The following is a 72089-nucleotide window of genomic DNA, read 5'->3' as shown; positions in this document are numbered from 1 at the left end:
AATTCATTTAATTATAAAATATTAACATGTAACTGTTGGTGAGAATTCATAGCTGCATTCCATTTTATTCTCACATTAAAAGTAGCCAACATACATGTAATAATAGTACATTATCTTCCTGTGGAAGATAATTCATGAAGATCAGAACTGATCATTTCAATAGACTCTTTCAATTCAATCTCATTGCGTACCTTCTTACGAGCCATCTCAATTGCTAAACAGTAGTTCAATTGATTCACAATTTGATTCATGGTTGGCCTGTTGGCTGAAGATGGAGAAATACAAGCCATTGCTATTTCTACAGCTTTCTGCACAGAGTTTAAGTTGAAGTCTCCCTGCAATCTTGGATCAATAACATTTTTAATATCTGCCTTGGCAAGCATGAAACTCACCCACTGACTTATATGAGTCCTGTCACTATTGTTTTCTACCACGGATTTGCTTGTAATTATCTCTAACAGAACCACCCCAAAGCTATACACATCACTTTTTTCAGTCAACCTGTTTGATATATAGTACCTGTAGGACCATAATACATGACTTGGGCAGCTTTGTAGGATAGAAAATTGACAGTACTTTTGTATTCTAAAGATTATAGTTTTGATAAGAATAAGGTTATACTTACTCAGGGTCAAGGTATCCAGGGGTGCCAACGATAGTCGTGGACACATGAGTTCCACCTTCAGCTAAAAAAACTCGGGAAACACCAAAATCAGCTAATTTGGCCTGAAAATTTTCATTCAATAAGATGTTTGTCGATTTCACATCTCTGTGGAATATGGGTGGTTTACAGCCATTGTGGAGATACTCTAATCCTACATTTCAAATCCAACTCTTAACATTAAACAAATTACAAGCATAAAGAAAAGAATGTAAAACATACGAAAAAGGAAAAAAATTGTAAACTATATACTTCCTAACCTTGTGCTGCCTCTACTGCTATTTTAAGTCTCCCTTCCCAACTCAGGATATCCTCATTATCTCCTGCATTAATAAGTATAAGCATCTTGTTTATTTATTAATTAAGACCTTGGATTGATCTCTGCATCCTAAGAAAGTTGCTCAAGGTAATAGCAGTCTAAACTGGCTATGTATGTTTATTAAACAAACCTAAGAGATGTTTTTCTAAGTTCCCATTAGCCATAAACTCATAGATTAGCCCCATGTTTATGCCCTCATCGCAATAACCAACAAGTGTTGTCAGGTTTTTGTGATGTACTCTCATAAGAAGTTCGACCTGTAAAGATAAAGCCAACATAAATTATTCTCAAAAATACAAAAAGTTAAATAAATTATGAGCAAGTACTTTCAAATACCTCAGCTTGAAACTGCTTATATCCTTGAGCTGAAGATGGAGAGAGCATCTTCACAGCTACTTGATTGTCATCCACATATCCAAGGTAAACTGTTCCGAATCCTCCTTTCCCGATAACCGTCTCAAAGTTGTTGGTAATCTTCACAACATCAGAGTAAGAGAACCTTCGATTTTTCAGCTCCAGTGACCTGTTATTATTCAAATCTGGAAGAAAACTTCCGTGTTAATAACTACAAATTCAATAAATAAAAATTTGGAATTTCATCAAAATTTGAAAGTGTGTTCTAAAACTAAATAAATTATTTAGTGGCTTTTTTACCTTGTTTTCTCCTTTTGAAGCCCCATAAAGTAGCAATTACAGTTAAGAGGATGCATAACGAAACAGCTGCTTCTAGTAACGGAATAATAAGCTTGTTCTTTTTTGCACAAGAAGCTTTAGGACAAAGATCTGGATTTTCGTGCACACTGAATCATCATGAGGAATAATGTAAGAATTCAACAATATATAAAGTCCTTTGACAATTTTGCTGTTCAACTTTTGACTGAAAATAAACCTTAGTGATAGCAAATTATCCTTCTGTTTTTCCCAGAGTCCAGCTGGAATTGAACCTTCGAGTTTGTTTCCAGTCAAGATTCTGAAAAAAAAAAAAAAAAAATAGTAATTAAAGATTATCCCTTGTTTTCTTAAACCAAGAAAATTTTCTTAATGGCCATCATAATCCTGATGAAGCAACTTACAGCTCTTTCAAGTATGGTAGCTGTAATAGAAAATCAGGCACTGGGCCAGTGAAATTGTTGTTTGATAAGTCCCTGAAATTGTAATTGTAATTGTAATGTTAAGCTGAATGTGGTCAGCATTGTAATTGTAATTGGTTGATCGCTTGATTACAGGTTTCTGTGAGATTAATTTAAGAAGCTTACAGAATTTGTATTGATGTGAGCTTGGATATGTCAGGGGATATCTTGCCGTCTATTCCACTCGATGATAAATTCCTGCTTGCCAATAATCATTTTTACATTCATAATCTTATTAACATAATGTCCAGTCAAGTTTTTTAAAAGAGTAGACTTACAGGGATATGATCCTGGGGAGGTTACGATCATCGTAGCTGCAATTAAGGCCTTGCCACAAGTACTTCTGCGGGGCGCATGGATCTCCTTGCCAATTTGATCTTTTCACTCCATATTTTGACTTGATATTCATGATTGCATCAACTAAGATTTTTACAAGCATAAAGAAGTAAGAACCAAACTAACGATGACTAATCCTGTACAGAAAATGAGTGTCCAGAAGAATATACACACCATCTTGCTGGTCAGTCAGCAATTGCGGGAATTCTTGGGCACGATATATTTCCAGGGCGTTGAGGATGGGCAGTAGTGTTGAATTCATAGTTTTGTTGATAGTTATCACATTTTTTTCTTCACTTAATAAGGGTATTGCGGAATATAGAGTGTTTGTGTATAAGTATTCACAGGAGATTGCGTCAATGAAATTCATTCCATTTGTAAAGATGTTCATTTCTCTAATCTGGTTTTCCGGGAGGTTTTGGACTTCAGCTATATATAAGTAGAGATAATATTGGTAATCTGGATCACTAGGCTCCCAACTGAACTGCAAGGAATCGCTACCGTTTTCTGGAATAATTGCAGTCTGCATGACCTCAGACGGTGGTTGAAAAATGTTCCGAGTGTGAACAGTGAATGGGCTACTTATTGGTGTCCAGTTCTGGCTGTTGTAGGGCGTCCAAATGCGGTCATAAATGTCATCTTTATACCTGTATTATATTGTTTTACATAGTTTTATAAAAAGAAATTAATTGAATCTTAGTAAAGAGAAAAAATTATTTAAAAGATTAAAAAAAAAATAAAATAAAGACACCCAAGCAGAAGACATCATAAGCCTTACCTTCATCAGGAGAAGAGTAAAAAATAGAAGCTAGCAAGTTTGGAAGCTTCAATTTAATTAGTAGATTGATTTTGCTGATATAAAACAACTGACCTGAAAGTTTGATTGGTAGTTGAACCAACATCCCACCTCCTATAGAGCAGTAGTGATCCTGATTGAGTTTGATAAGTGGAATTACTCAGGGGCCTTAATTCCAACACTGAAATGAAAGGTGTTCCAGAGCCTGTGTTTTCAAGACAAATACATACGTAGTTTCTCTTGGGAATATGGATGATCTCCTTGGTAACAATGGGAGATGCATCTTCCAATTCCACCGAATCCCACACATCAGCTCCAAGAATGAGATTAAAACTTGGTACTTTACCTTTGCCATCATAATTTCCATACATGAATCTTGCTCTAATAAAAAACTTAATTTCGCCAGGAGCAGTTTTCAAGGTGTAACAATTTTTTTTGCCCTCTGGGAAGCTTCTCACATTCAAGAATTGTTGTTCAAGGGTAGTACTCTTGTATTCAGATAAGATATTATTGCCAACACCAGTCTCTATGAAGGTTGCATCTGAAGTGTAATTTAAGCCTGTCACCTTGTCGGTATAGCCAGAATTTTCTGATATCCCGCAATCGATGCTAATAAAGCCTGGAATATATAAGGATATATAAACAAAGAGAAAACAAATCTAATTACATGGTTGGCAAAATAACAATATAAATAAAATTCATGCTTAAAAATGGATGGAGTTACTAAACCTGATTGACTCTGGGCATGAACCAGGACTCTGAGAGCAGCTATACATATGAATGCACAGATGATCAACTTCTTTAATATCTCCATTGCCAATTCGGTTTCTTCTCATGTGTCTCATACAATTCAAAATGCTGTGAATAGTCTATCGTATTATTATCTATATTAATATAATTTTTATGAGGGGCACTAGTGGAATTTTGAAATCAAATATTTTAGTTGAAACTAATAAAGTTGAGCATAGAGACAAGGACATCAGCCTATTAGAAGAGGAACTTAATTGCCAATACCCGCTACCTGGGGGGAGTACTCTTGCAATTGAAAAAGACTTCAATGGCAACTGTTGATTCATTGACCTTAGAGCTGAGTCTCCCCCGGTCGAAAATACGAGTCATTCAAGTAATTATAACACTTTTTACTCAAGCTGACTTTACACTTCTTCATAATTGTACATCACTTATCTTAACGGTTAAATATTTTATTGTTAATTTATTAATATTATCAATATTATTAAATCGTTGTCACCACAATCAATATTATCAAAATTTTCAAGTTAATTAATCCTCCACAACTTGTTCTTGTAAGAATTTGTGTGGGAAGAAAACTAGGAAATATCTCGTATTTAAGATGAAAGGGACGACCTGGGCCGAGTGATATGATATACACAAGAATGCCAAAGTTTTCTGCTTCCTGAAACATGCGATACTATTAATGCTGTCCGTTACGTTTACGCTATTAATTTATGCCAGCCATCATCTTGGAGGTATAGCTAGAATTTTCTGACAACAATCCGAGCTAATAAAACCGAGGAGATACAAGTATAGACGAAAGGAAAATCTAAGTAGGTAAGTGAAGAACAATATACTTAAAATGGATGGATGGAGTTGATGAAATTTAGAACTCAGTCGACTGGGGGGTGAAGTATGACTGTATGTAATTGTAAGAGCATAGCTGTAAATAGGAACAATAATACTACTCCTCCTAAAACTTATTCTAAATATTACATTTCCTAAAACTTACCCCAAAATTTATATTCCCAGTAATGTTATTAATATGACACTGACATAAATAAACTGATGATGTATTGAATGATATGACAATGCCTTTATTATGACACCTACTAGGGATATGAAATTTTAGATAAGAATTTAACATAATTAGTATTAATCTTGTATTAATCTTCTCGGCTAGTTTCTCATTCGACTTGGCCACCTCTTTCTTCACCTCGGCCAACTCCAACTCAGCTTGTCGCAACTTGGCGGAGCTCTCTTTTGCCAGCCTCAGTGTCACAGCCTCTTGGGTGCATAGACCGATGTTAAACTTGGTCAGCTCCTAGACTTTCGCATCCTGGGCAACTATAGTCTTCTTCAAGTACAAGCTCCCGCACAAAACCTACACAAGAGCACACAATTAAGAACTATAACTTAACAAAAGTGTTTAAGTCGAGATATACCTGAAGTTGCCGAGATATTGCCCATTCAGCCACAACTATTATCCCGATCTGAGTCAGTCGACTCTCATTCGTGGGGAAGAGAGAGGAGTTGGCCAATTTACCCATTCCGGTTGCGTCAGAGTAGACGGAGGCCATTGTTGGAAGAGTGATTGTTAACGTCTCACCTTTCTTGTCGATTTGGACACTCTTTGACGACCCGATCCTGGCTGACAACTGCCCAACTAGTGAAGTTGACTCAGTTCGCTCCACTCAAACATTCTCCATCGACACTGACTCCCTCTTTCTTTTGGCTTGGCACTGTGCAGCTGCTTCAGTCACACTCAGGATATCCACGTTGATGCTCTTCATCAACCTCTCTACAAGGCCAAACTCCTCAGGTGTTAGAGGGTGAAGAAACGAATGCCAATATAGTATATGATTGTTGTAGCGAATCAGCAACACTTGCCACTCTTGCTTCCATGAAGGGAATGGAATACCTTTCTGGATAGCTTCAACCCCTGCCCATAGATGACTCGCTCTCAGATTGGGTTCTTTCAACACCGCTCACTAGTCTCTCTGCTCTTTCGGAATGATGAGGACTTCCCTTTTCATCATGTCTATCATGTCTCCGCTTTGTCTGGCTCGGTTGTAGTCGAGATCTATAAAAGAAGGGGAGAATAAAACTTAGTAATCAAGAAGAAAAGGCTAGTACAAGTTTCTCACCCATGGCTCGCCATGTGAATGGTATCTCGCCTCAGCCTCTCTCGCCAAATAGTGTCTCGCCCTTAAAAAAGAAGAATCGTTCCTTCCAGTTCTTATCGCTCGGCCTGAGGCCAGTCACTAGATGGATGCGGTGGTGCCTTAGGGTGATAACATATCTACCTTTGTCTTTGTCATGCTCCTTCAGATAGTAGAAGTACAACAACTCATGTAGACCAAACTTCACACGATTCTGAATGCACATCAACTCCAAGGCAATCAATAGTCTCCACCCCTTTGGCATGATTTACGTCGGGGCAATAATGAAGTGATTCAGCACCTCCCAGGCAAGCCAAGGTATGGGCAATCGTAGCCCATCATGAAACCATACCTCATAAATACTCGCCCATCCTTAATTTAGCCTCCCAATCGACCCTTTCATAACTCTTAGGTGTCCTGATCTCCACAGAGTCGGGAATATGATACTAGGTCCTAATCCTCCACTCATCATGCTCCTTGAGAAGAGGTGGATAGTCGACACTCAAAATCCCACTACCCAATTGACTCGGCTCATCTCCTAATCCCCTACTCATCGAAGCCTCGCTTCCCCAAAACTATTAGATTCATCATTCGACTCTTCCCTACTCGACCCTTGCCTCTTAAAACTATCATAGCTCGAATCAACATAACCCAGCTCGAGGACAACCACACTTAACCCCTTGGGTACTCCCATTGGTACATTATCCCCTTTCGGCATCACCACCATAGTGGGAGCACTCTCATACTCATCTCCTATCTCCATAGTCGCCTGACTCGTCTCACTCGTCTCGTTATGCGACATTGAAGAAATTGCAAAACCTAAGACTTCACTCAACTCAGTTAAGCACACTAAAGTGAGCCAAATGGAAACCCTAAATAAATTGACCATATATTCTTTATTCCAACAAACACAAAAAACCCAAAATCAAAACAAAGTCACCCAAAATCTCCAAAGAACAGACAAAAATTTCATTAGAAATCCACAAAAAACCTGAAGACCTAGTTTCTCCAACAAAGACGCTACAAAATCGAAAACACCAAACCTCATCTTTTCGACAAACCAACCCCCCCTAAAAAAAAAAAAACCCTCCAAAACTCCACACAAATTTTTGCTCAAAATGGACCTAAATTGCTCAAAATCACCTAGAAATGCAAAAGAAATGTGAAAAAAAAAAAAAAAAAAAAACAACTGGAGATAGATTGAAGATTCTACTGTGATTGATTGAGAAAATTGGCAAAATAGCACCACTACAACAAAAGAAAGCTTCCAAGAGAAAAGGAGAAAAGGGTGAAGAGAAAACGAAGATGAACAGTCGCCCAAAATTCCTTCACTTTTTCTACTCACCCAGCCTGTCAAACTCTACACTTGGCCGCATATCATTGGTCCTCGAAAGATGAAACATTACACTGTCCCGCCTCAAAGCAAAAATATAATCTCAGCCGTACACATGTTGCATAATAAGTCCTTCATGAAGGCTATGGATTTTCTTTTCTTGCTCAAAGTTCAAAGATATCACGCTCTACATGTGTCTCGCATCCCTGAGTGCCATCACTCGGATTACCTGACCGAGTGAGATTATCTCCAAGCAATACAAGAGAATTGCCTCAGTCTCCCTTGCGACTTGTTCAAGGCGAATGAAAGCACTGCCAACACGTCCGCCTCATCCTTTTACCCAGTTTGATGTACTGAGTGAGGACAATGCAAAGGGTGTGCCTTACATCCTCTCAATCGGTTCGATGCACCAAGTGTGGACACCTTCATAGGATGTGCTTCACATCCTCTCACTTGGTTCGATGCGTTGAGTGAGGACACCTTCATGGAATGTGCCTCACATCCTCTCACTTGGCTCGATGCACTGAGTGAGGACACCTTCATAGTATATGCCTCACATCCTCTCACTCGGTTCGATATACCGAGTGAGGATACCTTCATAGGATGTGCCTCACATTCTCTCACTCGGTTCGATGGATTGAGAAAGGACACCTTCATGAGATGTGTCTCACATCCTCTCACTTGGCTCGATGCACCGAGTGAGGACACCTTCGTAGGATATGCCTCACATCCTCTCACTCGGTTCGATGTACCGAGTGAGGACACGTTCATAGGATGTGTCTCACATCCTATCACTTGGTTCAATGCACCAAGTGAGGACACATTCACGGGATGTGCCTCACATCCTCTCATTCGGTCTGCTTGACCAAGTGGTGACACCTTCACCTGCTTTGAACATTCTCACTCAACCTAAGATGCTTCCATTCAGTCCAAATTAGTATGACTCAGACTAGACTACTCTCCAAGTTAATTACTTGACTTAGAGAGTGGGGGGCTAACTATATCGGCCAAATTATTATCTTGGGCCTTGCCAGGCCCAAAATACAATACGTCCATTACCTATTCCAAGGACATGGCACAATTCCGGTTGGGCCTACCATGAGATCCATGTTATAGGCCCAATATATCTGCTAAGTTGGGCCGTCCAGATTGGGCCTTATCGTCAACCCATCGAGCGCTAGGCCCATTGGTCCATGTTAACTACTAAGGGCCTAGTGTCTTACTCAGATTCTAGTACGTCTACTTCCAATTTCTATCTTTATCATAATTCACTTAAGATCCTAAATCTCATATAAACTAGGACTCTTGCTACTCTAAAGGCAGGTGAATCAAGGTCTTTCCTATTACCTCCACCACTATGGACTAAAGTCCTACTAGGATACAAAGATCCTAAGACTACTATATAAACAGAGGTCTCACCTCTTATTATTTATTCAACATCAATACCACATACTTGCTCCTAAAGTACTTGCTCTATGAACATACACCTTCATCGTAGTCTTAGTCTCTGACTAACGTCCATAGGTAACTTTTCCTTCCCTTACCCCTCACTTAAAAACCTTTATCAGCTTTATTGACTCGAGTGTCAGAGTGCCTACAGCAAACGTCACCTTGGTGTTTTCAATTCACTTCATGTTGATTTCTTTGTGTGTAGGTTTACTGGATTGTTAGTGGCCTCAACCTCACATGATCCATCCTCATTTCCGTAACCGTAGATTTTAGCACCTACATTTATCTAAGATGAACTTCAAGTTTGGATCTTCAACTTTGAAGTATAAAGATTAATAAGTAATTTTATTTATTCAATAGCTTTTGTCATTCAACTAATATCATGGAGAGTGATTTTTTAGTAGGGATTTTAGAACTTCCGTTCCTACAAATTAATTTAACTAGTCTTCTTAGTCAACAAATGATGTCAGTACTATCAATATCACCAAATTTATGAAGTTAATTAATTTTCTATAACTACTTGTTCTCGGAAGAAATTGTCAGCGGAAGAACCCTTGGAATTGCCTCGTAATGAAGATGAAAAGGACGACATGGGCCAGAGTAATGTGATACACACAAAAACGCCTAAATTTTCTACTTTCTGAGAGATATGATACTAGCCAGAATTTTCTGACCACAATCTATGCTAATACTACTAAAGGTCGTTGGGAGATATAAGGATAAACAAAGAGAAAATCTGAGCACGTAATAAGTGAATGACAATATAATTAAAATTGATATATTCTGGGCGTAAACCAGAACTCTATAGCAGCTGTAAATATAAATGCAAAGCACAGATGATCGATTTCTTTAACATCTCCATTGCCAAATCAGTCTTTTTATGTGTATAATACAATTTATAAAGTTGAATGATATATTATAGGAATATTAGTTATTTTTTTTCCAGTTAGTAGTCTAAGAAAGTGGCTACTGGAAGTCATAATGATATTATTCCACTTAATTAAATTTTAGTTCTATGTGGAATTTTCAGGAGGCACTTGCAGAATTTATAAAAGGACATTAACCAATAAGAAGGGAATGTAATTGCCAATTCTATGGTAAGGGTTGATTCATTGACTTCGGCTTTCAACTGGTCTTCCTTCTTTATAATTCAAAATACATAAAGGATTCTCGAAGGATATGTCTTAAACATGATTGATTGTCAAGTAATTGTACACAAACTTTGGCTTTAAAACATAAACCCTTCACGTTTATTGAGGTTAAACCCAGAGGTTTAACCTAGAGGTTTAAAGAAGTAACATTACAAACCCAAATATTGTAACATTGTGACATTGTCATCCAAAAAGTAACCACCGTTACCAAAGACAAAATTTGACAAAAACACAAAAAAAATCCTTTTGTCTTATCTAATTATAAATAAAATATACAAACCATTAATTAAATAAAATAAATATAAAAAAATCCAAAAAATGTTTTTCATAAAAAAATATGTTTTTTATCTAATAAAATTAAAATAATAAGTGTATAAATCAGAGAAAAATATTTTTGTTGCATTTTTTTAAATATTATAAAATTTAAAAATAACAGTATAAAAAGATGTAAATTTTAAAATTAAGAAAATAAAATAAAAAATGTTAAAAAAAATAGATAGGTGTATTTTATAAGATAAATTATTTGTTTACTTTGTCTTTTTGTTACTCATGGTCAATTGTACTATCATTTACACAAAAAAGATAAATTCTTTTGTTTTTTCAGATCAGATTAATTTTTAGCATATTTCCAATGTTACCCCTCCATCTAACGGATTAAATTAACAATAGTAAATTATTATAACATTTGGGCTTGTAATATCACTTATTAACCTTTGAGCCTAACCACTTCCATTAAACCTTAAAGGTGTGAATGTTTTAAGGCTAGGATTTTGGGAATAATATTGGGTAGTTGAATAGGGGAATATTACGAGATAAAATTTAAAAATTTATAAAAAAAAAACCCCAATATATAAAAATATTGTAAAATTTCAGTTCATTTTTCACAAAAACAAATTACATTAATTAACTGCAATGTATAGAAACCTTATCTGCTTTTGTTTTTATTCTCTCTCCTGAAGAACACAGCAACTGAAGTAGAAGATCAACCCGGTATACAAACACGCTCATTCATACAAACTAAAGCAGGACATATATCGACAAAGTATTACCTTGTTAGGGAAGATAGTTCAATTTGAAGATTTGAATTGATGGATTCAATGCCGTGTTTTGATTCAGTGTCATTGGCCACGGGCTTACGAGCTATCTCAATTGCTAAACACTGGTTCAGTTCAATTACTACCTGATTCATGGTTGGCCTTTTGGAGGAAGTTGAAGAAACACAAGTCATTGCTAATTCTATACCTTTCCTGCCAGAGTCTATGTCAAAGTCTCCCTGTAATCTCGGATCAACAATATTTCTAATATATATGTAGCTGTGAAACAGATCAAATTGAACGAGCTAAAATTTTGAGCCATGAAATTAAATTAAACGGTAAACAAACCTAAGAGATGTTTATGTACGTTTCCTTTAGCCATGAACTCATAGATCAGTGCCATGTTTGTGCCCTCATCACAATACCCAACAAGTGTTGTCAAGTTTTTATGATGAACACACATTAAAATTTTGACCCGTGAATAAATACTCATATCTTATTCTCACATTAAATCCTTTGAGAGGAATGACATAATCATGTCGCATATGATGACAGATGACTTGATAAGAGAATTTTGACATATTATGTAAGATGCATGACATTTCTCATATTCATTTTTTGTGCATACTTTTGAGCCATACTCAGCTGCTTTTGACCCAACAGTTTGGGTTTAGCCCAAAGCCCATCTAAATATACTAAGGTCCTCTCATATGGTATTATATTCTTCGTTATAAGAAATCATAATATGTATCTGATATATTTCTTGCTTACTTCTCTATTACATGAATGATTTATTCATTATCAAGCAATGCTGAAACTTGATAGGGATCATGCTAATGCTTATATGATTATAATATAATCACTGAGTTTCAAACCAGAATAATACATTTTACTGGCTTTAACCATAAAAGAGAACCTATAAAACAATGTTTCAAGTCTAAAGTTTAATATTTAACCAGTTTTCAAGCTTTATAATCTAATATTCTGTTTGAAACAACCTTGTTTTCATACAGTTTTTCATCAAAGCCATATATATTTTGTCTCAGAACAGAGGAAAAAACATGGAATTTTGCAGAGCCTTTGCTTTTCAAGATTCACATAATTTGCCATTCTCCAAATTTAGAAAAAGTAACTTCCATCTCAAGTTATGGTAAAGCTAAAAGTGTAAAGGAAACCTAATTATTCTTTGAGTAAACATTTTCTCGCCACAATAATCAACCAAATTCTTTCCTTTAAATGGTCTTCTACACTTTGCATCACATTATTTCTTTCTTTAAGAGTAGCTTGTTGAAATATATGATATATTTATTGATTACTTCTCTATTACAAGAATGAACTATTCATCATCAAGCAATCGTGAAACTTGAAATGTTAATGCTTATATGATTATAATATAATCACTAAATTTCAAACCAAAATCATATATTTAACCAAGATTTTGACAACAAATTTTAACTGTTTTAACCAGTATTTTAAGTAAAAAAAAATATATATTGTTCAACTAATTTTCAAGCTTTATAGATTGTAATGCAATATTTTGTTGAAACAACTTTGTTTCAATAATTATCCATCAAGGCCATATATTTTCAGTTTTAGAATAAAGGAAAAAGATGAGATTTTTGTAGAGCTTTTGGTTTTTAAGATTCACTTAATCTGCCATTCTCAAAATTTTACTCAAAACTTACTTCCATCTCAAATTACAATAAAGCTAAAAGTGTAAAAGAAACTTAATTATTCTTTGAGTAAAGGTCATTTTCTGCCAACAAAAATCATTCAAATTCATTCCTTTAAATGACTTACATTTTGCATCATTATCATAGTTTATAGATTGAAAAGACTTCCTATTTAACAAAAAAAAAAAAAAAAAAAATGTTCAAAGAAACAGCTCCGTTTGGTTCATTATTTTGATAGTTTTTAGAATAATATTTTGAAAAAAGTTAAATTAGGCGGGTATTACGATGTAGGATTTAGAAATTAACAAAAATACCCCCTATATTTGTTTATTTACTAACACCCCTATAATAAAATATTAAAAGTTAACAAAAACACCCCCAACCCACCCATTAAATATGGACAGCTGGCCACCACCGTCGGAGGGTGGCCGAAGTGTCTTTGCAATTTCTAAAAAAAATATTTGAGGGTGTTTAGTTAAATTAACAAATTTATGAGGTTTAAAAGAAATTAAAAAATATTGAATAATATTTTGGGAATAATGACATTTTACTGTTTAACTTTTTTGGGAACTAAGAATAGTATTTCCAAAAGCGAAACAAACGAAGCCTGAGTCCGTTGTTTTATTATTTCATACCATGTTCCCTATCCTATTCCCAAAATAGTTGTTTGTTTAATTATTTAGGAAATACTATTATATTTTATTTAATTACTTTTAGTCCCCTTAAGTTTATTAATTTAATTAAACACTCTTAGAAAAAAGTTTAAGAATTAACAAAAACACTCCCACCCACCCATAGTTGTCAGATTCCGGCAACCGCCATCGGTGATAGCCAGAATCTGTCACAACGGCGTAGAAATGATCGGAACTGGTTGGTAATTTGCCGATCAGGCCTTTTCCAACCAGCTCCACGGTGGATCTGGCCGCCAGCGACGGCTAGATCTGGCCTTTTGCGGCCATCGACAGCCAGATCTAGGCCAAATTGATGTACGACCGACCAGATCTGACTGCTTTGCCTCGTAACACCATTTTTCGGCCAGAATCCGACGATGGTGGTCGGAATCTGGCACTGTGGGTGGGTGGGGGATTTTTGTTATTTTACAATTTTTTTATATATTGGGGTGTTTAGTTAAATTAGCAAACTTAAGGAGTTTTTTTGTTAATTTTTAAATTTTACCTCGTAATAATCACTCTATTCAAATATCCAATATTATTCTCAAAATCTGATCCAAAATAACAAACCATATGACCCTTAATTATTAGTGAAGTCTAAACGAGTTGGTTACATTCACTTTAAATAATATTGTGTCACATCAATTAGTGGGAGTAGCAAACTTTGAATTGGACAATCTTTTTTATTATATAAATTTGTTTTTGGATAAAGTGGGGAGGTGAGATCAGATTGTTGTATATGATATATGGAAAGAGTAATGTTATGCTTGCTCACCATTTTACTAATCATCTTACTATCTTTTGTAAATATAATGCATAGTATGGGTACTATGCGTTATATTTACAAAGGATAGTAAGATAGTCAGTAAGATTGTGAGTAAGCATAGTTTTATTGATATGTAAATGAGGAAATTGACTTATTTTAATCATAAAATTGAATAATCTAAAACCTGTTACATGAAAGATAAATTATTAATTTATTTATCATTTTCAATTGATTCCATGAATTTACTTGTGGAAATTTTGTTGAATTTGGGGTTGGTTCTAGAATTGAAGTTAAGTTGGATTGGATTGAGAATAATTGTAAAATTGATAAGATTTTTTTTGTGATTATTTTTCAGTATTGTTCTAAAATTGATAAAAACATTTGCTAGAACTAAGAAGTCGTACTTCAAGAAAATAAAACCTAAATCCCTTGAGAAGATATTTGTATTTAAAAACTAATATATATAACACCATGCAAATAATATCCATATACTCTTATTTCACATGATGTGTTTTCATATGTAATTAACAATCTGACGAGAGGAATGATGTAATGATATCGCATATGATAACACATAACTTGACAAAAGAATTTTGGCACACTAAATAAAATGTATAACATTTCTCTTACACCTTTTTGTGAATCTTTTAGGCCATACTCAGCTGCTTTTGACCAACAGTTTATGTTTGGGCCCGATCCATAACTTTAAGGCCCATGTAAACATACAAAGCTCCTCTCATAGAATTATGTTGTTTGCCAAGCAAAATAATATATATGATATATTTCTTGATTATTTCTCTATTACATGAATGAATTATTCATCATCAAGCAATGGTGAAAATTATTATTCAAGTAATTTTCAAGCTTTATAGATTGTGATGCTATATTTTGTTGAAACAACTTTGTTTTCATATAATTATCCATCAAGACCATATATTTTTAGTCTTAAAACAGAGGAAAAGCGTGACATTTTGCAGACCTTTTGCTTTTCAAGATTCAAATAATCTGTCATTCTCAAAATTTTACTCAAAACTTATTTCCATCTCAAGTTATAGTAAAGCTAAAAGTGTAAAGGAAACTTAATTATTCTTTGAGTAAAGATATCTTCATCACAACATAAGCAAACTAGATATTTCAATTTTTGATCAATCTTTGTGTAATCAATTACCATCATTCAATATGGCTAAAGCTCTTGTTTCTATTGTCTTGAAACAACTGGCTTCCATCGGTCGTCAACAAGTGGAAGAAGGAATAAGGTTGATTATGGGTGCTGACCAAGAGGTTGAGAAGCTTTAGAGCAATTTCATGGCCTTTCAAATTGTGCTTACTGATGCTGAGAATCGACAGGTGAAGGAGAACACTGTGAGAGTTTGGTTGGCAAAGCTCAAAGACGTGTCCTATGACATAGATGATGTGTTGGACGAGTGGAACACGAAGCTTCAAATTTTAAGAATTAAGAAAGCTAAAGATGCTTCTAAGCCTCTAAAAAAGGCATGTTCACTCATTCTTTACTATCTTAGTTGTAGGCCATCGGTTCTGCATTATGATATTGCTCTCAAGATGAAAGATCTTGATAGGAAATTAGATATTATTGCTACTGAGAAAGAGAGATTCCAATTTAGATCAATCACTGAGAGTAGCAAAGAAGTACAACGACCAATGACAACCTCTATTATTGATTTAACACAGATTTATGGAAGAGATGATGACAAGAATACAATAATAGATTTTTTGCTTACTCAGAGTAGTCATGCACAAGACCTCCAAATTATCTCTATGGTAGAGATGGGAGGAATTGGTAAGACTACTCTTGCTCAATTAGTATATAACGATGATCAGGTGAACACCCATTTTGAAAAAAAAATATGGATGTGTGTTTCTGAGCCTTTTGATGAGCTTAGAATTGCCAAAGCAATCCTTGAATCTCTCACAAATAGTGCACCAAACTTAAATGAGTTAGAAACTGTGGTGCAAAACATATGCTGACATATTGACGGAAGGAAGTTTCTTCTTGTCCTAGATGATATATGGACTAAAAATCCCAAAAATTGGGATAAATTGAAGCGCTCTTTTAAGTATGGGTCTCCATAAAGTAGAATTTTGGTGACCACACGTAAGGAGTAAGTTGCAAATGTCATAGGGACCACCAAATGATCCCATTGGGGACATTATCTGAGGAACAATGTTGGTCATTGTTTAGTAAAGTTGCGTTTTTAGGAAAAAGCAATGAAAAATCTAATGAATTGGTAGGAAAATTGTTCATAAGTGTAAGGGTTTGCCACTTGCAGTAAAGACTTTAGCGAGTCTTTTGTGTTTTAAAAGAAAAATTGTTGAATGGAAAAATATCTTAGAGAGTGAAATTTGGGAATTAGAAGAGGCAGAACAAGACGTTTTTCGACCTCTACTATTAAGTTATTATGATTTACCCCCTACTTTGAAAAAATGTTTCTCATATTGTACTATTTTTCCAAAGGATTATAAGATAAAGAGAGAACAATTGATTAGGTTATGGATGACTCAAGGTTATGTCGAGTCAAAACCAAATAAGGATATGGACTTAGTTGGTGAAGAGTATTTCGAAACTTTGGCAATGCATTCTTTCTTTCAAGATTTTGAACAAAGTGACTATGATATTTATATAGGTTCTTGCAAGATGCATGATATAGTGCATGATTTTTCTTAATTTCTTACCAAAAATGAATGTTATACAATAGAGGTTGATGATACAAGAGAAATTGAATTAGAATCTTCTTATGATAAAGTTAGACATTCAATGATGAAGATTCAAAGAGAGGCTTCATTTCCTAGCTCTATTTATACTAGAAATACTTTTCTACATAGCATTGTGGTTGATTGTAATTACAGTACTGACCCTAAGATAGTTTTGTCCAAATTAGTTGATCAATTTACATGTCTAAGGTTATTATCTTTGAGTGGCTGCTCAATCAAAGAACTTCCAATAGAAATAAAAAAAAATTATACACTTGAGGTACCTTGACTTGTCTAGGAATGAAGACATAAAAGAACTTCTTGAGACATTGTGTGGGTTACATAATTTACAAACCTTAAACATCACTTTGTGTGAAAATCTCACAAAACTACCACAAGGGATGGGAAACTTAATCAACTTGAGACATTTGTTAAATGGGGGGACTCCTATAAGTTACATGCCAAAAAGTTTATGGAGATTAACTGGTCTGCGAACATTACAATTATTTGTTATAAGTGAGGGCAGTTATGGTAGCAAAACATGTTCTATTGAATGTCTAAAAAACTTCAATCACCTTCGAGAATTTGCTATAAAGGGGTTGGGAAATTGGAGAGATATGGATGAGGTTAAGGGAATAGAGTTAAAAAATAAGAAAAACTCGCGTGATTTGTATGTAGACTTTGAGGGGAGGATGAATGAGGAGCAAAATCAAGAACTTCTTGAGGAGTTGCAACCACATCCAAATTTAGAGATATTAAAACTACGAAATTACAGTGACAACACTATTTTCCCTAATTGGATGATGCCATAAATTAATTTGAGAATGTTATTTCTTTGGGTTGCATAAACTATAAGCATTTGTCTCCTTTGGGTAGGTTGCCATCCCTTGAAATTCTTGTGATAGATGGAATGAAGAGCCTGAAAAGAGTGGGTAATGAGCTTTTGGGAATAGAGAGTGATGCCACGTCATCATCTACATCAATTATTGCGTTTCCCAAACTGAAATCACTTTGGTTCTGGGAGATGGAAGAATGGAGAGAGTGGAATTACGACATCTCTTTAGAACCTGCAAATTCTATACTGCCCTGAATTGACATCTCTACCAAACCACCTTCATCAGATGACAACATTGAAGAAAGAAATAGTTGAATGTCCTCTTCTTGAAGGATAGAGAAGCGATAGTTGATCATCATCTTTGTCTGATACTGATTAAGTTCTCTGAAATTATCAACTTCAACACTGATTTTCCTTCAAACCATAGGTAATTTCCTATCTTTTCCCATTTAATTAGTTTTTTAATTACATTCCTTGTTTTTATGACAATAACTCACATCTTTAATATTTAATACCCTAATTATCAATCACCATTTTTGTACTCTTTAATCATCTTAATGAATCTAATTATACTCTTATTATAAAGCTTGTAATTTAAGCATCGGTTTGCATTGATATTTTATGTTTTTCTGTAAATGTAACAAATTCATTTTGTCTACTCAAAATAATAGGATTTGAACCGTGCATGGTCTCTGTTAAAGTGAAGAACATAACAAGAAAATCTCTACTAGATTCAGAAATTAGTGTTTGTTATGTTCCCAAAAGAGCTTGAGTGAATTGATAGCTCATCATCGTCTCATCCAGTTTTGACCAGCATCTCTCAAGTCTTAACTTCAACTTTGATTCTGCCAAGTGACAACCTTTGAATTCTCAAAATGCTACAACCATGATCAATCCATAGGTAATTTCTTCTCTCCTTACCGGTTAGCTTCTTTTTTATGATGAAAATTTTTTGGACGAGATTCTTTAGTGTTACTGCTTGTGAAAGCAATATTTTTAGAACTTTTTGTGAAAGCAATATTTTTAGAGCTTTTTGTGAAAGCAATATTTTTAGAACTTTTTGAATAAATAATAAAAGCAACATAAAGTCAAAATGTTACTCAAAAATCAATTTTAACATCCTCTGCACTTATTGTTGGATTTTCAACTTCATAATTTGGTCTTACATCCTGTTTTTAAGAGAAAATTTATATTTTTTACTCCATTTTTGTTAATTTAAAGTTAACTCATGCTAAAGTTTTGTTTTCTTTTCTTTTCAAGCTGCAGCAACCAGGAAATCCTGCACTGGACACATCTTGTGAAAGAAATGTTGAATACGAGGCATCATTGCAATTTCAAAACAGAAAAGGCTCCTTCAGCTTGCCACGGTTTTATTTAAGAAATTGTTGTGTTATGTTGTTGGATGTGAATTGGACACGGTAATCTAGCCATAGGGTATCTTATATAATCTTGAATCTATAACTTTGTAAAAACAAATTACTAAAAAAAATCAATTTTTATTTCTTTTCTTTTCAAGCTGCAACAAACAACCATGACACATCTTGTGAAGAAATGTTTAACATCAAGCATCATTATAAAGTGAAAAGGCTCCATCAATTCGCCATATCGGTTTCTACTGGCAATTGTTACTTTATGGTGAGGCATACTAATCACAAGGACGAGGTAATTGTTACTTTATGGTGATGCACACTAGCAATTCTTATATGATTTTGTATCCTAACTTTGTACATTTCAATTATTCTTGCTAATTATTAATTTTATTATGTTATATTGTTATAGGGAAGATATTAGTTTCTCAGTAGAGCTAGTGTTCTCTGGCATACAAAAGAGAGAATATCAAGAGGCGACCAGCTGGTGATACTTTAAGAAACATGTGTTCTTTAATTAGCTTCTCTGTTTTGGAGAAATTGATACTCTAGCAATGCTTGTTAGTTGCCTAAATTTAAAAAAATAGGACATTTGTTAACATATTAGTCTTGTGTTACTGCAACAGGATTTGGAACATTGCAGAGTCTTCTCAGTTAAACTGAAAAATAGAAAAGAGAATCAGAAATTGTGTTTCATGGTAATTAAGTTCCCTAGCTGCTAGCATATTTGTCTTCACATAGCAGTGCAAGATATTCTCATATTTATATCTTAAAATCAGATGCAGACTTGGATAATTTTGTGATATATATAACATTTTTTATCCTGTCTCACACAATTGATCATGTATTGCAGTTTAAGGTTACATTAGTTATATTTTTCAATAATTGTGAGCTTCAACCAGGAAAATATCCCTTTTGGTCAGAATGAGAAAGTGTCGGTTATCTCTTGCATGTAATAGCCAGCCATACAATATGCAAGAGCTCATTGGCATGACGGAACTGATCTGTTTTAGTAGCCTGAGTCTTTCTCTGGTTCGAAGCTTCAAAACATGTATTTATTAATAAGGGACCAACACGGGTAATTTCCTCTCTCCTTTTCTTTTTAATTAGTTGTTTTATTATACTTTTTTTTTTTTTTTTTTTTGGAATAAATCACTTCTTCACACCATTTTTCATACTTTCACAATTGATCATTTGATTTACATATCTTTGTAATAGCTAGGATTTTGAAACATTGTGTTAGGATTCCACATTGAAAGGGAAAATGGTGGGTATGTGGGCAATAAAGGCTTGGCACCCTCCCTTGACAAGCCAGTTTTCTAATGAGAGTTCTACCTAAGCCCATGAAAGACCCATGACTCAACCCAAATTGTTGAGTTATTGGAGCGAGTTCATATCAATTGGTATCAGAGCATGATCCTGCACATGCATGGCAAGTTGAGCTTGGGCCCGGGCTGCTACCCCAAGGAAAGGGGATCCGTGAAGTCACCCAAGGGGTAAGAGGCTGACGTGGAGCCCATGCAGCAGGGTCCAATGGGCACCCCAAGGGGTCGAGAAAGAGAGTTGCTGACAGGCTTCTAGACGAAGTAAGACTCAAAGGGAGTGCAGTAAAGGCCGATGAGGGCGGGATAGCCAATGAGGGCGGGTGCTCTCTGGAAAGAAGACCAACAAGGGCGTTGGGTCTCGAAGCATGGGGGAATGTTAGGATCCCATATTGAAAAGGGAAAAGGGTGTGCATGTGAGTTATAAAGGCTTGGGCACCCTCCCTTGGCAAGCCGGTTTTTCAAAGAAAGTTCTACCCAAGCCCATGAAAGACCCATGACCCAGCCCAAATTGTTGAGTTATTGGAGTGGCTTCCTATCAAATTGCAGGGTCTCAATTAAAGTGTTGAACATAATTTCGACATCTCTACTATAATCAAATTTAATTGGTAGTTTCATTATCAGAATTAAAGAGATTTTATTTCTCAGCAAAATATCCAGATATGAAACTTATCTAAGAAACTTATGCTCTTCTCTGTTTAGGAGTATTGATACATTTAGCTAGCAGTGCTTGTTAATTGCTTGAATTACTAAATTACTGAATGATGCTAAGACAAAAACATTGAAATCATTTTTTTTTTTTTTTTTAAGTTGAAAGATCAATTTTCTATAGTTCACTCAATTTTTCATTATTTGAACTTCATTTATCATATTGCAGCATATTAACATATTAGTCTTCTCTTTGTGCTATAGGATTTGGAACGTTATAGAGTCTCCTCAATTGAAGTGATTAACAGAACATGGTCATCCCTTCTAGAATCAGAAATTTTTTCGTGGTAAAGATACCTAACTGCTAGATTATTGGTCTTCACAGAATAACATACATAATAATGTAAGGTTTTCTCATATTTATATCTAAAGTCATGTTCAAACTCGATAATTAGGCGAATATATATGAAACCGCAGTTTATGAATCCTTTTTCACTGAAATAATAATGTATTTTGCACCTTAAAACCGCAGTTTTGTTTTTCAATAATGGTTTGCTTCAACGTGTAACTCTACATTTTGGTCACAAGAAGGAACCGCAGTTTTATCCACCAACGGTTCTCGCTTAGGTGATTTGAGGTGTGAACTGTGTCGTTCATTTTCAAAGTTCATCCAAGTCTGTTTCTTCGAAAAACTGGTTGCTTTTAGAAGAACATTCCAGGAATCTGGTGTCACTTAAGCAAATTAATGATCCCTTGTGGACAATGCTGAAAATGGAATGAGGCATATGTTACCATCTCTTTCTTTGTTTCATTTCATCTCTCAGTTGAAGCAATAATCTCTCCAACTTCTGCTACTTATCTCAGCCAATAGTTTTCTCACATTATTATATACTTAACTTATCTCATCATTATCTCCTCCAGTTCATATAATATTGCAAGATTTTCTCATATTTAGATCTTAAAGTCAGATGCAGACTCAGATATTTTTGTGATATATATAACATTTTTTTTTTTTTTTTTTATGCATCCTGTCTCACAGAACTAATCATGTATTGCAGTTGAAGGCTACATTAGTTAAATTTTTCAATTATTGTGAGCGTCAACCAGGAATCTATGCCTTTTGGTCAAAAGAAGAAAGTGTCAAATATCTCTTGCATGTAATGGCCAGCCAGACAATATGCTAGAGCTCATTGGCATGAAGGTGCTGCTCTGTTTTAACATTTTGAGTTTTTCTCAGGTTCAAAGTTTCAAAACATATGTTTATTAATAAAGGATCAAAGTTTATGTATATTATCTACAAACATTTTGTACTCAGGTGATGTGAAACTTGGTTCCATGGAATTGAACTCTGAACTGCCTCTTTCATTTTCAATGTGCACCCACTACTGTCTCTTCAAGCAACTGGCTGCCTTTGAGTGAAAAGTTCTGGAATCTTGAGTTTATAGATTGAAAGCAAATTCGTCATCTTCAGATAATCTCTATATTAGCATCACTGTCTTAGCTTCATATTATTAACACCGCAAGTCTGCAGTACACAAGCTGCACTCATCTGAAGCTAAACTCCACTGCATTCTGCTGCTGCATATGAAGTCCGTTAGTTCAAGGACCAAGTCTGTTAGTTCAAAGGTTAAACGTCAACGTTTTTACAACTAGCTGTTATACTAAAACTAAAGTCTGGAACGATTCAAGCAGCAGCAGTGTTCATCTTCTTTCACCTACCTCTCAACCTCCATACTGTGCACTCATCCAGAAATAGTGCAGATCCTATGGTCAAGATTTTGTTATTTTGTGTTTGTCATGTAAGTTTGAATGATTGAGATGTCTTGTTGTGGTTAATCACATGGATTGCCAGCTCAGATTGATTGTAACTATATAAATATTCGGCAAATCAGGTCCCAGTAAGATTGAGAGGAAAAATTCAGAATCAAAATTTTTTGCTCTCTGTTTTTCATCAAATCCAGTTCATTTTTCTGCAATGTTTTCAATTGTTTACACATATCATCTCTTGATACTCTAATTTAGTATCAGTATATGGATATTTGTAGCTTGATTACAATGGTAGCTATGGATTTTGTACCCAAGCCGTCAAAATCCAGACTGGGAGTCGCTCCCGTAGTCCTAGCTACAGCAGAAAGAAGTCAGATTGGTTAAAAGTTGTTTGATCACTTTGAAGTTTCTTTTTTGATGGGAATCACTTAAAACCATGTTTTATGATTCAAGTTCATCTATTAGGTTTACAGACTTTAGAACCCCATAAATATCATTTGTCCAATAACTTTGTGAAAGAAATTTTGTCAAAGCATATGTTTATTGTTTTTCAAATAGAAAAAGTTAATCTTCTATAACATTATTTTTCTGTCTTGTTTCATGCTCTGCTCTGGAAAAACTATAGTTTATCATCAGCACTCCCGAAATATATCTGCAGCTTATGTTACTATTTAGTGAAATTGCAAAAGATTGTGAGAATAAATTGTTGACAATTGTGCAGAGCTTATGTTAAAAAAGAGGAATTCTGCAGAGCTTTTTGCTTTTTGCTTTTAGCTTCTACTAGTCTGGCCTTATTAAAAGTAAGAAAAGTTTATTTCCTAAAATAAGGTCAATGATGTCAAAGTTTGTAGCATGGAAAATTTAATTTGTTTAGCTGAAACTGCAAACTTTTCTAATTACTTCCATAACAAGTTATGGTAAAGCTAAAACTGGAAAGGGAAAAAAGAAGTAAAACTTATTCTTTGAGTAAAGATCTTCTCCCAACATAAATCAATCAAAGTGTTGCCTTTAATTGGCTATCTACACTTGGCATCGGATTTTTTCTTTGCCTTCATAATGGATATATATGCAATTATGCTCTCAGCAAGGATAGCTTGTTAAAAGTTTAACCCTTGAAAATCAATATAACATTTTAAACCATATCAGTTCGTTCCGTGTAATAATTTACCATATGTGTAAAGAGATGACCTTCGAATTGTCAAGCAGCTACAATCGCCATCAACTCCCAGTGATTTTCTCTCTTCCCTCCTTTTCAAACATTTTCTTTTCATAGCCTAAGCAGATAAAATTATGAATTAGATTTTATCTTGTGTTAAATTTATAACAAGCTGAAAATTTTCAACTTTTTGAATAAACAATAAAAGTATTAAGTGTCTTGTTAACTATTAAGCTGGCTGATGCTAATTGTTTTCTTTTCAAACTGCAGAAAATAGTCATGCACAACTGCATTGGGAAAAGGCTCTATCAACTCTCCATGCTTTTTTCAAGCAATTTGTCTTCTGTTGATGTATGTGAGGTCAACTCGGTGATGTGGCTTATATCTTAAGTTTCAATTCTTGTAGCTAATTATCATTATCAATGTTTTGATGTTACAGGGGATGGTATTTGATTTCTCAGCTGAATAAGTGTTCTCTGGCATACAAAAGAGAATATCAAGATGTGACCAATCTGGTGGAACTTTAAGAAACATATGCTCTTTAGCTTCTCTTTTTGAGAATTGATACACTAGGAGTGCTTGTTATTCTTTTGAATTACTAAGTTACTGGATGATGCTGAGACAAAACCATTGAAAGATCAATTTTGTTGGAGTTATGTCATTTTTTCTGGTTACACCTTATAAATCACAGGATTTAGTAAATAATGCTTCAACCAGTACTATAATATGAGAAAATAGAATTAGAAATTGTTGTTTCATGGTAAGACCCCTAGCTGCTGTAGCTTATTTTTCTTCATAAGATAACATAGTTAACATTGCAAGATTGTCTCATACTTCGATCTTAAAATTGTATAATAGTCTGTCTATCCCATCTCACAAAAATAATAATGTATTGCAGTTTATGGCTATCTCTAGGCATGCAGAAACTGGTCTGTTTCAATCGATGTTTCTCAGGTTATAATACTTATTCATTTTGGTGTCACATTCCAAATGAGTTGATTAAGTAACTTTAAATTATATAAAAGATCTAGTTGTTTCGAAATCTTTTATGCCATTGTCTTATTAATTTATGGAAGCATATGCCATCAGATCAAATATTGTACCATTTTATACTAACATATTGCTAAAAAGGCATGAAACTGAGCTGGCGTTTTTATTATTGCCCACTGATTAATTGATTATGGAATTGAACAAGAATAAATTATTTGAATAAAATATCATATATATACATCAGTTGTATCTCCACTATCACATTTATATAAATTATTTGTTACGCTTATTTATAGCCAATAAATTAATTGATTTTAGGAGTAGGACTCAACAATAAATACCTTGACGTAATGGCATGCACCAGCGGAGGCTTTAGCTCTATTTAGGTGCTCCGTGTTAGATTTGTCAACCACTTCAACAATAATAGGTCACGTAGACGTATTCAGAGATCTCGTTGTAAGATTTCTTTAAGTTATTAATTTATTATTGAGTTTAGGCTTAGGAATAAGAATCTTTGTAATACTAAGTTTTACTCTTTAAATTTAGTATATAAATTTATTTTTCTCTTGTATGTGAGTGATAACAAATCATAGAGTAAATTACTTTCATTGGAATGAGAGAGGTGAGACAGTATTGTAATAATATTAACTATGTTAGATGTAGCCTATTAATTGGATGAATCAGGGTAAATCATGCAGATATTTCTTTTTTTACTTGATTGATATTTGTGTGTGTTTTCTGTCTTGATTTCATACTACCCTAGATTGTTCCACCCTGGCCCTCCCCGTACAATAATGCAATAACCGAAATTGGGGGAAAGACGATAATGCATAACAAAGGCAGCCTTCAATTTGGACTCTAATAAGTAGGACACACGAATTAGTCAAGCCGGACTTGTACTATAAAAACTTAAACATAGCATTATTGGACCGACAGATCCAAATTCAATAGAGCTGAATTTTCATACAGAAAAGATAAATAAACACAAAAGCAGCACTACCAAAACGGGAGAAACTAAAAATATGCTGAAAGCCTAGATAAATAATAAACATCACATGTCATCCAAAGGTATAATATAATCAGTTCGAGCATTTGACGAGTCTCTCTTTTGATAAACTCTAGTGGAAATAGAGAAAGAAAATATTGTTTTGCTTGGATTATGACAAGTAGGACCCTATCACAAGCTGTTAATTAATCTTGTTTGTCTATATAACATCTCACATACTTAATGTTATAAATCAATCACAGACCACTGCTGAAACACTGTAAAGAATAAAATGGCTGAGACGGTGAAACAGAAGCATTTTATTCTAGTGCATGGGACAAACCACGGAGCTTGGTGCTGGTACAAAGTCAAACCACGGTTGGAGGCTGCTGGTCACCGGGTCACGGCGCTTGACCTTGCTGCCTCTGGCATCAACATGAAGTCCATCCATGAAGTTCATTCATTTTATGAGTACACGGAGCCTTTGTTGGAGATTTTGGCCTCTCTTCCTCCTGATGAAAAGATCATACTTGTTGGTCACAGCCTTGGAGGCTTGAATTTGGCTTTGGCAATGGACAAATTCCCAGAAAAGATTTCTGTGGCTGTTTTCTTATCAGCTTTCATGCCGGACACCAACCACGATCCATCTTATATTTTGGAGCAGGTTCGTTCTCAACTACTTCAATAAATTAGTTCCACATGTTTATGCTTTCAAAAGATTAGCTCCTAGATCTCATATCTCTATATATATCTATGATCGGAAGTCTTATCATCTTTTTAAATTTTGGAAAGTTACCCAAGAGGACAGCAGCAGGCCCTTTGATGGACACTCAAATTTCCCCCTTTCCCACAAAACCATCTCTCGAGTCACTGTTTTTCGGCCCCGAGTTCTTGAAATTCAAGCTCTATCAGTTGTGCCCTGTTGAGGTTAGCCCATCTCTCTTTCTCCCTCCTCAATCTTATTGAAGTTGAATTTGTCTCGTATTGTCAAGTTAGTGGACTGTTATGGGTTGTATATATGGTTGTATATATGGTTAGACTCACTCCTTCCTTAAACAAGCTTTTGAGATAAGTTCTAACCAAGTCACTTGATCATAGTATCAGAGTCATGTTTGTTTGAAGCGATGATGAGTTCGAACCTATCACAATTATTTGAGGTGATGATAGGTTTAAACCTGACCTTACACGTCAAGCATGAGAGAAGGTATTGAAGTTGAATTTGTCCTATATCGTTAAGGTATTGAAATTGAATTTGTTTCACATCACTAAGTTGATAGACTATTATGATGTATATATATATATATATATATATATGGTTGTGCGCACTCCTCCCTTGAGCTAACTTTTGGGAGTGGTTTCTACCCAAGCTAGATTATCAAATCTTACAATAAAATATCAATATCAACTAAATTATGCCTAACTATACCATAAACCCTGGCCCAAGATTTGCAATTTTTTAAACATTTTTACTTTATATATATATATACTTTTAATTATATAATTAAAAATATATTTTGAAGGATCTGGAGCTAGCGAAAACGTTAACTAGGCCAGGATCACTATTTTCAGACGACTTGGAAAAGTCCAAAAACTTCTCGAACGAAGGTTATGGATCAATTGCTCGAGTATATATAGTATGCGAGGAGGACATGGTGATCCCAAAGGAGTTCCAGCACTGGACGATCGAAAACTATCCTGTCAAAGAGGTGATGGAGATTAAGCGTGCAGATCATATGGCGATGTTTTCCAAGCCCCAAGAAGTCACTCATTGTCTCTTAGAGATAGCGCATAAACATGCTTGATATGGGTGACGGGAGCATCTCTACGATCTTGTATTCAAGGTTACCGATTCCATTGATGGCTGTGGAACTTTGTTGGTGGAATATCGTTTTCAACTATTGGTCCCCAGTGCATGATGATATTTATGCTATTTAAATGTACCACTAATAATAAGGAATTAGTTTGTAAGGGCGATGCACACAGGTTCTGCTACCCGGTCAGTGGGCAGAAGCTCTACTCTCTAGTGAGCCGCTGTAAGATTATCTAAGAAATAGAAAGGTTTGTTTAGGAATAAGAATTCTAATAGTTTAGGGTTTTTCTCAATAACCTTAATATATAAGCACATTATTCTCTTATATAATGTATTTATTGTAACGAGAAATATAAAGAAATATAAAAATAATATTCACTCTATTGGATGTAACCCAATTTTAAGTGAATCAAGATAAGATGTCTATATTTTTTCCCTTTATTATTTCGTTATTTGTGTGTGATTGGCTTACTATTAGTTCCAAGTACTCTCTAGACCGTTTCAATTATGTGGGCTACTAAGTGATATTTATTCAAATTCTCTAAACTCTCTACGGCATTCTGTTATTGACATAAGTTTTTCCACATTTACTCTAATTCTTTTAACAATTAAAGACCTTGTAAATTACTTCAAAACTAAGGAAATTTAAAAAAAAAAAAAAAAAAAAAAAGACTTCTTGAATTTTCAAGGATCAATTTGCCCTTAAAATTTTACAATCCTTCTGTCAGATTGGACCATCTATACATTGGAAATTAAGGCCATGTTTTAAAATGTGGAAAAATCAAAAGACGTCATGTCATTATCAGGTACATATTCTACCTTGGCAGTTGGCCTTGGGCATGTGGTTCGTACTTATGGCTGTGGAAATACCTTCTGCGTGACTGCAGGAAGAGTCCATCTTTTTTGGTTTTCTTCTGTTTGATCTAAATGTTGTTGTATGAATGATGGAAGAGTCAGAGAGTGTCGTAACTTCAAGATTAATTACGTAAGATGATTCTGTTCACCATTTCAATCTACGAAGTAGACCTAAAAGAAGATATTTTCTAAATTGGGCATGGAAATGGGCTAATTGATGTAAGGCTAACTAAATTACATTGGAGGATGCATAACTAAATTACATTGTTATTATTTCCCTTGAATTAGTGTAGAAACGTTGCTCCTAATCCCTATGAGAAGACGAAGGTTTATTAGAAAAAAAATCAAGAGACAGAGTTCAGGTTCTAGTTCTAACTAATATTAATTAGTTTCTTGTAATACAAAAGTTAGTACAAGTATAATATATATAAAAAAAAAAAAAAGAAACCCATAATCTCTCCAATTTACTCTGACAAGTGGGTTGCATGGTTGGTTGTTTGGTTCAACGATGATTGAGGGGTGGCAATTGTTAGAGTTGTAGACCACTTCAACAATAAGGGGCCACATAGACATCCTATCGGCGGTTTGGGCCTTTTCCATAAAGAGGCACTAAAAGATTATTCTAAGTTATTAATTCATTATTGGGTTTGGGTTTAAGAATAAGAATTCTTATAATATTAGATTTTAGCCTATTAAATCTAATATATGAATATACTTTTCTCTTATATTAGTGTGATAGCAAATCATAGAGCAAATTACATTCATTGTAAACGGGAGAGATTGAGGTAGTATTGTAATAATATTGACTCTACTAGACGTAGCTTATTAATTAAGTGAACCAAGGTAAATCACTGTATAATTTGCATATTATTCACGAATTTTCGTATTTTACCAGTCTAGCTGTATTATTCGCAAACTATATGCCTCATACGTTTTATTTGCGAATTATCTCGTATTTTTTCCGTATCTGAATTTTTGCCGAATTTTTACAAACATATTTTTCACCATTTGTCGTATCATACCCGTAAAATTCCCTTACCCTTTTTTTGCTGTACCTGTATATTTGAAATGCTATATTGATTTTAACCAGGTGGTCCATGAAAAGTGCTAAAACCAGGATTGATATTGCTGTATTTTTCAAAACGTATTATTGACAATATGTCGTATTAAACTCATACCATATTTTTTCCGTATCCGAATTTTATGGCCAAATTTTTCCAAACATATTTTTTACCATTTTTCATATCATACCCATAAAATTCATGTACCCTTTTTTTTGCTATACTCGTATTTACTAACTAGGGGTGGGTCTACTCGAGGTGGGGAAGAAGAATTGGGGAGGGGGGGGGGGGGGGGGGGGGGGGGGGGGGGGGGGGGGGGGGGGGGGGGGGGGGGGGGGGGGGGGGTGGCGTGGAGAAGGTTGGGGAATGTGAGGGCGATGGGCTGGAGAAAGGGATTGGGTTTTTTATGTTTCTTTATTTATTTTTTTATTGTTAATTCACATAAAAACAAAAATAGGGGCATTATAGACTTTTACCAACGATGTTAGGATTAAGCCAAAATTCTGTAAACGTCTGTTTACTGACACTCTGACAGGGACCATACTATTACTTTCTCCTTCTACTGGATCTAAGGCACTTATAAGGTAAACCTCATCAGGGACCTAAAGTATTTTCCTCGAAAATACAATGATATGCAAATGCCTGCCTTATCACAAAAATCAGTAGCATCACATTATTTAGAATTGAAAGTTTGGTGCAATTAAAAAGTAAGGGGCATTATAAAATTTCAAAAGTGGATGGCCCATTAACCTCTGCCGTTGTCGATTAGTACTAAAACAAAAACTTGTAGAAAATTTTCTTGAGTGGAGGGTCCATTACGCTCCTTCTTTTGTCAATTAGTACTGAAGCATTAACATGTATAAGATTCCTTTGGTCTTTCTCTGACCATAAAAATTGATCGATTACCACAAAATAAAGACACCAACCATTTCAATTTTTAAATCTCTGTTTTGATCAATTACGTAACATCATTCAATATGGCTGAAGTGCTTGTGAAGATAGTGTTGGAACAATTTGTTTCAACCATTCGTCAGTAGACAGAAGAAGGGATAAGTTTGATTGCAGGTGCTGAGCAAGAAGTCGAGAAGCTTCAGAGCAACTTCCTATCAATTCAAGCTCTGCTTGCTGATGTTGAGAATCGATGAGTGAAGGAGAATGTTGTGAGAGTATGGTTAGCCAAGTTGAAAGACTTGTCCTATAACATAGACGATGTGTTGGATGAGTGTAATACCAAGCTTCAGAAATTAAGAATTAAGAAAGTTTAAGATGCTTCTAATCCTCTGAAAAAGGTATGTTCCCTCATTCTTCACCATCTCAATTGTAGGCCATTGGTTATGCGTTATGACATTAGCGTTGGGATAAAAGATCTTGACAGAAAACTAGATATTATTGCTGTGGAGAGAGAGAGATTCCACTTTAGACCAATCACTGAAGGTAGCAAAGAAGTAGAACGACAAATCACCACCTCTGCTATTGATTTCACAGAGGTTCATGGAAGAGATAAAGATAAGAATTCACTAGTCAATTTACTCTTAAGTCAAAGTAGACAAAAACAAGTCCTCCCCATAATTTCCATAGTAGAGATGGGAGGAATCGGCAAGACAACTCTTGCTCGATTAACTTTTAATGATGATAAGGTGAACACCCATTTTGATAAAAAAAAATATGGATACGTGTTTCTGAGCCTTTTGATGAGCTTAGGATTGCAAAAGCAATCCTTGAATCTCTCACAATAATCCATCACAATTAGTTGAATTAGAAACTATAATGCAAAACATAGGTTGACATATTCAAGGAAAGAAGTTTCTTCTTGTCTTAGATGATGTATGGACCAAAAATCCTGAAAATTGGGAAACTTTAAAACATACTCTTAAGAGTGGATCTCGAGAAAGTAGAATTTTAGTGACAACACGTAAGGAAAATGATGCAAATGTCATTGGTAACACAAATATAATCTTACTTGGAATACTATCAGAGGATGAATATTGGTCTTTGTTTAGTCAACTTGCAATTTTTGAAACAACTAATAAAAGGTTTGAAGAAATCGGTAAAAAAATTGTCAAAAAGTATAAAGTTTTGCCTCTTACTGTGAATACTTTAGGTAGTCTTTTACGCTTTAAAAGAAACTTTGAAGAGTGGGAAAATGTCGTAAATAGTGAAATATGGGAATCAAAAGAGGTAGAACAAAGGATTTTTCCACCTCTATTATTTAGTTACTATGATTTGTCCTCTATACTGAAGAAGTGTTTCTCATATGTTCTATTTTTCCAAAGGATTATGTAATACAAAAAGATGAATTGATCCAGTTATGGATGGCTTAGGGTTATGTAAAGTCAAAACCAAATAAGGATATGGAGTTAGTTGGAGAAGAGTATTTTGAAACTTTGGCAATGCATTCTTTCTTTCAAGATTTTGAACAAAATGAATACAAAATTGGTATATGTTCTTGCAAGATGCATGATATAGTGCATGATTTTGCTCAATTTCTTACCCAAAATGAAAGTTATACTATAGAGGTTGGTGGTACAAGAGAAATTGAGTTAGAATCGGTAAAAAAATCAGATTTGTGTTTTAATGGAAAAAACCAAGTGAATCGGGTACAATCATCAATTAACACAGCATAATATCGAAAACCAGTAGCGGAGTAAGCAGGTGAAGGACCCATAAATCACAGTGTAAGTGATCAAAGGGTAAAAGACAACGCTTATTAGTAAGTGAAAAAGGTAAACGATGGCTCTTGCCAAGGTTACAACCAACACATAAACTTGAATCTAAACCCAACAATTTATTATTATAGGAAATAATACCAAACTTAGAAAGAAAGTCAACAGTACGAAAACTTGGGTGGCCTAGACGAGCATGCCACAAGTGTACAGAGGCACGCGACTTATTGGAAGAAACAACGGAAGCAAAGGCATGATGATTTTGATCAAGCACGTACAGGCTATTCTTACATTTGCCGACCCCCAGCATTACTCTTGTGACCGGATCTTATATGGTAAAACCAGAAGAGGAAAAGGTTACACAACAGTTATTATCTTTTGTAAGTTGACTAATGGAAATAAGGTTTTTCTTAATGCCAGGAACAACTAAAACATTGGATAAAAGGAGTGAACTTTGGGAATAAGAGTAGAGACGGAACCAATGTGAGAAATAAGGAGAGATTGGCCATTACCAACCATCACCCTTTCATTACCAGAGTAGTCAACAGGAACATCCACACCCTCGGGATCATGTGTCCTGTGAGATGTTGCACCAGAATCCGGATACCAGTCGGAGTCATTGGAGTCTGGAATTGAACATGCAGCAAAGGCCTCAGTAAGATTGGCGGACTGTGTTTTCTTGAGATTAAGAAAGGTCCAGTAGCGTTTAGCCAAGTGTCCCGCCTTGTCACAGAGTTGACAATAAACCGGAGAGGAGGTGGACGAAGGTTTTGGCTTCCCTTTCTTGGTGTGTTTCAGTTTTGAGGAGGAATTCTGCTGAGCGTAGAATGCCAAGGTGGTAAATTGTTGGGAGACCGATCGTTCAAAAATCTCATGGTTCAAAGCTTTCGGAACAATATCTACAAAAGAAGGTAGCGGAAGCTGAGAGAACATTGTAGTAGAGAAAATTTTGAAGTAAGGTCCCAAGGCTCTCAAGAACCAGTGGACTTTATCCAAGTTGTCAATGGGGTGACCAATAGCCGCTAGTTGATCACAGATACCTTTGAAGAGTTGTGAAAATTCAGCCACGGATTTTGAGCCTCGCTACATGAGTTGAAGCTCGTCCTTGAGTTGGAGTTCTCGAGTCTTGGATCTGTGAGAGAATGAGGCTTCAAGAGTGGTCCAGGCCTCATGGGCATGACTCAAACCAAGTACTTCACTCATAGATTCTTCTAAGAGAAGAATATAGAAGACTTAGGAGAGTTTGATCTGTATTTAGCTAGGAAGTGTAGGCTAGATTCACCTGCGTAGTGCCATCAGAGCCAGTAATTTTCGGAGAAGGAGCCTGAACACTACCATCCAGATATCCAAAGAGATCTTGGCTGGTCAACAAAGGGATGAAATGATTTCTCCAAAGCAAATAATTGGAGGAGGTCAGTTTGATGGTGAGCATATGCACCATCATGTTCAGCGGAAGTGAAGATGATGAGGATGAAGCAGCCATGAAAAGGATCGAAGAAGGATAGAGAAAAAAAAAAAAAAAAAAAAAGCTCTGATAAAGGTTCAAAGACCCATGTATATGTAACTGAAATCCTCAAAGAATATTGAGGCTATTGGTTTCATTATATAGAATGTATTTATAATAGGAAAGTCCTATATAAAAGGAAACGTATTAACAGAATATATGCAATGTAGAGTATCCTATAAACTAGGTAAGAAAAGATAATTACAATATAAGATCATCTAAGATCAAGGAATAATTACAGTATAAGATCATTTAAGATCAAGGAAAGAATCCGAAGAGGATTCTTCCTTATCAGTCGTAATTTATCTTTAAATTATGTAAGATGATTAAAATTCTTCTAAAAATTTTGAGCATCTTACTCTTACATGCTTAATTTGCTTTCTAGGTAGTGATATTTTCATTAATTATCCGAAATATCCGTTGTTTTAATTTTCTTAAGGACATGTGAAATTGTTATTGTCGCTTTTATAATTTGTGGGCCTGCTAGTGAAATTCCTATTATTGTTTCCATGTTTACCTTAATTTGGCAGTGCACATTAGAGATTTATTCCTGTGTTTTTGTGATTTTACTTTGTTCAAGTTTTATTTTAAACCAAAAAAAAAAAAAAAAAAAATCCCTAAAAACAATGGCATTTTATTCCACGTTATAGCGAACCACTTACAATTTGATTAAGGATATCAAATGAACCACTTAACCAACACCGAAGTAATCAACTAATATACTTCAATTAAGTTTTTTAACATCTTCTTTTTCATCATTTCCAAAAATCACTCTGGTCACACACAAAAGCAATAAGTTTGGGCAAAAAGAACAAATTTAGGTGTATTTATCAGCAGTCTCTTGGAGACGACAACACAACTCCTTGGATTTGGAAAACATGAGCATGTGATCAGAACCGGAGATGAGCTTCACCTCCTTGGTTGGACACTTTTGGATCATCCATCTTTGCAAAACTTGTTTAATATATTGTGTTGGTCATCCACAATGTAACTTCTAAAAAACTGATCCATATTTCCCTTTGGTCATTGTTTCCACTTTATTCCATTCTACATCCCTGAACGTGGAATGAAGTCTGGCTAATGACACTGCAAGTGTTAGATCATGCTTACAGAGGGATACATCATTAATTAGTTACACATGGAAATGGCAAATGGGCTAACTGATATAAGGCTAACTAAATCAACGTTAAAAAGAACTCATTTTCCTATCCCCCTGATCATGCCGTAAAGTCATCACGATGGTTGCTTTCTCTAAGCCTCCTCCTTGTCGCAGACCTTTTTAATTCATTGTTAGTTGTTGGTTTTATGAACCTTTAACTATTAGTGAATTGAATGATTTGAATGATTATTGGTTTCAGAATTTCTTTTTTTTTTTTGGTTCTATACTTTCATTGGAGGATGCATAACTAAATCACATTGTTATTAATTCTGTTGAATTAATGTAGAAACATTGTTCCTAATCCGTATGAGAAGACAAGGTTTATTAACTATCCTAGAGTGGTTCGATAGGAACTCGTGGATGTATTATTCAAGAGATCCTTTGAGTTTCCTCGATTGCTAATAAGGGTAGTCACTAAAACTCTTATCAGACTGCTAGTTCCAGAGTCCCATGAGATTAGTTGAGATGAGAAAAAAAAAATGGTTTATTACAAAGAAATCAATTGGCGGAGTTCAAGTTTTATATAAACCCATAATCTCTCCAGTTTACCCAATTATGTGAGCTGGGAAGGTGGCGATGAGTGGGGGAAGGTGGGGTTGCTCGGGGTGGGGAAGAAGATTGGGGGTGCGGGTGAGACCGGATGGAGAAGGTTGGGGAATGTGAGGGCGATGGGCTGGAGAAAGGAGTTGGGTTTTTTATGTTTCTTTATTTATATTTTTTTTATTGTTAACTCACATAAAAACAAAAATAGGGGCATTATAGACTTTTACTGACGATTTTAGGGTTAAGCAAATTTTGTAATACAGTGACCATACTGTTACTTTCTCATTCTAGTGGACCAAAGGGTATATAAGGTAAAATGCCTCCCATATCGCAAGTATCAGTACCATCACATTATTTGTTAAGAGATCAGTACTTGTCCGTGAAATTTTCAAGCGATTATAATTTCAGAAAGTCTTTGATAGCTTAGTAGCAACAACTTGTAGACCTTATACACATCGGAAGAAGAAGAAAAAAGAACTTAGAATAATATTTTTGGAGACAATACTACACTTATAACTCAATCTCACAAACTCTTTCTCATAACCTCTAAGTAGCAATTTTTAGTTTTTTGCTGATGAATTTCCCAAAATTCAAAATTCATCAACAAAAAACTGAGAGTTGTCTCATAGGAGTTGTAAGTGGGAGTTTGTGAGATTGAGTTATGAGTTAATTTTTATTAAATTTTTGGCAATTAGTTTTGGGAATTTTCTTAATATAGCCAATTTTGAATCCATAGGAATTTGTCAAAAGGAGAAAATAGGAATATTCCATTACTGAAGAAACAAGTGACAATTCTTTATAGACAATGTAAGATTTAGATGATTGAATGTTTCACCTATGAATAGTAGATGATAACCAACATCAAAATATCCCTATCCTAATTAGCTTGCAAGTTAACCCAGTGGTATCCCTATGACCTATTAAACAAAACAATAAAAATTGACTCACAGTCTAATCTTACAAACTTTCTTTCACAATCTCGACGTGAAAACTTGCGATTGGCCAACTCATAAATTAACAAGCAAGACCCATAGCGAGTAGATGGGACCTATTTGCGAGTTGATCAATCACGAATTATCACGTCGAGGTTGTGAGAGAAAGTTTGTGAGATTAGATTGTAAGTGTAGTATTACCTCAATAGAAAGGCACTTCATTATTATTTGTACAAAAGGACTTAGTAGATACTTTTTACGCGAACTTTTAGACTCATCTTTCTCCTGTCCTCTCTGTTTTTTTACAGAGAGCTCTGTTTGCTCAGTTCAACTGTCTCTTCTTTTTCACGTTCATTATTATAGTTATTCTTACAATTAGGAAATGATTCCTTGATACACATATACACCGTCAATGGCACGGAAGGTAAACATGTTATAGGACACCAATACATTTTTTTCTTTTTTCAGAAAAAGAGTACATAAAATTACCATAGAAGCATGCTGTGTTGCTTTTCATTCATCCCTTGAAAATACAAAAATAGCTGAAGTGAACTTCTAAAAGTGACAGACCGACTTGTATACTAAGCAGGACACATTGAGATTCTGAGAAAAAAGCTACCTTGCTAGAGGAGACAATTCGGTATGAAAATCTGAATTGGTCAATTCAATAGAGTCTTTTGATTCAGTGTCATTGCCCACCTTCTTATGGGCTATCTCAATTGCTAAACACTCATTGAGTTCTGTCACTACTTGATTCATGGTTGGCCGTTTGGTGGAAGTTGGAGAAACACAAGCCATAGCTATTTCTACAGCTTTCCAGCCAGAGTTTATGTCTAAGTCTCCCTGTAATCTTGTATCAACAATATTTCGAATATCAGCCTTGGCAAGCATAGAACCAACCCATAGACTTATATGAGTTCTCTCGAGGGCTTTTTCAATCACAGGTTTACTTGTGATTATCTCCAACAGAACCACTCCAAAACTATAAATATCACTTTTTTCAGTCAACCTGTCCGATAGATTAGTACTTACAAGGCATAACATCACTCAGTTTACTTACTTGGGATTTCTCGGCTTTAAACTGTGGTTTTGTTAACTACAGAAAGAACCAAGTCTACTTACTCAGGATCTAGGTATCCAGGGGTGCCAGCAATAGCAGTTGAAACATGAGTTCCACCTTCAACAGGAAAAATTCTGGAAAGGCCAAAATCTGCTAACTTGGCTTGGAATTTTTCATTCAACAAGATGTTTGTGGACTTCACATCTCTATGGACTATGGGTGGCTTACAACCACTGTGGAGATATTCCAGTCCTACAAGTCAGATTGATTGCATATCAGTTCATTTACACATATAGATAAATAGACATGTGAAAAGTGAAAAAAGATATTGAAAACCATATACTCCTAACCTTGTGCTGCTTCTGTTGCGATTTGAAGTCTCCCTTCCCAACTCAATATATTTGAAGCATCTTCTGCTACCACAATAAATTAATATATCTCTATTTCTTTTAATCAATATAAAAGCAGCTTATTTGTACAACTCTAAGAAAAATGCTGTGATTAGTATTAGAAAATAGCAATGTTCAAGGAAGAAACAAACCTAAGAGATGTTCCTGTAAGTTTCAGTTAGCCATGAATTCATAAATCAGAGCCATTCTTTGTGCCCTCATCACAATACCCAACAAGTGTTGTCAAGTTTTTATGATGAACTCTCATAAGTAGTTCAACCTGAGAAGAGAGGCCATAGCATAGTCATTCTGCTCTCTTGCCTATGTGAAAAGTTGGAAAATTTCTGGACATGTTAGTTTACATACCTCAGCTTGGAATTGCTTGTACCCTTGACCTGATGATGGAGAGAGCATCTTCACAGCTACTTGATTCTCATCTAAGTAACCATGGTAAACTGTTCCAAATCCTCCTTTACCAATAACCCTCTCAAAGTTGCTGGTAATCCTCACCACATCAGAGTATGAGAACATTCTGTTTTTGAAAGCCAATGATCCATCCATCTTCCAGACTGGAACAGTATCATATACAAGTAAATTAATAAGCATGAATTCATTGAAAAAACATTTCACTTTCATGATAATTTCGATGTGCTCATACCTTGTTTTGCTCTCCTGAGGCTCCATATAATAGCCATTGCAGTTAAGAGGACACAGACTGAAACAAGTGTAGCTAATAATGGAACAAGATAGTTGTTTTTTGCTTTGCATGAATCTGAATAACAAATATCCGGATTCCCATCCACACTAGAATCAACAGATTATGATGTCAGTGTAAGACTTGAAATAATAACAATGGTTACGGGAATTATAATCACAGTGATCTACAACTTTTGACTGAAAGCACACCTTAATTGCAGCAAACCATTGTTCTTCCTTTCCTTGAGTCCAGCTGGAATTGAACCCTTGAGTTTGTTTCCTGACAAGTTTCTGTAAAAAAATAGTAAAGTTGATATTTCATTTTTATAACCAAGCAACATCTTTTCTTGTTTGTAATAATACCAATCAAATAACTTACAGCACAGTCAAAAATGGTAGCTGTGACAGAAAATCAGGCACTGGCCCAGTCAAACTGTTGTTTGATAAGTCCCTGAAATGGTGATTGAAATTCGAAAATGCTAAGCTGACTTATTGATTCCCATCATTAACAGGTTGGAAACTTACAGGTTTATGTAAGATAGAAATGCTTACAGAATTTGTAGTAATGTGAGACTGGATATGTCCGGAGCTATGTCCCCGGTTATTCCACTCGAAGACAAGTTCCTGAATGTTTAAAAATTCTGTTAACACTGTTAAATCAAGTTCAGCAAGTAGGATGCTTTGTGTGAAGATGTAAACTCACAGAGATATGATCTTTGGGGGATTGAAATTGTCATAGCTGCAATTAAGACCTTGCCACATGTAGTTAGGGTCACATGGATCTCCTTGCCAATTTCTTTTCACCCCATATTTTGACTTGATGTTCAGAATAGCATCAACTGATTTTCTCATAGAAGTCAGAGGAAAAATCTTGGTGACTGATTGTTAGATAAAGAAAAATAATTGAAAAAAAAAAAAGGTTGTTTAGAAGAACCTACCATCTTGTTCATTTGTCAGCAGTTGCGGGAATTCTTTCACCTGATATATCTCAAGGGCGTTGAGGATAGGTGGTATTGTTGAATTCTCAGTTTTGAATGAGAACTCATATTTGTCTTCACTTATGGATAGTATGCTGTATATAACCTTTGCATATAAGTAAACAGAAATAAAAGGTCCATACCACAGTCTTCCATTTACATAGATGCCCAGATTTCTAGTCTGGTTGGCTTGGTTCTCTTCAACATCAGCAAAGTAGAAGTATGTATAATATTGGAACTTGGGATCACTAGGCTCCCAACTATACAGCAGCAAATCGCTACCATTTGCAGGTGTTACTGCAGTCTGCATAACTTTAGATGGTGGTTCGTAATCATTGTTCAGAGAGTCGACTTTGAGAGAGGTACTTTTAGATACCCAGTTTTGATCGCTGAAGGGTGACCATATCCGATCATAAATGTCATCTTCATACCTGCATTATGTATTATTTTTCTTTGTACCAAGCTTCAACTTACCAATTTGACTACTGTTAAAGTAAGAATAAGATTAGTAGAGGATATTTTCCTGAAATAATAGGAATTACCTGACTGTTCCATTGGCTTGTGATCCAATATCCAATCTTCTGTACAGAAGCAGTGATCCTGATTGAGTAGCATATGTGGAATTTCTCAAGGGCCTTAATTCTAGAGCTGAAAGGAAAGGTGTGCCGGAGCCTGTGTTTACGAGACACACATATATATAGTTCTTCTGAGGTATGTGGATGATCTCCTTGGTAACAATAGTTGATTCATCTGTCATTTCCACTGAATCCCACACATCAGCTCCAAGAAGAAGATTAAAACTTGGTACCTTACCTCGGCCATCATAATTTCCATACATGAATCTGGCTCTAATCAAAAACTTAGAATTGCCCCGTTCAGGTTTCAACGTATAGCAATTTTTTATTCCCTCGGGGAAGCTTCTAAGATTTAAGAATTGTTGTTCAAGGGTGTTACTGTTGTATTCAAGGGATATATTATTCCTTACGCCCGTCTCTACAAATGCTGCATCTGAAGTGTAATTTATGCCTGTTATCTTGTCAGTATAGCCAGAATTTTCCAGTATTCCACAGTCTATGCTAATGAATCCTGACAGAGAGAAGAAAATAGTAACCTTAGCCTATATTAATTACATTACAATGAAAATTGATAGTTAAGCATCGATATAACCTGATTGACTCTAGGCATGCACCTGAACTGTGAGAGCAACTATAGCAAGAAATGCACAGATGAAATGCTGTAGCATCTCTGACACCATTTTGGTTTCTTCTTTCTCAGGATAATTAAAATGTAGGTACCATCACAAAATTTATACTTCCAGAGTTCAATAAGGAACATTATATTTTATAATTCAATAAAGTTTCTTGTAACTGCAAGCATGCCCTCTTAGGAGATTATTGGATTAAAAGATTAGAATGTTCCTATCGTCTGTAATTATCATGACGCATTTGCAAGACTTCAACTTCAAATGTATTTGTAAAACAAACTTTGAATAAGGGGAAGGAGGACAGGAGCCATAAAGAGGGAATATTAATTATCTCCAACTTGACATGTAGGAGGAATAGTCTACAAAAAGATTTAAAAAATTTAATTGCCTCAAACTTGGAGTCATCTTCATTGGTTAGTATCAAAATAAGTAGTTTTTATATAAACTAGTTGATCAGTACAAGATAATCTTTTCAATTGTTTAGAATAACTGCTGTTTACATTCTGTTAGTTCTGTGATGTGGTTCAAGTTCTGCATAAGCTGGAGCTATTACTCCTCTTGGTGTTCATATTTTTAGTGTTTCCAATAGTATAACACTTCAGGTTCTGATATGACTGTCTAAAGTTTGTATATAGAAAAATTGATCCTCAGGATTTAATTTACAATGTAGGATCTGTGTACTACAAGAATTATTGATGGTTCAGAAACTACAGTTCGCAGGTATCTGCCTTTACATTATAAAAGTATTGCTGGGACATTACTTTCAGATGACTATACAAAAGCAGATGTAATGCAGGTGAACTTGTCAAAGTAAACGCAAAATGTGAATATTTTAGAGTAAACATGTCACAATTCATTAACCATATGACAATTTAATAAGAGTAAATGTAACGCCATCGGGAAGTAGGAGATATCCAACATCGACCATCATACTATAAAATGGCATTGCTGAGGTAGAAATTATTTAGAAAGAGTTATTGACAAATCTATCTGGAAGAAACAATCAAACCAATTTGTGGTGGTGACATGACTTCGGCAAATCAGTTACAATTGATATATATCTGTCTTTTCAATGCTTTTTTGACAAAGAAATAATAAAAACCATATTCACAATGAATTTAGAAACTGTGTAAAGCCATCCTGGCTAAAAGTTATAAGACACTACAAAATAATAATAGAACAAAATGTTTCTTTCTATTTCGGTTAGAAGTCCTAATATCAACACTCTCAGCTGGCAGAATTACTACCTTGCTAACGGGGAGAATTCTGTATGGAGATTCACAGAAATCATTTCAGCATAATCATTTGGTTCGAGCTCACTAGAATCCTCCCTTGTTCGAGCTGTCTCCATTGCTAAACACTCGTTTAGTCCTATCACTACCTGATTCATTGTAGGTCTTCTGGTCGAAGTTGAAGATACACAAGCCATTGCTATTTCCACAGCTTTCCAGACAGTGTTAATATCCAAATCTCCCTTCAACCTTGGATCAACAGTATTTCTAATATCCCCTTTGGAAAGCATAAAACTAACCCAATAACTTATGTGTGCCTTGTCGTTTTCAATTGCTTTTGAAATCATTGGTCGGCCTGTTATTATCTCCAGGAGCACAACCCCGAAACTGTATACATCACTTTTTTCAGTCAACCTGTTTGATATATAGTACCTGCAAGCCAACAAAATGAGATTTGAATTTTTTAAGAATTTTTTTTAATTTTAATTGAATTATGTGATTTATGTATGCTTTGAGATAATTTCTTGTAACAGAAGCAATCACTGCACAAGCAAGCGTCATTTTATTAAAGTGGTGCATTTCAGCTTTTTATTAAATTGAAAATGCACCATTTACTCTGTAAATTCAGGGAAAGATTTTTACTATAGGACTTTCATTGCAAATTTTCAACAGCTCAGAGAATAGATAGGAGTTCAAGAGCAGTCTCTTCTAACTACAGAAAAAAAATGCTGCAATTACAAAGTACTCTGCTCTGCACTGTTCTGTTTCTATTTTATTTGTTTAAGCTACAATTTTTTTACATTATCTAATTTGAGGTTAAATAGTTTTTATGGATCTAAAAATGGAGAAAAAATTACACAATTTTCTTCAATAAAATCTTATATGAAAGTATTTGTGGTGTTGGAAAACGAATAAAAAATCAGATTGCAGAACCATCCTCTGGTGTCATATCTGTTTTCTACAGAGTTCTGCTTTGTGTATTATTTATTTGTTCTTGTTTTGACTCGATAAAATAGTAAAACTAGAACCAAAGAACAGTAATAAGTTTGTGTTGGTGAGGATAAGTTGAGTTAAAATTTAGTTTTGAAGTATAATTGAGAAAAAATTACTTACTCAGGATCAAGGTATCCAGGGGTGCCAGCAATAATAGTTGAAATATGAGAGACACCTTCAACAGGAAAAGTTCTGGACAGCCCAAAATCAGCTAGTTTGCCTTCAAGTTTATCGTTTAATAAGATGTTAGTTGACTTCACATCTCTGTGGACAATCGGTGGTTTACAACCGTGGTGCAGATACTCCAATCCTACAATCAAAAGTCAATGAAGTTTAATTGACTTGAAGCCTGGATTCAAAGATTGCTACTAAAATGAAAATCATTTTGTAATGTTCTGCTTGCTAACCTTGAGCTGTTTCCACCGCTATTCGAAGTCTCCTTTCCCAATTCAAGATGTCTTTGCTACTATCTGCATTCATACAGAAACTGTTTAGACCTTACTGCATAATTTGGTATAATTAAGTAGTCAACAATCTTGAATAATGTGGTTATTCAACAAGTTTCCAGAAAGAAAAAATTGTATGACTCCATCGTTTTGGAAGGAAAATTTGATGAGAGAATAATAAAGCTTGTATGCAATAATTTTATATACAATAGAAGAATTCAAGTAGATTAAAACCTGACAGATGCTCTTCTAAGTTCCCTTTAGCCATGAACTCATAGATGAGTGCCATGTTGGTGCCCTCATCACAGTACCCCACCAGTGTTGTTAAGTTTCTATGGTGAACTCTCAGAAGAAGCTTGACCTACATTTAGGAACAATTTATTGTTACTCAAGAAAATTGATGCCGCATTTTATCGCATAAGTCATGAACTTGAAGTTTGTAGTGGATACCTCTGCTTGAAACTGTTGATACCCTTGAGCGGATGATGGGCAGAGCATCTTTACTGCTACTTCAATATTGTTATCTATGTAGCCATGGTATACTGTTCCGAATCCTCCTTTACCAAGAACCCTTTCGAAGTTGTTAGTCATTTTCAGGACATCGGAGTAAGAGAATTGTCGATTATTTCCCTCCAATGACTCAAATGAGGTGATGGATCTTGTGTCCACACTCCTACCTGTTAAATTATATTAAAGCACATTAGGAATTATCTGTATGAAAATATTTTGCTCTTAAAGGGAAAAGATACATACATCGTGAGTAATGTATCACTTCAAAAATGTCACTAATATTTGGAATAATGTGGTTCAAACCTTTGTGTTTTCTTCTTTTAAAGCTCCACCAGCTAATTAATGCAGCTAAGAGGATGAAAAATACAGCCGCAGATGTTGCTACTGGAATAACTATTTTGTTCTTCTCATTCTTCACCTTTTCACATGAAACTCTGAGACAAAGTTCTGGATTTCCATCAAGTCTAGAATTGAAACAATAGAAGCTTATAAGAATCTGTAATATAACGAGTTAGTTAACAGTAATTTATTAAGTAATCTTCAGTTACAAATACAAATAGATTTGCTTCTTCTGGGTAAATACTTTTTAATGTTTAAGAAATAAAACAGGGGATTTTCGGCATAGATGATAACTTGAGTTCTAAAATTGTTGTCAGGCACAGTGAGAGTACGAAACTAAATACCAAAATCATTTTAAGTGATTTCTAGAAGTGTACCTTAACGTTAGTAAATTATTGTCCCTTTTCTCAATCAGTTGGGCAGGAATTGAGCCGGAAAGATTGTTCCTTTCTAAGTTTCTGCAGAAGGAAATGTAAAAATACTTAGTTTTCCTTACCAAGACACCTGAATTAAGTCTTAATTCCAAGTAACTTACAGGAATGTCAAGGAGGTCAATTTAGATAGAAATTCAGGGACTGATCCGCTCAGATTATTGTCCGACAAGTCCCTGACAAAACAATGGAAATTGGTTAATCAATTTTTTTATTTTCTGTCATAATGCTGACTTATTAACTCCTGTGAAGTTTTTGTACTTACAAAGATGTAATCATGGTGAGATTTGAGAGGTAAGAGGTTATGTTCTCAGTCAATCCACTAGAGGATAAGTTTCTGAATGCAATTCAATAATGTCAATTCTAGAGAACTGGAATAAAGCAACCGTAATGTATTATACTAGCTAAAAGGCATGAACTTACAAGGATGTGATTCTTGGTGGATCATCTGTGCCATAGCTGCAATTAAGGCCTTCCCACAATAAAGCCTGAGGAGCACAAGGATCCCCTTGCCAGTCTTTCTTCAAGTCATAGACCAACTTGATATTTGTAATTGCATCAACTAATGTGTTGCCATATGATACATAAGTAAGAAACTAATACAATAATCCTTGAATAAACAGGCAGCAAATTAGCCTTAAATGGCATAAACTGATGAGAACATACCATCTTGTTGGTCGGTTTGCAACTGCAGGAGTTCCTTCACTGTATAAATCTCAATGGCGTTAATGATAGGTGGACGAGTTGAATTTCTAGTCTTGACAATTGAAAAGTTATATATTCCATTCAAGGCTGCTGGAGAGAACACGGTGGTCGTTTTCAAGTAATCTGGACTAAAAGGTCCATACCAATGTTTTCCATTCAGAGAAATGTTTAACTGTCTGGATTCGTTTGCTTTGAGCTCCTCAATTTCAGCAAAGTGCATGTAAACATAAAACTGGGAATTAGGATCATCTGTTTCCAGGTAGAAATTCAAGGGCACGCTTTCATTGGTCGGTTTGACAGCAGTTCTCATGACAATTTGTGCTGGATGGTAACTATTGCTGACATTAGCATCAACAGTAAGAGTAGTGCTCAAGTTTGACCCCTTATTGAAATTATACGGTGTCCAGACACGATCATAAACATCTTCTTTATACCTGACACATTGCTCGTCAATCAAATACAGCACCTAAACATTTTTCATTTTCTTCAACAAAAGTTATGGTTAACAAAATGTCTAACCTGAATGTTCGACTCGATGTTGAACCCATATCCAGCCGCAAAAAGTGTTCAAGTGATCCAGTCTGAGTTTTATAAGCAGTACTTCTCAAAGGCCTCAACTCTAGTGCTGAAATAAACGGTGTCCCGGAACCAGTATTCACCAGACAGACATGTAAATAATCTAAAGCAACAACATGAATTATCTCTGGGAATGTAGCAGTTGAGGCATTTAGTATTTTCACTGTTTCCCACAAATTAGGCCCCAGGTAGAGATCAAATTGAGGTAATTTGTTCAGTCCATCATAATTTCCATACAAGAAACTCGCCCTGATTAAATATTTCCCACCCTTGGTAAGATTTAGTCTGTAGCAATTTCGTTTCCCTTCAGGAAAACTTCTGACATGCCACATCTGCTGTTGCTTATCATCTCTGAATTCTAGTGGCACAGTAGACGAAGAGCCAGTGTCTATATAGTCCACATCCGAAGTATAATTTAGGCGAGTTGTAGCTTCAGTATAGTTTGGAGAATTCCTTGGTAAACCACAATCCAAGCTAATGAATCCTGATAGAGAAATATGAACAGTTAGTTTCCCAGTTACATAAACAGAAACGAAACTTCAACATATTCAAGATTCAGATAAATTATATGCAAACCTGATTGATTCTGTGCAGAAACAAGAACAGTAAGAGCAAAACAACCCAGTAACAGCAAGACAAAGCTCATGAAAATCTCCATAACCTTTCTGGGTTTACCAAACAGTAGATCAAACATTCAATCTTATTATTTATACAGACAAATCTTCGGTGTAAACAACAAGAATGATATCCAGCGACATGGTCAAATGCACTCGAAACTTGTTTTTTGTCTAAATTGGCTAATATATTACTCAAATTTATGAAATATTTAATTGGGTTAATTGGGTCAACATCAGGTGGCTGAAATTGTTGAACGAAGACAGAGTTGTTGGGAGACTTGAAGGAGAAAATTGTGCAGCCTGAGTCCTTGGACTGATTATGAAAAAAAAAAAGGGATCAAGGATAAGCTTGATGCATAGTTAAATTTAAACATGTAAACTTCAGGTTCCTGGAAGGTTACCCAAGCGTGTGGAAAGTGAAAAGGAAACTTTTATTGTGGATTTCGTTGTGGACTGCTTCTGCATGCAGCTATTTTTATATTGTTTTGTATAAAGTATTTTTTATGCAAATTGATATGGTCCTAAAGTTCAATTAAATGGACCCATTATGAGAATAAAAAAATAAATGTAAGGTTCTATAAAAGGTAGACAAGAATTTGTATATGTTAATGGTAATCTCAATGACTTTATTTATACAGTACTTCCTTTTTAGAATGACTCGATTTTTCGACCATGTTGTAAAATTACTTTAATTCTTTCCCATATATATACCAAATTTTTTTTTTTTATATTTTTTGTTAAAGTTGAATTTTTATTTATACATCACCAATATAGTGAATCGTTATAATGTATATACGTGGTTTGACTCTCTCCTTTAAGTTAATTTTTAGGATGAGTTCTACTCAAAATATATTTTAACTTAGTATCAAAGTCACTCTTATTCTTGTTTGGGATGAGGGTGATGGTTGGTATTGGGTTTAAACCATTTGAGTTCTACGTAAGCCCATTATATTAATATTATCGATATTTTGATATAATATTATCATATTATTTAACACATCATCTCGTCGTTTACTTTAAACTAAAAATATTTCAAGGAAATTTTGAGAATGGTAAATTTTTTTTTTTTTTAAAGAAATAAAATGTCTTATTTTTTCTCCCATCTTTGATATGAACTTGTTAATTATGTATAATGTATTCACATTGACCCCCAATTTTTCTCTTACGTTTCTATTTTTGACTCAGCTTTTATTATTATTATTATATACTTTTCTCATAAGAGAAAGAATTAACCCATCTGTATATAAAATAAAAAAAAAATTTATTAGGTAGAGAATAATTCAATATATAGAAATACTTGCAAAAAATAATAAAAAATGATATGTCATTCCAACCAAATATATAATAATAATAATAATAATAATAATAATAATAATAATAATAATATTGTTATGCCTGGGAAATCAAGGGCTGACGTGGAGTCATGTGATGAAGCGTGACCTGCTTCCGTTAGAATGGTAAGCGCACGTCAGGCCTGCCAAGCGCCGTGGGGCTCCTACGTGTCTGTTTCCCTGCTCCAAATCGCATGAAATCAGCTTGGGAAATGGGTAATGAGACGTAAAGCCGGATTATGTCCTGACATTCACACCAACCCAAGGATTTAATGATGATTACACGCATTCAACTAGGTATAAAAAAAGGAAAACCCCTTCATTAAGGGGATTCGGCCATTTTTACACTGGAACTCTCTCTTTCTCTTGTAAACTGTATATTCACTTTCCCAATCATTTGTAAGTCAGTCCGCTTTTGCGACCTAACCCACCATATTAATACAAATCAGTGGACGTAGGACTTGCGACCTTAGCATCCGAACCACTTTAAAAGCTCTCATTGCATTTATTTCGTATTCTCTATCCATAATCACGTGTGCTTCTTGACCAATCAACGTTGCGCACGTGTCATTTAGTTGGTGTTAGAATCTAGCATCAACAAATATAATTATTCCAAAAAGAAAAATACTGCATACTTCCATTTTATGAATTATTCCATCCAAGCTAGCAAGGCTTAGAAATACTTTAATATAATTATACCAACATACCAATGTGAATATGTAATCGGTCAAAATGAAAACAAAATGTGAAATCTGCAAAAAAATTATATATTCCTATGATGATTCTGTCAACTTCAAAAGATTGACTATTTCTTTATGAAATATTATAATATAAGAGACAACATGTCGCTTAAACAAGATCATCATCAATTTAATATTATAATAAATTTTCTGCATATGGCATGCAATAAGAGGCCACGCTAAACCAACCTCTTGACTATTTCTCTCTTCAGGTTTCTATTCCGTTATCCTATCCTAAAAACTAAAAAATATATTTTTTAAATATTCTCAAAATTCAGTTAAACTTTATTCAATTCTCAAAATATTAATAATTATTTTTCTCAAAAAAATAACTTAATTTTACTTTTTCTAAAATACTATTCTAAAAAACATTATAATAGTGAATCAAGGCTATTTAAAATCCCATTCTATCCGTCCAAATAGATTTAATTAAATTTAATTGTCTTAGTTGATCTATCATTACCTAAATTAATTAAAATAATTTATAACTAGGTATTTTTCGTCTTGGAGTTTGGACTTTGGGTCACATAAGTACCATTAGCATAGCCCGTAATTGACGTGTGGGCTCCCAAGAGTCCATGACTAAAGTTTTGGGCTTTATGAATTAGTCTTGGGCCTAGAATAATGCATTACCTCTCATTTGTACATCTATGAATTTATGGAAGTAAAATTTTAGCCCAGGCCTAATATCTTCATCCCTATAGTTGAATATCTTTAACCCCATTTAATCATAAAAAATAAACTTTTAAGCTTAATTAGGTTTTTCTTTACAACTTTTTTCCCACAATCTCCTAATTTCAACTTATATTTTTTTCCTTCAAATTTATATTTAGATTCATCTTGTTATGTTTTTCATAATTTTAGTATATATTTCCATCAAACAAACAAATATTTAAAATAAACCAAAATAACTCAATGATAACATAACAGGAATCTGCGCCTTTTTTACATTGCAAGTGATGCATTATNATGCAGCTATTTTTATATTGTTTTGTATAAAGTATTTTTTATGCAAATTGATATGGTCCTAAAGTTCAATTAAATGGACCCATTATGAGAATAAAAAAATAAATGTAAGGTTCTATAAAAGGTAGACAAGAATTTGTATATTTTAATTAATCTCAATGACTTTATTTATACTTCCTTTTTAGTATTACTCGGTTTTTCGACCATGTTGTAAAATTACTTTATTCTTTCTAATATATGTACCAATTTTTTTTTTTTTAATAATTTTTGTTAAAGTTGAATTTGTATCTATACATCACCAATACAGTGGATCGTTATAGTATATATATATGTGGTTCGACTCTCTTCTTTGAGTTAATTTTTTAGATGAATTCTACTCAAAATATATTTTATCTTATTATCAAAATCACTCTTATTCTTGTTTGGGGTGAGGGTGATGATTGGTATTGGATTTAAACCATTTGAGTTCTACTTAAGCCCATTATATTAATACTATCGATCTTTTGATATAATATTATCATATTATTTAACACATCATTTCGTCGTTTACTTTAAACTAAAAATATTTTATGAAAATTTTGAGAATGTTAATTTTTTTTTTTTTTTTTAAAGAAATAAAATCTCTTATTCTTTCTCCAATCTTTGATATGAACTTGTGCATATTATGTATAATGTGTTCACACTTACCCTCAATTTTTCTCTTATGTTTCTATTTTTGAATCATCTTTTATTATTATTATTATTATTATTATTATATACTTTTTTCATAAGAGAAAGTATTAACCCATCTGTAAATAAAAAATAAAAAGTTTATTAGGTAGAGAATAATTCAAAATATAGAAATACTTGCAAAAAATAATAAAAAATGATATGCCGTTTCAACCAAATATATAATAATAATATTCCAAAAAGAAAAATACTACATACTTCCATTTTATGATTTATTCCATCCAAGCTAGCTAGGCTTAGAAATACTTTAATATAATTATACCAAAATACCAATGTGAATATGTAATCGGTCAAAATGAAAACAAAATGTGNTTGATGAAACTGACACTTATGCTAGAATTAATTGTTATCTGCACATATATTTATACATGTGCAACTAGTGCATATAACTATTCATATCGATTCTTCATTTTTTTTTTTTTTTTTTCCTGTAATAAGAGTGTCCTAGATCAGTTTATTGTTAGGGTCAAAAATCTTTTTGAGTCTGATGAAGCCTAATAACGAAATAAATATGTCACGCCTCAAGGCCTCAATCCAATCCCGGTTAGGCCTAAGCTTAAAATCACCTTGTAAACTACCCACTATATAAGTTGTGTTATCCCATAAGTTAAGTTAAATTGGGTTTCAGCTCATGAGCCTGCAACAATCCATACATAGGAAATTAGAATCTCATTCTATTTCCTCTTCTACTAAGATTTCAAATCTTACTCAAACTATTAAAATTAACCTGATAAAGTCAAGAAGTCATATTTCTTTCCTGATATGGATTATCTCCCAAAATAGGACTTAGTGACTTACTGGGATTCCAACCCCTTGGGTTCACTATATAAACAAAGGTGTGCCCTCTCATAAAGGAGGAATCTGCCATAGTCAATCTACACTATGTAAAACTATCTATTTGCTCCTAAAGTTCTTGCTCCTGAGAACCCAACATCTCTGCTTTCGCCGTAGTCCTAGCCTCCGACAAGACTCCTGGTAATTCTTCATCTCCTTAATTCTTATCAAATAATCTCTTTCAGCCTTGCTGACTTGAGCGTTGGAGTGCCTACGGTAAACACCATCCCGGTGTTTTCCGAAAACTTCATGTTTGTCCTTTCATATGTGAAAGTCTAGTGGATTGTCAATAATCTCAACCTTACGGGATCAGTCCACCTTTTCGTAAAGGTAGATTTTTGTATCTACAATTTGGCGCCTACCGTGGGGCCTCTGACAATCGTCATTCCAATGATGACATGCAACATGAGAGGAGGCACGAAACTCCCTCCAATTGACATCGTTAATTTGAAAAGTTCCACCATGATAAGAAAAATTTTTCTTTATTTTTCTTCATTGGTTTATCTGTTCACATGTCAAATTATATCTATTCGGTATATCATAATTTGTTTTATGCATATTATGTCTATTCATCATATAATATGATACCTTAAAGCATCAAAACACATCCCTCGTGTTCATAATTTGTTTTGCGCGTTAGTTGGAATATAGCTCCCCTTTTGGTATATGTTTAATTTCTTTTTAAAAGATATTTCGTATTCTAAAAACCCTTACGTCTCTTGGACATGTTTTAGAGTTTTTAAAAACCCCATTTCCACGTCTCAACACTTCTCATCACTCATCCAACGCTTCCAGCGTAAAATCACGTGTTACTCCGCATATCCCAATTTCAAGATATCATCCCACCTGTTTGATATTTTTCTAACGTGATCATCTAATGTGTAAGAAGACAAACGCTGCTTTGGGCTGCGACCCTTTCTTCTTTACATTACCTTCCCACATATGGCACCATATACATACAACACTCAAAACTGTAATAATACTTAGATCAATCAGCATGGATTCCATCATTCAGTTCATGCCACCAGAGTTTTGTCCATCCATATTGGTTTCCCATGTAACGATAGAAGCGACCCTCACGTGATTACCTCCCTCTTTTATTTATACCAACATCAACCTCTTATAGCCCTACATCTCCATCATATAGCCCCACTTCACCAACCTATAGCCCTACTTCACCAAGTCACAGTCCTCAGTCTACCAAATACAGTCCATCACTGGCTTATCCACCAAGCAACCCAAGATTGTCACCTTCTAGCCCTTACAGTCCTACATCTCCAAATTACAACCCAACACCTGCATCATATTCACCTACGTCTCGATCTTATTCTCCTTCAAGCCCGTCATTTAGTCCTGGCAATCCATATAATTCTAGGGTAAGCCCTGACTATAACTTGAGTTCTCCACTGAGTGTCGGATACTAGCCTAGTGCACTAGTCTGCTATCCATCATCTACTAGTCAATATACCCATAGAAAAATAGGGAAGAATGCCGCCTCCCAATCTCTTTCTTCTTCCATGAAAAATGTCAAAGTTCCCCAAGAAACTTGCCAAGAACAATTCTAATCTTCTCCAAAAATCACCAAATTCGTTTAGAGAACCTCAAGAACTATTGGAAAACGAAGCTTTGTAGAAAAAAACGGAGAAAACCCATGAAACACCTTCAGCCTCCTTCAAAAAATAAAGGCACCAAGCATTTGTAAAACTACTTCACAACAGAAATTCGTATTTTTTCCAGAAGTTCACCCAACTCATAACAAATCCAACCCAAAATTATTTGTTATAGATCCAAAACCTATATTTCAAAAGAATTCCAATTTTTGCTCTCTAGAAAATTATCAACAAACGCCACAAAACCGCCCCTAAACTTCAACTTTTTTATCCAAAAACACATCAACTCCTCAGAATATTTGGATGTCGCTCAAGAATACGGAAAAGTAGAAAACAATAAGAAGTTTGAAAAGAGGAGAAGACTTTACCGTGATTCGCTAAGGTAAAAGTTGAAAAACTCCTATGGCCAGAAAAATCTTCGTGAAGAAACTGAATGAGGAAGACGAAGGTCAAAGAAATGAAATACACATTTTCTTTAAATGAGTTGACGCCAAAAATTATATATATAATAAAATATTTCAAACTTCAAAAGCTATAAGACTTTTTCATACATTTAATGCACCTTATTCAAAAGCGCCACGTGACAAATTTTTGGAAAAGTGAGCTTTCAATTGCCGCCTCCTACACAATGGACTCATATTTCATAAGTTGTTCTCACATGCAAGGGGGAAGGGCCGAATAGATCAACCACTTGTTCGGTTCATTTATTTTCATTTGATTCAAACATATTCATTCGGCCTCATGCATTTTACTCTCCATTCAACTCTATGTTTCTCCATTTGGCTTATTTGACTTGTTGACACGCATGCCACACATAACACCATATGACCATTGGTTATTTCTCCATTTAGTCTTTTATTTTCTATTTGATTTGTTCCAGAAGAATACACGAGGATTATATGAAGTTGAATGACGGTGATCATTCTAGTGTCATTACAACTCTACCTCTGTTTGGAACATCTTTGTTCATGGCTAAGGCTACTTCTTCATTCTGGCTGCGTGAGCTTTGCCGAGTGGACTAATGGTACTTTCGTATCACCTCCTCAAAAGTCAAATCAAATACTCCATTTGATTCAGCAAGCATGGGTGGCAACACTTGAAGGGGAAATGTATGTCTCATTATATCCTTTTAACTAACACTCCATTTGGTTAAATCTTTCTCTGTTTGGCCCATTACTTAAATATATGCAACCTATTTTTCCATTTAGCCCACTCTTCATTCAGTCCATAACACATGCACATCATGCACATTAACTCTCCATTTGGCTCTTTGCTTAAAACATGCATGTCATGTATGTCACTGTTCCAACTTCAATCAAATGTTTTCAACTACAAAGTCGATCATGCTGACTAGGCCACATAGCCCTCAAAGGTTTTAAACTACAAAGTTAGCCATGCCAACAGGGCCTCGGTACTTAGTATTTATAATTTTTTCAACTACAACAGGTTTACATCGACTCGGCCATAAGGCCCAATACATTTTTTTTCAACTACAGATCGATCACGCCGACTCGAACACAAGCTCCACTTGGCATACACCTTCAATTGGTCCAGATTGATTTATAGACTTTACACCTTCAATCGGCCCAGACCGATTTATAGACTTACACCTTCAATCGGCCCAGACCGATTTATAGATTTTACACCTTCTATCGGCCCAAACCGATTTATAGACTTACACCTTCAATTTGCCTAAACTGATTTATAGACTTTATACCTTTAATTGGTCCAGACCGATTTATAGACTTTACACCTTAAATCGGCCCAAACCGATTTATAGACTTTACACCTTCAATCAGCTCAGACCAATTTATAGACTTTATACCTTCAATCGGCCTAGACCAATTTATAGACTTTACACCTTCAGTTGACCCATACCGATTTATATATTTATACCTTCCACCGGCGTGGATCGATTTATATATTTACACCTTCAATCGACCTAGACCGATTTATTGGTTTACACCTTCAATTTGCCCAAACCGATTTATTGATTCACACCTTTAATCGGCCTAGACCAATTTATAGATTTACACATTCAATCGGCCTAGACCGATTGAAGGGCTTGCACCGCAAATCGACAAGTCATCAACCCAATCCACATAACGGTCCATCCAACCTAATGAGCTGCTATCACTAAACCACTTAGTCTGCACTCATTCGATTAAATCTACTCACTAAGCTAAATACTTTTTAACGTAGAGAGTGGGGGGCTAACTATTAGGACAAAAAATCGTCTTGAGTCGGACGAGTCCTAATAACGAAATAAACATGTCACGGCCCAAGGCCTTAGCCTAATCCCGATTGGGTCTACGCTTAAAATCACCATATAAACTACCCACTTTATAAGTTGGGCTACCCTATAAGTTAAGCTAAACTAGATTTCAGCCCATGAGCCTGTAATAGTCCATAAACAGGAAATTAGAATCCCATTCTATTTGCTCTTCTACTAAGATTTCAAATCTTACTGAAACTATTAAACTTAACTTGATAAGGTCAAGAAACCATATTTCTTTTCTGATATGGATTATCTCCTAAAATAGGACTTATGTCCTACTAGGATTCCAATCCCTTGGGTTCACTATATAGACAAAGGTGTGCCCTCTCATAAAGGAGGAATCTGCCATAGTCAATCTACATTACTTAAAACCATCTATTTGCTCCTAAAATTCTTGCTCCTGAGAACCCGACGCCTCCGCCGTAGTCCTAGCCTCCAACAAGACTCTTGGTAATTCTTCATCTCTTTAATTCTTATCAAATAATCTCTTTCAGCCTTGCTGACTTGAGCGTCGGAGTGCTTACAGCAAACACCACTCTGGTGCTTTCCGAAAGCTTCACACTTGTCCTTTCATGTGTGTAGGTCTAGCGGATTGTCAGTAACCTCAACCTCACGGGATCAGTCCTCCTTTCCATAAAGGTAGATTTTTGCATCTACACTTACACGCACTTCAATTAATCCCTAAGGTTCATTGAATATCATTTCTTCATTGACTGCCCCCTTGCCATTCTATTTTATTTTTCTTGATGAGATTAACACCTATTCTGGAATAACTAAAAGTCCACCAATTTAATATATATAGGCTATACAATTGACTGCATTATGGGTGTTTTGACCCCCATCTACCAGGTTGGAGAATGTTGAATGCATCCTTTAATGTTTAATGTTTTGACATTCTTGGCACAAAAGACATGTCAAGTTTTTTGGATTCCTGAAACCAGAAGAAATATTAAGCTTCACAATAGAAATGCTAATGCTATTGCTATCACCAATATGATAAAATGCAAATCATAAACCAAGGATAGAAATTAAACCGAAATCTGTATTCGAAACACAAAAGCACTTATGTTTATGTTCTTTCCAAAAAATAATAAACGGCACAAATTTATACACAAGATTGTAAATTACAAATACAAATAGCTCACTTCAAGCACTAAAAGGAAAATTTTAACATAATACAATGTGATTGACTGAGGCACCAAAACCATTACATTTATTTGATTTTTCATGAAATTCAACCGTCTTCATTTCCTGACCTGAAAGCACTACCTTGCTGAAGGATTAAGTGCAGTTCCTAGATTTATAGAGACCATTTCATGTTGATTTCTTGGTTCAGCCCCACGTCTTCCTTTCCGAGCAATCTCCATTTCTAAACATTGACTCAATTCCCTCACTACATGATTCATGGTTGGCCTTTCAGTGGAAGTTTGAGACACACTAAGCATTGCTATTTCAACAGCTTTCCAGGCAGAGCTGATGTCGAAGTCTCCTTGTAACCTTGGATCAACAGTGTTTTTGATATCCCCTTGTCCAATCATGGAACCAACCCACAGGCTTATGTGATTATTCTCATTGGTATTTGCAATCACAGGTCGACTTGTGATCAACTCCAGAAGAACAACCCCAAAACTAAATACATCACTCTTTTCAGTCAATCTATATGTTTGACAATACCTGCAAGGCCAAAAACATTACTTAGTCCATAATAATTTAAAACAAATGTGGATAAATTTTGCTAAACCACCTTGATTGCTGTGATCTTTCTTTTGATATCCAGGAATTTCTTCTTTTCTAACTTTTCATTCTTTATGCAAAAATTTTCTCAGTTAGACAATAAAGATGGTAAGTATTGTTGAGTAACCACCATTAAGCCCTCTAGCTAACATGTCCCAAACGTATGAGGAATAACCCAAATTCAGATTGAACATACCCAGTTCCAAACACCAATACAAATGCATTTTGACAAAACAAATCAAATACCAAATATCATGCAGAGAAGAAAACTATCGAGCCCCTATTAAGTAGTCACTTAATCCAAAAGTTTAAACTATGGAGCCGAAAATAATATGAAGCTCTGTAACAGGTATGAAGTGAAGAAAACTACTCACTCAGGGTCAAGGTAACCGAAGGTACCAGCAACAACTGTTGACATATGAGTAACACCTTCAACTGGGAATGATTTTGTTAGCCCAAAATCAGCTATTTTGGCTTGGAAATTTTCACTCAATAAGATGTTCGCAGACTTGATATCTCTGTGTACTCTAGGTGGCTTGCAGCCGTGGTGTAGATACTCCAATCCTAAATTACGAATTCCTTATATATCAGTTCATTTACAGCCTCAAAATAATAAGAAATGAAAGCATAAATGAAATGCTTTCTAACCTTGTGCTGCCTCCACCGCTACACGAAGTCTACCTTCCCAGCTCACGACATCTGCACTCTTATCTACATCCGTAAAGAAAATATATGAATTTACAACTGATTCAACTTTTCTCCTTTTGATTATCACTCTTGTCATCCGTTTGGTTAGAAAGTTTCACAAAAAAAAATCTTTAATTATTAAATGGCCTTGTAAAACTAACCTGACAGATGCTGTTTCAAGTTTCCATTGGCCATGTACTCATAGACGAGCCCAATTTGCTTGCCTTCATCACAATATCCGCATAGAGTTGTCAGGTTTCTGTGATGAACTGTCAGAAGAAGTTTCACCTGTAAATTAAATCTCGTTAGACTTCGCATGCACAAATGTAACTAAGCTCAAAACACTATGTACAATTACTTAATTATATTCAGATTTATATCATACCTCTGCTTCAAACTGTTCATACCCTTGATTTGATAATTCAGAAAGAATTTTCACAGCAACTTCAGTATCATCACCCAAGTAACCATGGTAAACTTTTCCAAAACTTCCTTCACCAAGTTCTCTTTTGAAGTAGAATTGTCGTGTGGGCTCCCAAGAGTCCATGACTCAAGTTTTGGGCTTTACGTAATTGGTCTTGGGCCTAGAATAATGCATTCCCTCCCATTTGTAAATCTATGAATTTATGGAAGTAAAATTTTAACCCTGGCTTAATTGATCTTCATCCCTATAGTTAAATACATCTCTGCTGTAATTAAAAAAAAAAAAAAAAAAAAAAAAAAGTCTTTAAACCCCATTAATCATATAAAATAAACCTTTAAGCTAAATTAGGTTTTTTCTTTACAATTTTTTTTCCCACAATCTCCTAATTTCAACTTATATATATATATTTTTTTAAATTTAGATTCAGATTCATCTTGTTATGTTTTTCATAATTTTAGTATATATTTTCATCAAACAAAAAAATATTTAAAATAAACTAAAATATCACTCATTGACATGACTTCTTTATTCATTTTTTTTAATTCTTTGATGAAATTGGCACTTATGCTAGAATTAATTGTTATCTGTACATATATTTATATATGTGCAAGTAGTAAATATAACTATTCATATCGTTTCTTCATTTTTTATTTTTGGTAATGGGGGTATCCTAGGTTAGCTTACACATACTTCAATTAATTCCTGAGATTGATTGAATATTATTCCTTCATTGACTCCACCCTTGCCATTCTATTTTATTTTTCTTTGATGAGATTAACACCTATGCAGGAATAACTAAAAGTCCACCAATTTAATATATATAGGCTATACAATTGACTGCATTATGGGTGTTTTGACCACCAACTACCAGGTTGGAGAATGTTGAATGCATCCTTTAATGTCTTGACATTCTTGGAACAAAAGGCATGTCAAGCTTTTTTGGATTCCCGAAACTTTTGTCAAGTTTCTGAGATAGAAAACCAGAAGAAATATTAAGCTTCACAATTGAAATGCTAATGCTATTGCTATCACCAATGTGATAAAATGCAAATCATAAACCAAGGATAGAAATTAAACCTGAAGTCTGTATTCGAATCATAAAAGCACTTATGTATATGTTCTTTCAAAAAAAAAAAAAAAATAAATAAATAAACGGCACAAATTTATACATAAGATTGTAAATTACAAATACAAATAGCTCACTTCAAGCACTAAAGGAAAATTTTAACATAATACAATGTGATTNTCGAGTTGAGTATTATTATGCTCAAGCTTGACTCGATTTGACACAAGAGCTACTTGAGTTTGAGCTCAACTCTAGTCGAGTTTGAGGCTCGTTTGCAAGGCTAATTAGATATAAGAGTGAGCTAGAAATTGATTTGACAATTGATAGAAATTAATTTTCATAATTAATAGAGACTCCTACATGATAAAACAGTAATACTTTACTCAGATTAATATTTGAGAAACAAAACGAAACAACATAATCCATCTCCATGCATCTTCCCCGGATCCAGCAAAGATGGAAAGTGTATTATAATTGTTACATTGATTGAACTACACAGCTTCAACGATCCACAAGATTCCTGGAAAGAAATTAAAGTAAGCTTTACTACCTTGCTAAAGGAGTAAATTCAGAATCCAGACGAGGGCTGTTAATTACTGTGGCATTGGCGTAATCATTTTGGCCAAGTTGTATTGCTAAGCACTCTTTCAATCCCATCACTACCTCAATCATGGTTGGCCTCTTAGAGGAAGCGTGAGAAGCAGAAGCTAGTGCTAGTTCCACAGCTTTCCACGCTGAATTGATGTTTAAATTTTCCCCTAAACGTGGATCAACTATTTTTCTAGTATCCCCCCTTGCAAGCCTGGATTTTGCCCACTCACTTATGTGAGTATTTTCGTAGGATTTCAGTATCACCGGTTGGCCTGTGATTATATTCAAAAGAACAAGTCCGAAGCTATATACATCACTCTTTTCATTCAACCGGCTGGGCACAACCAAGCACCTGCACATAACCAAAGAATCTGATATTATGAAACCTTGAAAGATACGCAAAAACATGCGTTACACCCGCATTGCTTAAGTACTTACTCTGGGTCAAGGTATCCCGAGGTGCCAGCAACAGCGGTTGATATACTAGTGCTACTTTCATTTGAAAATACACGGGATAGGCCAAAATCAGCTATCTTGGCTTGTAACTTTTCATTCAATAAGATATTTGAAGGCTTCACATCTCTGTGGACCATGGGTGGCTTACAACCATTGTGCAGATACTCCAAGCCTACATACAAACTTGATATCATAATTCCTATATAAATCTTATAAGCAACAAACAAAAACTGATATATTGTGCAATCACTAACCCTGGGCAGCATCCAATGCTATTTGCATTCTTTCTTCCCAGCTCAAGGAATATTGATTTTTATTACCTGTATATGATCAATGCAAATTTTACTGAAATGAACTTACAAATTTCTATTTATTCATTAAGGGCAATGATATAAAAGTGTGTGACCTGACAAATGTTGTTCCAAGGTTCCCTTAGGCATGTACTCATAAATAAGCCCCATATTGGCGCCTTCAATGCAGTAGCCNGGAATGATTTTGTTAGCCCAAAATCAGCTATTTTGGCTTGGAAATTTTCACTCAATAAGATGTTCGCAGACTTGATATCTCTGTGTACTCTAGGTGGCTTGCAGCCGTGGTGTAGATACTCCAATCCTAAATTGCGAATTCCTTATATATCAGTTCATTTACAGCCTCAAAATAATAAGAAATGAAAGCATAAATGAAATGCTTTCTAACCTTGTGCTGCCTCCACCGCTACACGAAGTCTACCTTCCCAGCTCACGACATCTGCACTCTTACCTACATCCATACAGAAAATATATGAATTTAAACTGATTCAACTTTTCTCCTTTTGATTATCTCTCTTGTCATCCGTTTGGTTAGAAAGTTTCACAAAATAAAATCTTTAATTATTAAATGGCCTTGTAAAACTAACCTGACAGATACTGTTTCAAGTTTCCATTGGCCATGTACTCATAGACGAGCCCAATTTGCTTGCCTTCATCACAATATCCGCACAGAGTTGTCAGGTTTCTGTGATGAACTGTCAGAAGAAGTTTCACCTGTAAATTAAATCTCGTTAGACTTCGCATGCACAAATGTAACTAAGCTCAAAACACTATGTACAAGTACTTAATTATATTCAGATTTATATCATACCTCTGCTTCAAACTGTTCATACCCTTGATTTGATAATTCAGAAAGAATTTTCACAGCAACTTCAGTATCATCATCCAAGTAACCATGGTAAACTTTTCCAAAACTTCCTTCACCAAGTTCTCTTTTGAAGTTGTTGGTGATTGTGGAGAGCTCAGCATACGTAAATCGTCTGATCTTTTCTGTTGACACATGTGGTGATTTTCTTGAGGTTCCTCCCCACATACCTCCTGATTAAAATAACAATCACAATAATAATTCTTGGCATTATTTCGAATACATGCTAAGATACATCTGAAAATACACGAAAATTTCAGACGCATGTGCTCTGGACTCTTCACGTTACTAACACTACTAATTAATGCAAAAAGATACCTCGTTTTGAACTTCTAATTCTCCAGAAAATAGCCAATGCAGCTAATAGTACGAACAAGGAAGCGAATGATTCGACAACTGGAACAACAACATTGTTCTTCTTCTTTCTCTTGCCGCATGAAACTGAAGCGCAAAGATTTGGATTGCCATCCACGCTTCAATTAAACATCAGTGAGAACAGAAGTGAGAAATGGGAATTCAGAACTGTCGCATAAGCTGGCTCCCATGCAAAATGGAGGCTCACTCCTTTTATTGGGCCATTTGCCAGACTGAAGCCCAAACTGATCCAGCCCAAGCTTGACCAGGTTCTTATTTACTTTTTTTTTTTTAAAGTAATATATAATAATACAAATTTAACTGATTATCTGTTATAAAATTAAGTAAATTCTTAGCATAGGAAATTGATGAAAAAATTCAAAAAAAACAAAATCTACCAAACATTATATAGACGTCATATTAACTTATAATGATGGTTAGATCACAGAGTTGACACAAACGTTTTCTATGAAAAATATCTTGTTTTCTTGTGATTGAGAAAGTTTTTGATACGCTAGATGTATCTTTGGCATCATTGAATGCAAGAGGGGACCTAATAGTTATTATATGGTATCATGCCATCATCGAATGCGATATATAAATAGATCTATTAGTCCTTATTAAGTTGATATGTAAATTAGCCATATGTCAACTGACTTGAGAATTAAAATATATTTTGTGATATATTATCTTCTATGCTTATCTTTATATTTATATTATCTTCTATTAGTCCAAGACTTTTTCCTAGTTGGGATTAAAACAGATGTGATATCTTTGTGTTATTGCCTTCAAAATTGGATATATGAATAGGAAGACACTTATTCCTGGAATATCACTGCAAAAACAGAAATTCAAAGGGTATTGAAATTTTTATTGACATGGCCTCATATAGTTGACAAAAAGCATAGTATACCTTAATGATAGGGAACCATTTTGAGATCTTTCAATAGTTCACTGGAACCGAACCTGTGGCTTATTCCATAACTTTCTGCAAAGTCATACCAGAAATATGAATAACTCTTAGCTTTGTGTAAGATAACCATTTCCAGTTTATAATTCCAAGAATTAACTTACAGGTCTTCAAGAATTGCAGTTTAGACACAAACTCTGGCACGATCCAGTCAAACTATTGTTGACAATCCCTGAAATTAAATTTTTGAGTCAATCAATCTGTCTCATCTCGATAGGTTGAAAATTCACTGATTAATCATGGGAGATGGAGATTTATTTATATTACAGGTGCGTATCATTGTAAGATGGATATGTAGAGGAGGTATCTCACCAGTCAATCCATTTGAAGACAAGTCCCTAAATTCATGCCATCATTTGATTAACAAATAAGAGTTATAAAATCAAATTAAAAATCAGTGTGTGTGCGTGAAGACATGAACTTACAGGGAATATATCTTGGAGGATTATTTATCATTAAAACTGCAATCAAGGCCATCACAAATATTCTGAGGAAGACATGGATCTCTCTTGCCAATCTTTTATCGATACAATGACTTGATATTTGTTGATAGCATCAGCTGAAGTGCAGAATCAGCAGAATACTTAGTATTCAAAATGTTGTACAGACAGTGAATGCATATATTTGTAATTCGGAAGACCTTACCATAATGCTCTAGTTTCTGTTGTGGGAGATCTTTCACGGCATAAAAATTCGACGGCGTTGAGGATTGAGGCAGGGTTGATCTTCTGTTTAATATTGAAAACACCCAATTGTGTCCGTCAAGGCTGAAGTAGTGTTACAAGGATGTGGTACAAGATAAGCGAGAAACAGGTCCGTACAAGTAATTTCCTCCAAGTAATATTGAATATTTGGACTGTTAGCAGGAGAACTTTAGTTCGCAAAGTGCATGTACACATAAATCTTTGAGTCGAATCCACAGGAGTGAAAGAGAGTTGTAAGGGTCCACTGCATTTCTGGTGTCCCGGCACTCTCATCGCAATTTGTGGAGGCTGAAAATTTTGTGACTATCAGCATCAACTGTGGAATGGTAGTTAATGTTCCCAGTTGGGATCGTGTACGTACATCTTCGATCAAAAACATCATCCGGATACCTGCAAGATTATAAATTTTTCTTTCCAGATAGCATAGAGTGAATGATTGATTGTAACATTGCGACAATTTTTTTTCACTTAGCTCACCCTGAGTATTCCAGTTGTAATTGGTTGAAAGTTCATCTTGCAACGATTACAAGCGACCCAGATTCTGTGTACATAAGTGTTATTTTTCAGGGGCTGAATTCTAAGATGAATCAATGGTGTCCTGAACTGTATTCACCAGACAGACATCAATAAATTCGATGGAGAAACATGTATGATTTCCTTAAACAGGATGGTGGAACTTGCCAAGAACAACAGAATCCCACAGATCTCGGCCCCAGGTACAAATCAAATGACTGTGGTGTTGTAGTTTTGTCATCAAAATTTCCATAAAAGAAGTTCGCTCTGATCAAGTATCTACTTTGTTTGGTAACTTTTACATGGTAACAGTTTTTGGATCCTTCAGGAAAACTTCTGAGAGTCCATAGCGGTTGTTGAAGACTATCTAATTGATATGTTACAGCCACACTGTTGGTTATCCCAGTTTCTATGAAGCTTGCATCAGAAACATAATAAAGGCCAGTTTGTGAATCAGTGTAGTTTGAAGCTGCTCCACAATCTATGCTGATAAATCCTGGAAAGAGAAGTAAAATTATTAGCTAGTTCTGACTTACATTATCCATGAAAGTTAATGTTAACAAGAAAAAGATTCAGAAATGAAAGTTGACCTGGTTCCTGAGCCTGAACCTGCAGAAGAACAAACGCAAAAGCAGCTAGAAATGCAAAGAATATACACTCAAACATTCTCATGACCATTTTCTCTGGTTTCTTCCAGGGAATATTGTGATCAATGAAGCACTAATTTGGCCAATCATATATCAATTCATTAAGCTATATTGTGTAGCTTTACAAGCTCGCATGTCAATAAAATGTACAATACAGATATTGACGAGTCTTCATATTATTAAAGTCCAACATTCCAGCCATATTTCCAATTCCAAGCCGATATGAAAAGTAGTTTGACCAAATTAAAGTCCGAAGTTATCTTGTAAAAGGGGAGCGTAATTTACAGCCAACGAAATCCATCCACAGATTTAGAGTGGACTTTGCCACTAGCATTTAAATTCAGGATGAGACAAATCTTGTAAAGCAATCAGAAATTAGTTGAGAGATTATTTTTCAATAATGATATTGCCCATCTATTCACTATTTGTCCAGTAGGGGTGTTGAGATATGGGGTTATAGTATACAGTACTCTTAGGTTCAAATCCTTTTCGCTCTTAAAATTTAAGTAGATTATCATAACGGTGACATACTGTGCTAATTACCTACAGAGATTAGTAAATATACATGCAAACTAACTTAGACATCATGTTTAAAAAAAAAAATAAAAAAATCCTATTCACTATTTGTCGGTGTGTACCTAATTTTTTTTTTTCTGGGTATTATATTTTTCAAGTTAATAAGCAAAGTCCTCCGGGAGAACAAATTAACGAAATATTATAATGTTTGACTGTGGGTGCTCCAAGAGATTCTATACTGATTTGTCACATCGATCCACTAGGCCACTACTTGGTTGGTGATGAACACTTTAAATTCTCTCTTTAAGGCTTTCCAAAACCATTTCGCCATAATTAGTGATTTGTTGTTAATTAATTTCCAAAGGTATTACTGTGTAGTGCTGACAATTAGCCAGCTAAAAATATTGAACAACTATTCTGATTTCCAAAGGTATTACGGTTTTAGCTGATTTCGTAAACAACATTCACACACAATATATTTTACGATATATCCTGACAATGGTGATAATATATTAATTATATATGCGACCCAGAGCACTGATAAAACAATAGTTTTATTGTCACAGTTAATATGGATAATGCTTTTTTTATTATTTTTTGTTAAGTAAATAAATTTAAGATGATTGGATAACTTTAAATTTAAAAATAAATTAAATAATTAAACAATATTACATGACAAACATACAAGATTCTTACATCTGTTATAGGGAATAGTTTGTATAAATGGTTTATATATGTAACATTATTCCAGTTAATATTATATGTGAAGGTTAATTTAGAGTAAAGTACAAGTAATTAACATGTATTAAATAAAATTCATGTTGCAAAAGAATGACAATGAACGTTATAAAACAAAAACAAAAATATTCATTATCATATGGTCCATGTCTAATTAAACAATCTAAAACACTAATTTCAATATTATCTGTGGTCTGACTTCTTAGACCAACATGCAATTTTATAACGTAAATTGTGTAGATGTACATGCTGCGACTGAAGATACAATTGTCTTTTTTAATGTATATTAATGCACCAACTTTGTTTATATTATATTATCTAAATAAACTAATTAAAATTATAGTGCTATCTAAGTAGGTTATTATATAGCTTGACTCGGTCAGTTCTGACAATGAATGANCCATGAAAGTTAATGTTAACAAGAAAAAGATTCAGAAATGAAAGTTGACCTGGTTCCTGAGCCTGAACCTGCAGAAGAACAAACGCAAAAGCAGCTAGAAATGCAAAGAATATACACTCAAACATTCTCATGACCATTTTCTCTGGTTTCTTCCAGGGAATATTGTGATCAATGAAGCACTAATTTGGCCAATCATATATCAATTCATTAAGCTATATTGTGTAGCTTCACAAGCTCGCATGTCAATAAAATGTAAAATACAGATATTGATCACGAGTCTTCATATTATTAAAGTCCAACATTCCAGCCATATTTCCAATTCCAAGTCGATATGAAAAGTACTTAGATCCAAAGCTTGGAGTCAATGGAAGAAAAGTTTGACCAAATTAAAGTCAGAAGATATCTTGTAAAGGGTAGCGTAATTTACAGCCAACGAAATCCATCCACAGATTTAGAGTAGACTTTGCCACTAGCATTTAAATTCAGGATGAGACAAATCTTGCAAAGCTATCAGAAATTAGATGAGACGATTATTTTTCAATAATGATATTGCTCATCTATTCACTGTTTGTCCAATACGAGCGTTGAGATGTGTGATTAAAGTACATAGTCTTAGATTCAAATCTTTTTCACTCCCAAAACTTAAGTAGGTTATCATAGCGGCGACACATTGTGCTAATTACCTATAGAGATTAGTAAATGTGTGTGCAAATTAGCTTGGATATCATGTTTCTGGGTATTATATTTTTTAAGTTAATAACCAAAGTCCTCCGGGAGAATAAATTAACGAAATATTATAATGTTTGACTTTGGGTACTCCAAGAGATTCTATACTGATTAGTCACATCGATCCACTAGGCCACTACTTGGTTGGCGATGAACACTTTAAATTCTCTCTTTAAGGCTTTCCAAAACCATTTCGCCATAATTAGTGATTTGTTGTTAATTAATTTCCAAAGGTATTACTGTGTAGTGATGACAATTAGCCAGCTAAAAATATTGAAAAACTATTCTGATTACAGGAGTTGATTTCGTAAACAACATTCACACACAATATATTTTACGATATATCCTGACAATGGTGATAATATATTAATTATATATGCGACCCAGAGTACCTGGTAAAACAATAGTTTTATTGTCACAGTTAATATGGATAATGCTTTTTTTATTATTTTTTGTTAAGTAAATAAATTTAAGATGATTAGATAACTTTAAATTTAAAAATAAATTAAATAATTAAACAATATTACATGACAAACATACAAGATTCTTACATCCNTATTTGGTTTAAGGGGAAATATCGAGTATAGAAGTGAGTGAGAAGGGTGTTTATGTAAAAGATCAAAACTGAAGGATTGTTTTTGTAAAAGTTTAATACTTGAATGTAATACGGTGACGCTTTGGTGCTTTGTGTAGCTGCTATATAAATGCAGCATTCTTGTATCTGAACTTTCTAGTCAATTAATAACAGTTTCTCTGTTTTCTAAATTCGTTAGTTCTGCTTTGTGTTTCTCTTAAATACTTTTCTGTTTTACATTTTTTGTTCAAGTCCGTCCTAGAATCTTCAGAAATTAAAACAAGTAGTGTCCGGTATGATCATAGTATATATTTTTTCATATGTTCTATGTTTATGAAAATCTTACCATGTTTTCTCCTTGCCTTAAGGCTGCAGAAGATAGCCAATCCAATTATGAGTGCGGACAATGTTGCAGCAACTGATACTGCTAGTGGAATAACAAACACGTTCTTTTTTCGGCTTGAAGAAGACAGGTCGTCCACACTTGCATCAATTGATTGACAACAAATTAGAAAGTATAACTTAAAATAACAAACATGGAAATATATGTAAGATGAGTAATATAAATATACATATAAATATCATATACAGACTTTACTTGAGGACTTAACATTGCTACTATATTGTCACGTGATTCCTACTTATATGTATAACTATTCATTGATTTTATATTTTAATGACCTTTCTTTATTCGCTTTGTGATCATGGTGTAGATAATTTACGATCACATAAATGCTTTTTGATGGTTTCTGAGAAAAAGCAAACCTTAATGTAAGTGATCCATCCTCCGACCGTTTCTTGAGTTCAGCTGGAAGTGATCCTGTGAATCCGTTTCCTTTTAAGTTTCTGGAAAGTGATAAGATAAAAATATGAATGGCCCCTTAATATATCTTCCCTGTTAAACTCTTTGTCAAATGAAGTCTATAAACTTACAGGACTCTCAAGGATGGCAGTCGAGATAAGAAATCAGGCACTGCTCCAGTTAAGCTATTATCTGATAGATCTCTGTATCCAGCAATTTTTGTTCAATGTTAGTGGTGAGAGACGAAATTCAAATTGATAGTAATTGTGGTGTCAACGAGTTGATAGCTCAATATTGATAAATATAAGATATATTAATTAGATGATAGCTCAATATTGATAAATATAAGATATATTAATTAGATGATAGCTCAATATTGATAAATATAAGATATATTAATTAGATTTTTGATGTGAGGTAGCTAGAATACTTACAAATATTGAAGTGATGCCAATTCCGCAAAGAATGGAGCTACTTCGCCAGTCAATTCACTCGAAGACAAGTTCCTAGTTTGATGTTCAAAACAGAGTACTTACTAATCGAAACCGTACGTTCTGAATTTCTTGTAATTGTCATTGGATTTCTTCTAAAGGGCAAGGTTTATTATGTTAATTAATTTTAGATTTGTGAAAACAAAAAACAGATGAAATAATAAACTTACAAAGAAATGATTCTAAGACGACTATTATCCTCAGAGCCGCCGCTGCAGTTAAGGCCTTCCCAGCGGTATCCTTCAGGGGTACAGGGGTCACCTTGCCAGCTGTTTTTTTTCACTTGATAGGTCGATTTTATATGCATCATAGCATTTACTGAAATTTTCAAGTGTAAAAATCAACCAAGTGATTTTAAATCAATTTCCATCACCAGAAAAGTAAATGCATACGAAAGAGTGCTATGTTGAGTAAAGCATACCTTCAACTTCGAGAGTTTGCGATTGTGAGAAATCTATAACCATGTAGACCTCAATGGCATTCAGAATGGGTGGAAGGTCTGAATTCTCAGTTTTATTGATTTCAATTTTGATACTTCCTCCTTTCAGTGGTGAGAATGGGTAGATAGTTAATGTGGACATATAATCAGGAAAAAAAGGCCCGTAAGCATGTTTGCCGTTTTCATACAAGTTAAGTTCTCTGGTTTGGCTTCCCAAGGTCTCAAGTTCAGCAATATGCTCGTAAGAATAGTATTGGAAATTTGGATCCGTAGACAAATCCCAAGAAAACCAATAGTTCCCATCATCACTTGATGGCTGGACGGCTGTACTCATAACGGAGGTTGGTACTTCGAAAATGCTAGAATTGGAAGCTTGGGTATAAATATTGGTGATAGGGCTCAATGTTTCCAAACCAGAATTGCTTATTAGCTTAGGCTTCCAAATGCGGTCATATATATCGTCGATGTATCTAATTCGGCATCACTTTCAATCATTAATTAAGCAAAAATAAAATAATCTTTATATTTCACTCATAAATATGATATTATATAAGATTTCACCTGACTGATTTATTTGTTGTAGAGCCCAAGTCAAATCGTCCTTGGAGCAGAAGGGATTCAGTCGACGGATTCTGTGTCTGGTAAAGCGAACTACTCAAAGGCCTAAGCTCTAGCGCTGAAATGAATGGTACACCACGGCCCGTATTATTAAGACACACATATATATAATCTGTTGAAGGAACATGTATGATCTCCGTTGTTAAAATACTGGAAGCATCCTCCAGAATTATTGTCCCCCAGAAAATAGCCCCCAGATACAGATCAAACTTGGGCACACTATTTTGGCCGTCATAATTTCCATACATGAAACGGGCTCTGATCAAATACTTACCATTTTTTCCTTGCGCAGGATTCAGTGTGTAACAGTTTCTTTTACCTTCAGGGAAGCTTCTCACATTATTAAACTGTGCTTCATCGCCTCTATTCTGGAACTCGGAAGATACGTCCCTTGATTTTCCAGCATCTGTGACGTTTCTATCTGAAGTATATTTTATGCCAGTAACACCATCTGCATAGTCTGAACCTTCTGGTATGCCACAATCTATGCTAATGAATCCTGAGAAAAACAGAGGACAAAATGCTTAGAACTTAAATTTACATTAATCTAATATAAACTTCACATATGTCAGTTTTAGATTACAAATATCGGGTATATATTGATAATATTAGCTAACCCCATAGCGATAATAAGTAATTAACATTTGTTAAGCAGACAAGTTCAAACCTGATTGATCCTGAGCATGAATCAGAACAGCAAGAGTGAAACCAGCAAGCAAAGCATAGTAGAAACTCTGTAACTTCTCCATCATCCTCTCTCTTTTTTATATAGTTTGTTTTTTCTTATGTGAAATATAAGTGGATCATGCTTCATATATATACAGCAAAGTTAATTAGTGTATCAATAACATTAATGATAATTAAGATAGACTTGTTGTCTGAACAAGTCAATTGGTGATCAAATTTCAAGTTTCCCGGTTGATACTTCAATATCTGTTGGAGATCCCATACCGATTAGGCAAGCTCAAGTCAATGGGTTTATAAGAGTGGACAATCGTCCTACTCAATAAGGTTTTTTGGTGAGGAATTAGGCCTAACTCCAACAATATCATTGTACATATTAGCATGAAGACACCCATATCATATGGAGTCAGTCTATTTTGTGTTACATATGTGCAGAGTTTAAACCTCGGCAATTACTTGGATGCTGCTTGATGATACCAAGTCAATTATCATGCATTAGCTGGCAATATTCACACGCTACAACTTCTAAAATAGAGAAAGAATGCTTCGATGGAAAATAAAACATGAAATATATTTCCAGGAAGCTGACATTGCATATGAAATTTCTAAGCAATGAACGTAAAAGGAGGGTAATTGAGAATGCGGAAGACTAGCAAGCGATGACTCCACACATGAGCGGGAGTCTATACATTGAACACAAAAATGTTAAATATAGTGAGTCCATCAGAGGTCTACCGCTTGAGAACTACAGCTAATTAATATGTGGGAGTATTGACTGGTTCTCAGGTCAATGTTAAACCATAACCATGAGAAATTCCCGTTAATAAATTTTGCATGAGTGTCGAACCGGTCATCACGGTCACAAAATTAAACCTAAATATCGTAGTTAGCGGTAAGCAGATTCGAATCCACAGAGAGCAAGACTAATGACCTAATATATATTTGAGTTAACGAAAGAGAAATTGGCAAAAAGATTACTTAAAACTAAGGAAACTAATTACTTGCAGGAAATTAAAAGCATCAAATAAATTGCTAACTAAAACACAATATTAAAAGCGTTGTCGCTACGGGTTCTGTTTGACTCAAGACCAACTCTCACAATTCCTTTCCTCGTTCTTCACTTTCCTAAACCTACAAGGCTAGGCAAATCAATAAAATGGCTTCTGGAAATCTAGGTATAATCTATCATGTCTCCCCGTCGTCTTAGTTACAGATCGATTGGTTAAAGACTATCATCGACTAACCGAAAAACGCTAAACCCTTAAACACCACTAGTTGGTACAACGTTAACAAGTACAACCTATCAACCTGTATCATCCTATCAACTAATGACACAACAAATGCATTCCTAGTAGAAATGATATTTAACGTTACTACAACTTGATTGCAATCAGTACCGAAGCAATTTAAAGTCATAATCAAGATTCAATAATCTCAAACCGACATTCAATTATGCGAAAAGTTATATATCAATAAACGTTCTCAATGGACATTATCAATTCAACACGTCGAGCATCAGAATAATATTAAAGCATCGCAAACAAACTGAAACGAAAACAAATATAATCTGAATAAAAGAAACTTAACCAATGTCCAACAT

The 72089-nt window shown here is 34.7% G+C and overlaps 6 protein-coding genes across 6 annotated transcripts; 2 read left to right on the top strand and 4 right to left on the bottom strand.

Annotated features, from left to right (window-relative positions):
• Nucleotides 1-34: 34 nt before the first annotated feature.
• On the bottom strand, nt 35-4056 carry LOC116127332 (putative leucine-rich repeat receptor-like protein kinase At2g19210). Its single transcript, XM_031412981.1, has 13 exons — nt 3972-4056; nt 3318-3861; nt 2621-3093; nt 2389-2530; nt 2237-2308; nt 2054-2125; nt 1870-1950; nt 1629-1780; nt 1317-1522; nt 1111-1237; nt 922-984; nt 626-815; nt 35-519 (listed from the first exon to the last, which is right to left on the bottom strand). The coding sequence occupies exons 1-13, from the start codon at nt 4054-4056 to the stop codon at nt 111-113; spliced, it is 2616 nt and encodes an 871-aa protein (XP_031268841.1). The 3' UTR covers nt 35-110.
• Nucleotides 4057-15518: 11462 nt separating this feature from the next.
• On the top strand, nt 15519-18012 carry LOC116127331 (putative disease resistance protein RGA4). The gene is made up of 3 exons (XM_031412980.1): nt 15519-16052; nt 16687-16784; nt 17799-18012. The coding sequence occupies exons 1-3, from the start codon at nt 15519-15521 to the stop codon at nt 18010-18012; spliced, it is 846 nt and encodes a 281-aa protein (XP_031268840.1).
• Nucleotides 18013-26266: 8254 nt separating this feature from the next.
• On the top strand, nt 26267-28045 carry LOC116127402 (methylesterase 1-like). Its single transcript, XM_031413048.1, has 3 exons — nt 26267-26656; nt 26785-26919; nt 27513-28045. The coding sequence occupies exons 1-3, from the start codon at nt 26285-26287 to the stop codon at nt 27792-27794; spliced, it is 789 nt and encodes a 262-aa protein (XP_031268908.1). The 5' UTR covers nt 26267-26284; the 3' UTR covers nt 27795-28045.
• An 8963-nt stretch (nt 28046-37008) lies between these two features.
• On the bottom strand, nt 37009-46537 carry LOC116127415 (LRR receptor-like serine/threonine-protein kinase IOS1). Its single transcript, XM_031413063.1, has 12 exons — nt 46021-46537; nt 45463-45935; nt 45220-45358; nt 45062-45133; nt 44901-44972; nt 44743-44823; nt 44330-44490; nt 43967-44193; nt 43751-43877; nt 43478-43540; nt 37642-37831; nt 37009-37546 (listed from the first exon to the last, which is right to left on the bottom strand). The coding sequence occupies exons 1-12, from the start codon at nt 46407-46409 to the stop codon at nt 37135-37137; spliced, it is 2406 nt and encodes an 801-aa protein (XP_031268923.1). The 5' UTR covers nt 46410-46537; the 3' UTR covers nt 37009-37134.
• Nucleotides 46538-56247: 9710 nt separating this feature from the next.
• Nucleotides 56248-70554, bottom strand: LOC116127330 (probable LRR receptor-like serine/threonine-protein kinase At1g05700). Its single transcript, XM_031412979.1, has 18 exons — nt 70473-70554; nt 69749-70304; nt 69170-69657; nt 68919-69066; nt 68692-68763; nt 68389-68460; nt 68221-68301; nt 61632-61786; nt 61260-61483; nt 61036-61162; nt 60837-60899; nt 60123-60312; nt 59644-60036; nt 57989-58109; nt 57765-57891; nt 57565-57627; nt 57291-57480; nt 56248-56856 (listed from the first exon to the last, which is right to left on the bottom strand). Exons 1-18 carry the CDS (start codon nt 70552-70554, stop codon nt 56448-56450), a joined length of 3561 nt encoding a protein of 1186 aa, XP_031268839.1. The 3' UTR covers nt 56248-56447.
• Nucleotides 63825-64626, bottom strand: LOC116127416 (probable LRR receptor-like serine/threonine-protein kinase At1g51880). Its single transcript, XM_031413064.1, has 2 exons — nt 64445-64626; nt 63825-64350 (listed from the first exon to the last, which is right to left on the bottom strand). Exons 1-2 carry the CDS (start codon nt 64530-64532, stop codon nt 63965-63967), a joined length of 474 nt encoding a protein of 157 aa, XP_031268924.1. The 5' UTR covers nt 64533-64626; the 3' UTR covers nt 63825-63964.
• Nucleotides 70555-72089: the final 1535 nt, after the last annotated feature.

This window comes from Pistacia vera, unplaced genomic scaffold (assembly GCF_008641045.1).
Source record: "Pistacia vera cultivar Batoury unplaced genomic scaffold, PisVer_v2 Contig190, whole genome shotgun sequence".
Classification (NCBI taxonomy): Eukaryota; Viridiplantae; Streptophyta; class Magnoliopsida; order Sapindales; family Anacardiaceae; genus Pistacia; species Pistacia vera.
Note: the sequence above shows the minus strand (reverse complement) of the source record. Positions and strands in the feature narration are given on the sequence as shown.

Coding starts and splice junctions, on each gene's coding strand:
- LOC116127332 (XM_031412981.1), bottom strand. CDS start 4,056: ATGGAGATATTAAAGAAGTTGATCATCTGTGCATTCATATGTATAGCT. Junction 1,951..2,053: donor CTACCATACTTGAAAGAGCT/GTAAGTTGCTTC, acceptor TTTTTTTTTCAG/AATCTTGACTGGAAACAAAC. Junction 816..921: donor AGCAGTAGAGGCAGCACAAG/GTTAGGAAGTAT, acceptor TTTGAAATGTAG/GATTAGAGTATCTCCACAAT.
- LOC116127331 (XM_031412980.1), top strand. CDS start 15,519: ATGGCCTTTCAAATTGTGCTTACTGATGCTGAGAATCGACAGGTGAAG. Junction 16,053..16,686: donor TAGTATATAACGATGATCAG/GTGAACACCCAT, acceptor ATTTTTCCAAAG/GATTATAAGATAAAGAGAGA. Junction 16,785..17,798: donor ATGGACTTAGTTGGTGAAGA/GTATTTCGAAAC, acceptor TCCTTTGGGTAG/GTTGCCATCCCTTGAAATTC.
- LOC116127402 (XM_031413048.1), top strand. CDS start 26,285: ATGGCTGAGACGGTGAAACAGAAGCATTTTATTCTAGTGCATGGGACA. Junction 26,657..26,784: donor CATCTTATATTTTGGAGCAG/GTTCGTTCTCAA, acceptor AATTTTGGAAAG/TTACCCAAGAGGACAGCAGC. Junction 26,920..27,512: donor ATCAGTTGTGCCCTGTTGAG/GTTAGCCCATCT, acceptor TATATTTTGAAG/GATCTGGAGCTAGCGAAAAC.
- LOC116127415 (XM_031413063.1), bottom strand. CDS start 46,409: ATGTGGCATGTCAGAAGTTTTCCTGAAGGGAAACGAAATTGCTACAGA. Junction 44,491..44,742: donor AATAATTTACTAACGTTAAG/GTACACTTCTAG, acceptor TTTCAATTCTAG/ACTTGATGGAAATCCAGAAC. Junction 43,541..43,750: donor CTTAGAAGAGCATCTGTCAG/GTTTTAATCTAC, acceptor GTATGAATGCAG/ATAGTAGCAAAGACATCTTG.
- LOC116127416 (XM_031413064.1), bottom strand. CDS start 64,532: ATGGTCATGAGAATGTTTGAGTGTATATTCTTTGCATTTCTAGCTGCT. Junction 64,351..64,444: donor GGTTCAGGCTCAGGAACCAG/GTCAACTTTCAT, acceptor TTCTCTTTCCAG/GATTTATCAGCATAGATTGT.
- LOC116127330 (XM_031412979.1), bottom strand. CDS start 70,554: ATGGAGAAGTTACAGAGTTTCTACTATGCTTTGCTTGCTGGTTTCACT. Junction 68,302..68,388: donor CTGCCATCCTTGAGAGTCCT/GTAAGTTTATAG, acceptor ATCACTTTCCAG/AAACTTAAAAGGAAACGGAT. Junction 61,163..61,259: donor ATGAACAGTTTGAAGCAGAG/GTATGATATAAA, acceptor TTTAATTTACAG/GTGAAACTTCTTCTGACAGT.